Source organism: Artemia sp. Qi Xiang Cuo, chromosome 1 (genome assembly GCF_049724085.1).
Source record: "Artemia sp. Qi Xiang Cuo chromosome 1, ASM4972408v1, whole genome shotgun sequence".
Lineage (NCBI taxonomy): Eukaryota > Metazoa > Arthropoda > Branchiopoda > Anostraca > Artemiidae > Artemia > Artemia sp. Qi Xiang Cuo.
Window position 1 is genome coordinate 62456031 of NC_142794.1, and position 72089 is coordinate 62528119.

Here is a 72089-nt window from a genome sequence, read left to right on the forward strand (position 1 = left end):
TTGTTTCCAAGAATACTTTCTAATTTTGAGTTGAATGATAAATTGACTTCAACTGTAAATAAGGTTTCTACCGCTTTCTTCAAGTTAGAAAAAAATTCCCTTTGCTTTTGTAATTCTTTGTTGATTTCTGTTTTATTTTCTTCCTGTTGTATTTCTAATCTTTACTGTCTAAGTTTGATTATTATTTTCTCTGCTTTTAAGTGGTCATATTCATAATCCTGGTTAGGGGGCTTCTTATTTCTGGGGTTTAAGGAGTTGGTGTCCAACGGTTTTTCGCGTACCGTCTAGAGCCATGAGATCTGTGAATGAAGAATCTGTGAATCTAGGATCTGGGATCTGTGAATAAGGGGTAGAAATTCTATCGGGAAAAAATTGGGTTTTGGGAGATAGCATATAGTCTAACTCTTCTGAACTTTCTGACGATGAACTTTTTGGACTTTTTGATAATTTTATTATCGCTGGTATTAGGGACTTTCTTTTGGGAACAACTAGATTTTTCATAGCTAAGAATTCCCCGAAATTTTCTTCGTTACTATCGTTTTAAAAATCGTTTCGTTTGAAATTAAAAGGTTTTAATTCGGCAAGCCGCGACCGAAGTCGTTCGTCCTCCACATCTGACGTATCGGCAGACGTAGGTTGCGACGCCCATTTTTACGGAAATTTGGCTCTTTTATTTGACTAACGTGGGCCTTTAGGTTTGTCCGGTATCGGAATTTGTCATTTTAAAGGTAAAACCGTTGTCATATTTTTTATTATTCTATACGGTCCAGAGTATCTATTGGAGAGTTTTTGGCCTTCAGTTTTAGCTTCATTCTTTAGGTAGATGCGATCTCCTATTTCAAAAGGTATTTTTCCCTTGACATGAGGGGAGTCATTCCGCTCTTGGTTCATTTTAGATTTGTCTAATTCCTATCTAACTATATTATAAGTTTTTCTCATTCTGTTTATGAACTCCTGTTTATAATCCTCTGAATCATTGTAATACTGTCTGGATTCGATAATTTCCTCATACTGTATTTTAAAGTCGCGGCAAAATAATAAATAAAATGATGTTCTTTAGTCACCTCCGAAAATGAAGCATTAATCACGTTGGTTCAGTATGGCAGGAATTGGTCCCAGTCGTATCTATTATCTTTTGTATAAATACTCACAACATTCGAAAATGTTTTACGGCAATTTTCTATTTTGCCATTGACTTGGGGGTGGTAAGGGGATATCACCAATCCATTTATGTTGAGAAAACTCATCAGGTCTTTTTTTACCTTGGAAACAGAATAGCTTCCGTTATCACTCAATGCTGTGCTTAGAATACCAAAACTCAAAAATAATTTCGCTAATGCTTTGCTTCTGGCGTACGCGCTTTGATTTTTTAATGCTTTTTCAAACATAAATCCAGTAAAATGATCAATTACGCTGAGCAAGCACGTTTGTCCTCTGTTAGAAAAAGGTAAAACTCCACTGGTTCCATATAAATCAAAACAAATAATATCGAAAGGGTATCTGGCTGTTGGGATCTTCCCATTGGAGGGTGGGGGTAAATTTTGGGATTTTTCTCAAATTACATGATTCGCATCTATTTGTAAATTCTTTGAGTTTGGTTAACGCCGAAAGAACGAAGAAATATTGTTTTAATTTATGGAAGAATTTAGTTATTACTAAGTGTCCGCCTGTATCCGAATGAAAGAATTCAAAAGCAGGTATTACTAAATTTTGGGGTAATATTGGGATTATTGAAGTTTGGTTTCTATTTGTATTGTCTGTTAGTATCCTGCCGAGGATTCCTTCATCTAAACCGTAATAAAAATTGTCTATTTTGCTTCTTAGGGCTTTGAATTTATCGAATAACTTATCATCATTCACGAAATAGTTAATGAGCCTCAGACACATTTCAACCTTAGTTTGGTTTCTTTTTAGATTTGCTGGTGATAGAGGGCAATGATTATTCTTGTTTTCTTCTATTTGAATTTTGGGCTTATTCTTTTTGTGTTTTTTTACTGGGGTTGATTGCGTTTATTTTTTCATTTTCATTATCTGAGGAGTTATTCTTCGGGAACCTACTCAAGTAATCACAGGGGGCGTTTTGTTAACCCGTCAAATGTTCAAATTCGTAATCCAGATCTTTGAGTTTCATTATCCATCTAGCTCAAATTCCCGTCGGGTTTTTGAAAGTGCTCATATACTGCAAGCTTTTATGGTCCGAATGCAAAATAAATTTTCGGCGAACTAAATAATTCCTAAATTTGTTAAAGTGGTGAATTATAGATAGTAATTCTATTTTTGTTGCATAATAACTGCTTTCGCCTTTCGACAAGGTCCTACTAGATTGCCTTCCATGAGTTTTTCAAAGACTTTGGCTAGTGTGGCTAAATGATCCTCCGGGTTTTTTTCCTACGCATATAACATCATCCAAAAAATGAGTAACTGTTCTTTAAGCCTCGCAATAAGTGTAACAAAGGTCTAAATAATGCGCTTGAAATAGTCTTGAGTCCGAAGGGTACTCTTTAATTTTCATAAGAACCAAATTCAGTTGTAGAAAATGCCGCTTTATAAACGTCATTATCCACTATCTTGACTTGGTGATACCCTTGCGTACGATCTAGAGAGGTAAAAATTTTATTTTGTTTGAAATGGAGTCAGGGATCTTTTCGATTCGGGGCAGGGGAAACTTATCACTGAATACTTGTTTATTTAGGGCTCTATAATCCACTGCGAGCCTATGGTCCTTGTTCTTTTTGGGCACTAATATAAGGGGGGCCGAATAGGGCTTATTTTCGGGCGTACAATATTCTTTCTCTCTAGTTCATGGATCTTATTTTTTAACCAACTTTTGTACGGGTAGGGGATACGCTAGGGCTCTTTGGCCACAGGCAATGCTGTAGTTTGGATAGAGTGTTCATAGAACGGTATCAATCCAATATCTTCTTCAAAAGTAGAAAATACATCTCTAAAGTTCCATAGTGATTCACCTAATTTCCCTTTTAATTCCGCATCTTGGATGTGGTCTAGATTAAATTTTCTTGTGGTTTTGTTAGTGGGTACCTATCGCTTGGGCTATTAATACTACTAACTATGTTCCTTATAGAACTTTCCACTTATCTAGCTTGCGCTCAGAAATAACTTGTATTTAAAGAAAACATTTTCCCTTTTTACTCTAATTGTATCATTTTCGTGGGTATTTGTTAACCAAATAAAACCTTCCCCTTTTTTGTCAGATATGATCTGCTAGACGCAAACCAAATTTCAGATTTATCATTTATTGGATTGATCATTTGTGAGATCTGAACTCTTTGCATCGTTTTTGGGAGAATCTTTGTCTTGCGCAAGGTAAACCCATAATCTTTTTCTTCAGAATTATTTTTTATTAAGTAAAGATTGGCGTTTTGTTGCATCAAATCTTCCCCTAGTGGGGCTGATTGCAAGGGGACCGCGTTGAGGTTTATTACCTCATTCCACAACTCTGCTATTTTCTTAATTTCTGCTTGTCTATACTCCTGTATATCCCCTATTTTTGCCTTTGTGGACTCAATCCATTCGCCACTAGATTTGGTTCTCTTACAGGACGAGAAATGCGGTACAAAATAGTTTATTCTATTCGCTATTGCTTCCCCTTTCTCCACGCATCGGAGAATAGAATCAGATGGATATATGAGTCTGTCATTGGCTAAATCTAATAATGCTTTATAAGATTTTTGAAAATTAGCAACGATTATAGCCTTGTATGGAAAATTCTTGCATATTATAAAGTTAGTTGGAAAAATCCTATTATCTTTTGTCACATCTAGGCGTATTGAGCCTTTTGACTCCAACCTGTGCACTGTCACGCAAGTTAAACTGGGAATATTGAAATTTTCCATCGCTTGATATACGTTGGTAGTTTCTTGAATACATTTGAGCTTATTATATTAACTGTCATGCTGGAGTCTACCAGTGCTTTGAAGTAAATATTTACAACACCAAAATCATTAAATATAGGTAATATATCATTATTATCGCTTAAAGACGGTACAGCTACTGAATGGGACCTATAAAGAATACTAGCCTCCAGGGTACCGGTCAGTTTTCTTGGGGGCCTGATTCGTTTCCCTGTGCATTGATTTGATAAGTCGGTGTTTGAAATTGGGACTAGGTGGGAACTTCCCTGGTTGATTGACGTCTGACTGTCGTGATTGCCAAGTATTATGCCCACAGCCTTTGCTCATTTTGTACCGATGGAAAAAAATTCCTCTGTCATTACGCGTATTCCTATTAAATTTAGTGGGATACACTGTCCTTGAATTAAACTGGTATGCGTTCTGCCGAATATTTTGGTTGGGAAAGCGATAATTAGTTGCTGAGGCCTGAAAAAGACTCACCAAAAAACTCACGAAAAAATGCTAATAGACTGTAAAAACTACAAATCCTAGCTACTATACTATCCCAATTTCTCCGGGGGTTACATTAAGGCGTTACTAGAGATATGTCATCCGTATTCCTATTGGACCGAGGAATACATAATTTGACTACTTCAACTTTCACACAATTTATAGCTATGAGATTGACATCTCATAATTATTCCTGTCAAACAAAAGTCTGGTATACAATTGTTTATACTCTACTATGCATAATTAGTTCTGTCAAAGTCTTGCACTTGCTATCGCTTAAAGACGGATATATCTTTTTACTAGTGAAACAATGTTTCCCAATTGGCTACTTTTTTGCACCTGGGAACATTGTTCAACCTTGGGCCTAAAATCTTATTTAAACCAAAAATTTAAAGACATTTTTCTTTTTATCAGATTCAAAAATATTTCGAATAATGCTTCGAATGTTCTTTTATTATCTCTGTTGGGTAGCGAAATTCTTCTTTGGTCGCAGCAAAAAGTCTTTCGAGAATGTTATCATTTAAACCATTTTAATCGATACGCAAAATAATACGTTCCACAGCAAAACCCGCTCTAGGCATTTGCCGTGAGAAGAGAAATTTATACATATTTTGCGGCCACCTTAATTAAGCAAACTACACGACGCAAATGCCGTGTCTTTAAGATTAGCGTTCTTTCAGAAGATCAGACTGGTATTGTCTCAATTAATAATTTGGCAGGGGGTTTATGCTTCTCGAATTTTGATCCCGTTACATTACTTGGCCACGGGCAAGGTCCTCTGCCAAGGCAAGCACCTAGAAATATACAACGTATTGAACAAAATTGCGATTTTTTTGAGTTATCAGTGCTTTTGTGATGATGAATATTTATCCAAATATTATGAATAGTTGAGATGATGAAATTAGAACAATTTTTGTGATGATGAACATTATCCATAGATCTCTCGATTATTTCTCCTTTTATGTCCTAAATTGGCTGCCTGTTTGGTACGATTATTTGCACATTGTCAGCAGTGTACCTGAACAAGCTTGTCAACGCCATACACAAATCTATTGATAATGAATTATGCAGAAATGGGTTTAATAGTCCGGCTTTCAGGGGTAGGTTCAGTGATATAAAGAATGAATTGACAGGATTGTGGGAAGAATATATTGATATTGGGTCTGCATGAATCGTTAGATACATTTATTGGTTCAAACTTCTTAAATATGCCAATAATTTGACAGATTTCCTTCCATTTGAAGTTCAAGAAGATTGTCATCTTCTAAGAGCTGATTATGAAGGCCGAGGTTCGTTCAAATGGAAAGTTTGCTCATTTATTTAAAGGCAGCATTTACGAATTACATAGAACTCTTTCAGAGGATCTTCTGCTGGATCATCGAGTGATGGAGCAGTTTAAAGAACAAAAACTAAAAAGAATACAATAAACTATACATTTCTATTTAATAAATGCTCTCTGTTATTTGTGAAAGATCCAATATTCAATGGATTAAAACAATTATCCGGGTTGCAGCAATAGCTAGCAACCTAGTAAGAGACGATGATGTCCCATACTAAGAAATTCAATAACCCATAACTCCCAAAATTTGAGTCAGATCAAAAGTGAAAAAAGTACACTATTAAAACCCACTTGCCTAATGCCACTATATAGTAAACTTATCATCCCTTGGCCTGAATTATTTGGCTTGAAAAACAAGAACAGTGGCTCCAAGCACAATGTTCTGCATCAACAGCATCTTTTTTTTATTTCTGTTTTTTCTGTGCAGCTAGTCGGGCACTAGAAAATCACAGAGAAATGTTTAATAGCTTATTTGAAAGGAAATTGCTACATCTAATTAAAGATATTGAATTAGATTGATTGTTTTTTATTAAAAAATTGTAACTAAAAAAATAGTTTTCAGAATAGAATCAATTTTTTTGCTACCATGAAGGGAATATATGGATGTTAAAGAGGCAGTCTCCCTCCAATAAGAAACAAATCCTGCTCATTCTGGGGTTTAAAGTCACTTTTTACTTTTATAATAGGAGTGTAGACCAGAAATATTCTCTGAAAAAACAAAGATGCAAATATCAATTTTGCATTTTTGATGTGTTTTTTAAAGGTTTTTTGTACCCTTCCCCTCCCGTCCAAAAATTTAACATCCATTGAACAAAGTCTGGGTTACGGCCTTTGGTGATTATATATAGATTTCTATCTCCACCCTCTCCTAGTCTCTCCCTTAAAATCAATTATGTATTTATCTGAAGCATTGAAGAGAGCTGGGTTGTTTTCGCAATAAAATCTACCGTTTGGTGTATCTCCCTCCCTCCCTAACTACAAAACTATCGGAGAACCCCATTGGGGGTTCGCCTAGACGGGAGTTATCACCTCGCAGCTTCCTTGTGGACACTAACTACCTCTTTCCAAGGAAAAATCTGGCCAGAAAATTTGATCCCACTGAATACTCCCTCTGGAGAATTCCGCCCTAACATTCTCTCCAGATGTAAAATTGTATATTCAAAGAGGAAGGAAGATAAATAAATAGAATTTTGTAGAAGAATTCAGGGCAATTCTTCCAAAAAAGTTTCTACGCTTACAAAATTTCACCAGATAACCCCCCCCCCTATAGAATAATCCCCTGTGAAAAAAGTCCGTATGTTTCCAAATGATAGATACTACGTGTGAGCAATGGACAAATTAAAAAAGGCACTTAAACTTCTACAATGAGTCCTCTGATAGTTTTGTAGTTAGGGATGGCCTCATAGATTGCATTTGAATGACAAAACATCCCAGCTCTCAAATGAGCCTTCAAATAGATGAAATTGAAAAAAAAAGTTTTTTTAGCTGATAGTAAGGAAAGAGCTCTCATTGAGCTTTCAAACAAATACTGAATTAATTGTAAGGGAGAGCCTATATATATATATATATATATATATATATATATATATATATATATATATATATATATATATATATATATATATATATATATATATATATATATATATATATATATATATATATATATATATATATATATATATATATATATATATATATATATATATGATATATATATATATATTGTATATATATATATATATATATATATATATATATATATATATATATATATATATATATATATATATATATATATATATATATATATATATATATATATATATATATATATTCGGTTTTTCACAATGCTTGCATAAACAAAGATTTCGGTCTAGGTGTTTATCCCCCTCCCCGGAAAATACCCCTCGTAGCTGACTGGTCTCCAATCACTTTTAACTAATAAAAAAAGACTAAGGTTCTCAGTTTCTGATATAATGAGCCTCCTTTGAAGTTTCTGCAAAATAATGGGGACGAGGAAAGGACAGTCCCCCTTCTAAACGGATAAATTCTTTTCATTTCGGGGTTTAATATCATTCTTTACTTTCGTAATAACAGCGTAGACCAATCAAATTCCCATAAATAAAAGAAGATTGATGACTCAATTTCATTTTTTTTATGTTTTTTTTAAGGTCTTTTTTTACTGTTCCCCAAAAAACGAAAGTCCTGTTTTCGGCCATGGGGACTATAATTTTTTTTTACATCCAGTCTCCCCTTGTCTCTCCCTTAGAATTAATTCAGTATTTGTCTGAAGTCTCAGTGAGAGCTTGCTCCTTACTATCAGCTGAAAAAACTTGTTCGTTTTTTTTAATTTCATTTATTTGAAGGCTCACTTGAGAGCTGGGATGTTTTGTCATTAAAATGCAACCTATGAGGAGTTTTCCTCCATCCCTAACTGCAAAACTATCAGAAAAACCCACTGTAGAAGCTTAAGTGTCTTTTTAATTCTTTTAATTTGTCCATTACTCACACGTAGTTGTTGTTGTTGTTGTTTGGGGTTTGACGCGTTCGACCAATAGGTCATATTCGTTCGTATCACTATCACTCGATTGTTCCGTGCCTTCTGTAATCACTAGCTTGCTTGGGTGTCACTTTGGTCAATATTCACTGGACCTGATCATGCATCACTTATCTGGCTATTGGTAGGGAATAATTCACCTGCAGGAACTACCTGCGTTGAAAAACAGGAATCAAAATAATGCAACTGTGCTTTTTCATACAGCAATTAAAATACATATACAACACAATTATAATAGATAATACAGTTTTACATTATAACCTATTGCATCCCTCCATATATATAAATTTAATAAGATAAAATATGAAAAGATAGATAGGGATAATAAAACAAATAAAATAGGAAAAGGATAACTCTAAAATAAAATAATTTGGGAGGGGCATCATGGCCACCACAATTAAAATAATATGGACCCATCTAACAATTATCTTACTTATTATAGGGGTTAGTCCCCATCAGCACCTGCCAACAAACATAAACAGGAACCAGAATGATACAAATACCATATCAAACAGCAAATATAATCTTTATACAAGTCAATTATAATAAATAATACATTTAACCTGTCACCTAGATCAAATTATAAACAAATAAAGCAACTCTAAAAAAAGAAAACATGCAGGAAAAAAAAATTGGGAATGAACCAAACCAGTATCTTAACCAAATTACTGAATAAGCTTGTGCTTAGTCAACCATGCCCAACCCAAGGGAAAACAATGGAGATATAACTAGTCAATTGTCTGAGAAGGAGCCAACCTAGGTCTGGCCCTAGGTTGTATTGTAGAACCTTCTGGGCTAGGTACAGACGCCTTTCCTTTACGCTTCCTTTTTGCTTTACCACGGCTACTGGTAACTGCTGACATGGTGGGAAGGCTTGAACCTTCTATGTTTAGGTTTTCAACTGAGTTATTCAGGCTACGGACTGTTTCTTTGAAAGTATGTGGTGCTATTTGAGAAACCAGCTTGCAAATTTAAGTTATAATCTGGGTTAGATCAGAGATCTGCTTTGCAACACCTTCAAACATGGTCATGTACCTCATGTTGGGATCCTCAGCTGGAGGTTGATTAGGAGTCAGTGGAGGGAAAGAGTCTGTGTGTACTATGGGGATGTGTTCCTTTTGTTTAGGAAGTCCTTTCTTCAAGACCTAAGCAGCAGTTCTCATGGGGACATTATTGGTGAAAGAGTAAGTTACAATTGCTTTCTTCTCCATGAATATAAGGCACTCCCTATCATTAGCAGCATGGTTACCATTGCAGTTAGGGCACTTGAGTCCCTGGTCTTCCTCAACTGTTTTAGATTGGGGACATTCATCAAGGGTGTGCTGTCCACTACAAAGTAGATATCTTCTGCCTCTGCGGCAATTTGAAGCCATATGGCCAAAACCTTGGCAATTGAAACACTGTATTGCCCGGGGGATAAACTGCTACCTTGCACCCAAAACAGAGATTTAGAGGAAACTGAACATCCTGATTAAAGGTGCAAACCAAAGGGATAATTAATGGGCTTGGATTTTTAAAGGCCAATGTCACTTGTTATATTCTATCATCAACTTGGACCTCCTTGACAAAATCAACCATATGGGTGACCTCCTCAGATGGGATAAATACAATTTTTTTTTGGTTTCTGATTAAAGCAGGGTTAGAGGTAGGACCAAGCACAAATTTTACCTTACATCCATTTACTGCTATATCTTAAACAGAAAGTATAGCAGCAGCTACTAACTGGTTCACAGCTATTATGATAATGGAGCCATCTGGTCCAAGTCTTTCTAACAATGAACCATAATGACCATAATGACCATAATTTTGAAGATGTTGAAACAGTTTTTTAACAATAACTGCTCTACAGCCCAATGTCAACAGCCTAGGCCTATTGGTCTCATTTAGACTTTCAACACCTAAAGCCAAAATCCTTACACTAGTTATCGGGGTCAGAGGTGACAGGACTACTAACCATCCTGTCAGTCATCACAAATAAAACCCCAAAGGGCTAAAACAGTTTAAACAACAAAACTAAATCACAAAAAGGAAATAAAATGTCAAATAAATAAAACAATTAGGCTACAAGCAGAGGGGGGCCCTCAGTCAATAATAAATTAAGCAAGCAATATAAGTCAAAAGTAGGCACAGCACTAAGTTTCAAAGCAGGGTATAAAACGGTTTGATAAGCACTTTCAAGTAATTGGTAGTTGCAATATGCAGGAATCTGAGAGTTTGCAGCAAGCACATTAACAGTTAAAGCAAGCCAAAGGCCAAAAAATACACAACAAGGCGTGTGTACAGGCGTCAGGGACCCCAAAGGGCAGAGCTTCTTGTGTTTTAATCAACAAACCATGGCACCGAGCTATCCCTGCTAGGGAAATAGCAATAATGAATATATTTGGATCATTTCAATTTCAATTCGTCTTTTCTTCCTCCTCACACGTAGTATCTTTTATTGGGAAACATACGGGCTTTTTTCACGGGGGATTTTTCTACAGGGGGGGGGGAGGTTATCTGGTGGAAGTGTGTAAGCGTAGAAACTTTTTTGGAAGAATTGCCCTGAATTCTTCTACAAAATTCTATTTATTTCGCTTTCTTTCCCTTTGAATGCACAATTTTACATATGGAGAGAATTTTAGGGCGGAATTCTTCAGGGGGAATATTCGGCGGAATCAAATCTTCTGGCTAGATTTTTCCTTGGGAACAGGTAGTTAGTGTCCACAAGGATGTTGCACAGTGATACCTCTTGTCTAGGCGAACCCCTAATTGGGCGATCCCATAGTTTTGTAGTCAGGGAAGGAGGGAGATACCTCAAATAATGCATTTTAATGTCAAAACAACCCAGCTCTCTTCAATGCTTCAGATAAATACATAATTGATTTTAAGGGAGAGACTAGGAGAGGGTGGAGATAGAAATTTATATATAATCACCAAAGGCCGTAACCCAGACTTTGTTCAATGGATGTTAAATTTTTGGACGGGAGGGGGGGAGGTACAGAAAAACTTTAAAAACACATCAAAAATGCAAAATTGATATTTGCATCTTTGTTTTTTCAGAGAATATTTCTGGTCTACACTCCTATTATAAAAGTAAAAAGTGACTTTAAACCCCAGAATGAGCAGGATTTGTTTCTTATTGGAGGGAGACTGCCTCTTTCACATCCATATATTCCCTTCATGGTAGCAAAAAAATTGATTCTATTCTGAAAACTATTTTTTTAGTTACAATTTTTTAATAAAAACAATCAATCTAATTCAATATCTTTAATTAGATGTAGCAATTTCCTTTCAAATAAGCTATTAAACAGTTCTCTATGATTTTCCAGTGCCCGACTAGCTACACAGAAAAAAAGGAAATAAAATAAAGATGCCGTTGATGCAGAACATCAGGCTTGGAGCTACTTTTCTTGTTTTTCAAGCCAATGAATTCAGGCCAAGTGATGGTTAATTTCCTATATAGGGGTATTAGACAAGTCGGTTTTAATACTGTACTTCTTTTATTTTTGATCTGACTAAAATGGTAGGATTTATGGGTTGTTAATTTTTTATTATGGGACATCATCGTCTCTAACTAGGTTGGCAGCTACCGCTGCAACCCGGATAATGGTTTTAATCCATTGAATATTGGATCTTTCACAAATATAAGAGAGCATTTATTAAATAGAAATGTATGGTTTATTGTATTCTTTTTAGTTGTTTTTGTAATATTTGTACATTCTTGAACTCAACATACATTTCGAACATGTTCGAACATGTTGTTCGAACATTGGTGCACCATGTGTGTATTGACAAGTATTGACAACAACTATACTTTGACTTTATTTGACAAACATCTGCTGCCTTGTACAGCATGGTCAGACTAAGATGATGGTTCCACTCCCATGGACTGGACAACCCAAAAAACCTAAGAAAATATAAAGAGGCCGCTAGAAGTTTCTATTTCCAATCGAATGAGCTCTATTAGAAGTTTTTACGACAATTCCTTCTAAACAGTGTGTTGCTTAGAAGATAAAAAAAAAAAAAATGCATTATGCCCACATCGTTTTTTACTTAGAAAATGCTATTGGGCTGCCTTAGATTATCAGTAGTGACCTACTGCAGACGAGATTACTATACTGTATACAAGCTTTTTTGGGGTGGGCGAAGGTGAATGTCGTATACGCTCGGGTTTATTTTTCTGCCAACTTCATCACTAATGTTGCAGTACCTATCTCCTCTCCACTTTCTCTGACCCCTACTGAACAGATTTTGACTGTAAAATTTAATTTGTTGTGCTAAACTTTTAATATGCGTGATTTATTGAATTATTGCTTATGAGTTTCTATTAAATTTATTTGGTAGTGGGCTTGCTTAACAACATTGATGAAAGATTTGACATCAGCGGGTGACATTAAACAAAAGCAAAAACACATGATAAATCAAAGTATTGTTACAAATTCTGTAATATTATAATGCGACATATATATTATGTTGTTTCAGAATAAATCATATGTACATATAAAGTAAACCTACAAATACACACTTAATTCTGGAATTAAAAAATCAAAGTTTTGGCTCTATTTTACATAGACTTGTTATAGAAAATGCAGCCGTCTACCTTTTTGTACATAAAATTCGTTTAGCGCTTTATCAAGGTCAGTTTGTACTAGTCTTTCAGTTGCTAACAGTGCAAATAAATATATCCTTTCTTGTCCCGTGTTGTTGCAGCAGTACGTCTTCCACCGTTGATGGCAAGAAAAAGATCTTTCGCACGTTCATATGAATAGTAAAGTACATTTTAAATAGATCAAATGTTAGAGGAAAGGCACATTTCAAAATTATTTCATCAAACACAGATGCTCGTTCTAGAATGTTTTTGTTTTTTGTATCCCCAAGTCCGTAAAAACACTGTCTTTCAGACATGCAGTGTTCAAAATCGAGCTTCTAGTATTCTCACACAAAGCTTGTACTGTCTCTGCTCATTTTATTTGCATCTAGCATTACACTTAAGCTGTTTAAAACGTTCAAACTGTTCTCTTCTAGCTTGCTTTCAGTTTCTTGACTTCGAACATCAATAACTGGATATAATACTGTATATTTAAAAAAAATCTTATCCAGTATCAGACACTTTTTGGTGAAACTTACATAAATTAAATATTGCTAGGCTACAATGTTTCTGCTGAAAGTAATTATGATTTGTTAGAATATGAAGTAGAAATAGAACTCATTTAAATCCAGCTATAGTCTTGATCAAACCTAATCGAGTTGAACTTATATACTTTTTGCTCATATTTATCATTATTAGGCTCTAGACAATAGAAAAGTCAAAAATAGTCACAGCCATGTTCAAAAGAACCAGAGAAAGAGTATTTAAAAAACTTACAGCCAAATAAACAAAAAAAATTAATTAAAATTCATCTGTAATAGAAAACGTATCCTCTTCTCCCGGGCAATCGCTTTATACGGAGGCAAAATCTGCAAAAAGAAAAATTCTTTAATTATTAACTTTAGCTACAATTTTTCAAATTAGAATTACAATTGTGTGATAAAAAAACAGGGAGGCTGAGATCTTTCATCCATTTTTACTTCACAAAATAAAACAGCAATAATAGATGAAAGATCAAAAACAGAAAGCTAAAGAAAATTTCACGAAATTGCATGAACAAAAAATAATTCAATAAAAAATGGCTGTAGCTGCAACCTTTATCCGAATAAAATGTAAATTAGTTACAATTTAAACTAAATTACAGGAAAATTTAACTTGACAAAAATCTATTAGTGGTATAATCCCATCAAGTTGTTCCTTTCAAAGATGTAAATAAATTTTATGTTTCTAGCTTTCCATATTTTTTATAGGCTGTTTATTTTGATAACCTAAACCCCTTATGTTTTTCAAGCTTTAACTTGCATTTGAAAGCCAATATATTAAAACTCTTACATACGTACAATCTTTATTTTTTTTAAGGACAACATAAAAATTGGTATACTTAAAACCTAAATTATAATGCAAAACAAGCTTTCATTTATTAAAGAATAAATGGAACACAAAACAAACAGAAATTAAATTAACAATCAGAACAAACATAAAGATAGCAGGTGCAAATATAGATGTAAAACGAGTAAATATTAAATTGAATATTCAAGTCAAACTTATAACGAAAAAAACTACCACAAATAGGAGTTTCGCTAAAAATCTAAAGCATACTGCTTCTTTTGCGCTTTAATAAAAAATAATAGTACTATACGCAATTTTTTATATTTATAACTTTCAAAAATAAAAATTTAAGTGAAGAAAGATTTAACTTGTGCTTTCCAGTCATCTTGATTATTATAGTGACTTTTTTTTTATTTGTCGTCGAACTTTTGAAAATAACGTACACTGTTCAAAATACAAATAGTTTTCAGTGTTGTAATATGTAAAAGAAAATATTTATAATATAATCCTTTTTTAGGAAAGTGTAAATGACGCAGTAGGCTTTAGACTTTTATGTTTTGAGGAGGGAAAGAGGGCAGTAGGCAGTCTCATGTTTCTAATAATTTATGTTCATGTTTTTAGTAACTTTTTAGTAATTTTTGAACATTCAATTTAAGTTTAATCGTTTTAATATTTATTTTATTCATCTGTAGTTGCACCTGTTATCTTAATGTTTGCGATGATCGTTAATTTTAGTTTTATTTCGTTTTGGGTTTCATTTGTTCTTTAATAGTAGTAATTTCTGGTCGTTTTGAGTTTGAACTATTGTCGGTATTTATTCATGTGGGTCCGGAGCTTAATATAGCTCTTTCCTTTTCTTTTAAAATCTGTAACTTTAGATCAGACCCAACCAAGGATTCCTGAATACATGAATACCTTTAGTATGAAATAGAATTTTTATAGACCAATAATTTCACCATAAAATCAATTTTTCACATTTTTTTCAAAAAGAAATTTCAAGCGAGGATTTTAAGTTTTTTTTTAATTTTTAGGAATTATTTGATTTATATGCCGATTTCTTCCTAAACAGAGTAATGGCTGAGGAGTTCCAAGCCTTTGCCAATGGATTCAAGCTTATTGTTTCTAAATCCCGCATGATTGAGTTTATAAGACCTGACAAATTAGAAGAGATTGTTGCGGTAGTTCGGTAAGTTTTTTTCTTTTTTGTTTTATTTTTCCATTAGGGATAACATCATCCCACAAGTATAAATCGAAGGGCAGTTTCAGGTCGTCATAAAGGATAGAGAAGAAATAGAGCAGAATGTAGAGATGCTCCACTAGAATAACGTGATAATTTGTAGTAAAATACCAGAGCACATCAGATTTGGAGAGAGAGATAATTAGTTATCATCTGTGAAGATTTGCTTCAGTTGTCCCGACTGAATCTCTTTGGAATATTAGAGGCAGCTATAGTACTGATGCAGAAAGAAAGTACTGACAGAAATATACGTATTCTAACTGATAGCCAAGCATACCTTAAGGCTCTTCAGAACGTAATCAACCGATAAAGAAGTGAATTGGAATTTTATGAAACATAAAATAGTCACCCCCTAGAAACTTCCCTTCCCATGGAAAGTTATCCCCGTGGAAAATTTCACCATCATAAAATACTCTCCCCCTCCCCGAAAAATGTTTGCATACTTCTCAATAAAATATACTATACATAAACAATGGGCAAATTTTGTAACTTAAAGACCTTTCCGAAGGGGTTTGGGGGGGAGGGTCATAATATCTCTAAAGGCATATTTACTCCGCCTTTCAACTATACTACTACTAACAACTCACCGCAGCACCAAGCCGCCTGAGGCCAACACAGCTACGCCAGCTCATCCTCCATCCCAATCTATTCAAAGCCTCCTTTTTTACACCCACCCATGAAGTTCCCATTTCCTTTAATTTTTTTTATGACGTCCTCCCACCCCAGACGAGGACAACCTGCTTTCCGTTTAGACGGTTGGCCGAAAAGAACAATCTTCGGCAATCTGTCATCCTTCATCCGCAAAACGTGCCCTAGCCACCTCAACCTTTCTTTCATTATAGCCCTATAGAGCGGTATTGAACCACATTTTTGTATAGCCTATTGTTTGAAATACGGTCAGTCAGCCGTGTACCCAGAACAGTCCTTAAGCAATTTCTCTGGAAAACATCTAGCAAATCTTCATCCGCTTTTCGGAGCGCCCATGCTTCAGAACCATATTTGACCACTGTCTCACTGTAGCTTCTAATATTCTAATCTTGGTTTGCAGACTTGTCTTCCTATTTTTCCAAACATTTTTTAACTGTGAAAAAACACCGTGAGCCTTGGCTATTCTACTTTTGACATCTTCACTACTCCCACCATCTTTACTAATAATACTACCAAGGTAAGTGAAACTGTCCACCTGATCAATCTTTTCATTACCCAACTTCACCTTTTCATCTTCACTTATTCTCAGCCTTTGTGACTTAGTCTTCTTAAAATTAATTTTCAAATCTATTCTAGCACCCTGAACTCGCAAATCTTCTATAACTTCGCTCATTTCGCTCAAGGTTTTCTCTAGGAGACTTAAATCATCTGCATAATTTACGTTCAGGTAACTTTTTCCTCCCCATTTGATTCCTTGATCTTCCATCACCTTTCATGTGCTCCTCAATACAAAGTCCATCAAAATAATCCGTATGAATGGGGATAGAACACAACCCTGCTTAACTCCTGATTTAATACAAAACCAGCTGTTTACCTCATTTCCTACCTTAACCGCAGCAGTGTTATTCTCGTACATAGCACTAATCACTTTAATGTATTTGTCTGGTATACCATGCAAGGATAAAACCTTTACCAAAGCCCTTCTATCAACAGAATCGAACTCTTGCTCATAATCTATAAAACTGATGACCAAAGGTGTTTGAAAACTCAGGCACTTCTCAATTATTAACCTAAGAGTAAAAATTAGGTCGACACATCCTCTACCTTTTCTAAAACCGCACTGTTCTACTCTTAAAACTTTGTCTACGGCATCCCTCAGTCTAAAAAGTATCATATTACTAAGTAATTTACTACCTACAGAGACCCGACTAATCCCTCAATAATTACCACACTTACTTTTATCACCTTTCTTATAAAGTGGCTTAATTGAAGTTTTCCTAAAATCGTTAGGTACTTTCCCTTTTTCAAAAATTATATTCATAATCTTCAGTAATTTATTTCTAATCTCAGAGCCACCATATTTATGAAACTCATTTACCACCCTATCAGCACCTGGAGCCTTATTATTTTTTAGTCCTTTTAGTACTGTCGCTAATTCCTCCTCACAAAATAAATCTTCCGTCACATCCAAGGTATCACAAACTTTTTCTTTTTCCTCTATGTCTCTTCCTTCAACTCTATCTCGGTTAAGCAAATTCTCAAAATGTTCGGCCCATCTCTCTTTAGTTTTTTCCTAATCACTAACTGCGGCCCCATTCCTAGCTTTAACTGGGCCAAGTCCGCATTGACTACTCCCCCTCAATTTGTTAACATGCTAGTACAATATTTTACTATTATGCGGTCTAGCTGCATCTTCCAGATCCTCGGCAATTTTATCCATGGCCTTTATTTCACACCTCCTTAGTCCATATTTCAACGCTTTCTCCACTTTCTTTACATTCCTTTTGTTTTCATATGATCTATCACTAAGGTAATTCTTGTACAAGTCCTTTCTCCTTTCTATCAAACATAAAGCTCTTTCACTAATATTCTTAGCTGCAGTTCTAGCTTTCTTCCCTAAGACACCTTCAGCAACTTCACAAATTATTTTTCTAAAATTATTCCAACCATCTTCCACATTATCAAATTTTAAACTCGGAAATTTAGTATTCAACTGTTCCTGGAAAGTGTCTCTCAAATTCTTATCCTGAAGTGTATCAACATCATAACTTCCCGGGAGGTAGTTACCCTTCCGATATTTCAGCCTTAAATTAACCCTTGACACTACTAGATGGTGATCTTTACTCTTAACATCAAAAACGACACTACTATATACCCTAGTATCTTGTATTGATCCTGCTAGTCTTCGGTATACAATAGCATAATCAATAAGGTTTGCTGTCTTACCATCACGTGAATACCATGTTAACTTATGAGCCATTTTATTACCAAACACCGTATTAGTTATAACTAGACTGTTATACCTACAAAATTGCAAAAGTCTGTATCCATTACTGATTCTTTTCCTACACCAAATTTACCTAGGCTAGGGTACCATCTATCCCTATTTCTACCAACCTGGGCGTTAAAATCTCCTAGTAAAAACATCATATTTCTACCTGGAATCCTGTCTATTTGCTTCTGTAACTGTAAGTAAAATTCATCTGAGTCACTAGTATCTACGTCAGTCAGTTCTACAGTGGCATATACAACTAAAATTGATACTCTGAGCTTTTTAGTCATAAAATGAGCAATTAGTATTCTATTATTATTGCCTTCCCATCTCAAACAAGACTTAGCAGCTTCCTTATTCATCATGAGCCCAACTCCCTGTCTATGTACCCCATCCATCCTACCTGGGTAAACAAATTCTATATCACCTAATTTCATACTTCCTACCTCTGGGATATGAGTTTCTGAAACTCCTAATAAATCCAGTTCAAATCGTCTGAATTCATCAGTCAAAATGTTGATTCGATAGTCATTTTCTAACGTCGTAACATTCCAAGTTCCGATTTTCATGTTCTTTAAGGGATTGAAATTATTTTCGCCTCAGGAAAAGCAATGATCCTGGATACCGGTGCAGGACGGGGATCACATATCTTCTCAAGTCTACACCGAACTGCTTAAGCCGGCTTAGAACCGGACAGCATGAAGTCCCTGGGACCTCCATGAATGGGGGCTTTGTACAATCCTGGGCCCATGTTGGTCACAACAATTAAAATTTTATGACTTTTAGGGGGTGTTTCGCCCTTTTTTCAAAAATCAGGGAAATTTTCTCATGTTCGTGACCTTTGATGGGCAAGACTAAACTTAATGAAACTTATATATTTGAAATCAGCATAAAACCCAAATTCTTTTAATACGAGACTCGTATATCTATTGGTACCAAAGTTCCAGTTTTTAGAGTTTCGGTTACTATTGAGCCGGGTCACTATTTATTTACAGTTCTTTACCACGAACTGTTTGAAAACCCCGGCTGAGTATAAAATCCCTTAATTGGATTTACTTAAACTGACATAGCAATTTACACGGTTAGCGTAATTGTCTCTCAGACTTTAGTTAATAAGTTAAGTTTCAAAATTTCGTATAGGAACTCTGGCAAATTCCCTCAGTGTAAAAATTCCCCTGGAAAAATCACCATGCACACTTCCCAATAACAAATACTATTCGTAAACAATGGGCAAATTTTACAACTTAAAGGCCTTTCCCCAGTGGATTTTGGCGGTAATTCGGCCTTTAAACTATGCTGAAAAAAATGACTATCTCAAAAATTTGATCGAACGATTTTGAGAAAAAACGGGCTTGGGAGGGGGCCTAGTTGCCCTCCAATCTTTTTGGTTTTTGATAAGGCCACTAGAACTTTAAACTTCCGCTCGAATGAGCCCTCTCGTAACATTCTAGGACCAATGGATCGATACGATCACCCCCCCCCCGAAAAAACAAACAAAAAAAAACAACAAACAAACGAAAAGAATCAACGAATAAACACGCATCCGCGATCTTTTTTCTGGCAAAAAATATAAATTCGACGTTTCTGCAGGTAGGAGCTTGAAACCTCTACAGTGTGGTTCTCTCATACGCCAAATCTGATGGTGCCATTTTCATTTCGATTCTATGCCTTTTGGGGAGTGTTTCCCCCTTTTTCGAAAATTAGGAAATTTTCTAAGGCTCGTAGTCTTTGATGGGTAAGACTTTGATCGCAGCCTTTGACGGGAAAGACGAACAAAACATTAATTAATAAATACAAAAATTCTGGATATTTCGGCTCCACATCCGGGAACCTTTCTTAACGGAGAAATATTTTAAACAAGAGCAATATTCTAAATGTAGTACTTTGGTTGCAGTAGTAGTAGTGGAAGCCGTAGTAGTGGTGGTAATTGTAGAAGTAGTATCAATACTCTCAATTTAACACTCGAAACTTCCATAATTGTTCTTATTTTTTATAATTTTAAATCTTTGGCATATTGATGTTTCGCGAATTTCGGCAACTTGTGTCTATTCATATTCTGCATCAATCGTAATATCAATACTTCCTAGAAAAATATCTTTGGGTCATTAATTTACATTTATTCAATCTGATTGTACAAATTTTGAAGAATTTTCGCGGCTTATAGGCTGACCCCCGACTGATCCTCAGAATGGTTAAGTGGGCAACCGTCTCAAGCTAAAGTGTTTTGGTCAGCAATTGGGGAAAAAAACCTTTTATGTTTAACCTTGATACATCGTAGTCAAATTCCCAAAAAAGTCTATGGTTAAAAAATACCCATTAGGAACGTTCACCAGGGTGGGGTGGGGCAATTTAGACACACTCCCTGTTTATCCTGTTTACTTTACGACTTTTTCCACAAGTTCCTTAAAATTATCTTAAAATTCACTAGTTTTGTGATTAAGCTTTTCCTTGACACATTGTGGTCCAGTTCCATATAAGAAAAATAATATATAATTAAAAGACACCCATTAGGTACGTACAATAGGGAGGCTGGTCTGTATATAGGATTTTTATTCGGGAGGGGGTTAAGATATCTTTCACATTAATTTTTAAAACCAATTTACAAGGCGGAGAAACATTTTCAGTTTTGCAAGAAATGGTCTTTTTAGTCGGATAAATATTTCGGGGGAGGGGTTAAACCTGGTATCCTCCCTCCCCTGTATACGTCCCTGGAATTGGACATTGGGGTCTAGTTCCATATAAGGAAAAATATATATGATTAAAAGACATCCAGTAGGTACGTACACCCGGAAGACAGGGCCTTTGCTCGGCCTTTGATCCGGGATTTTTGCTCAGAGGAAGAGTGGGGTAAGGTTTTCTACATACATTTTGAAAACCAATTTACAAGGCAGAAAAGAATCCTTACTTTTCGCTTATTTTGTGTTTCAGGCTATTAATAATGTTTCAGACTGATAATATAATTTTACGTTGGCCATACTATTTAATTCCTAAATAAAAAAAAGTACACGAGGCTCCAGACCAGAACTGTTCTCCAAACATTGGAATTTGTATGACTTACGCACACAATCTTATACTAATCATTTAATCCACCAATTTTTTGGCGGGAGGGGACAATCTAAAGCCTCTGTAATTCAGCCCTTCTTTAAAATAAAATCTCTCGTAAGCTCATTGATAGTCAGTGTTTTGCCGTTTTGGGTTTTATACTGAGAAGCGCTGCAAAATGCTGCTTCAATAAGAAATTAAGAGCTTAGACCCTCTCCTGAAACACAAAAATGGTCCTTGGAACCACAACCCCCCAAGACCTAAGAATAGTTTCAACTATACTTCTTAAATCGCTATACTTTTCGTAGAATTCGTCTATTTTCAATTTTCCAGAATTTGCCTCCCAGCTGCCTTCCCGATAAACGTTAATGGGCAGCGCACATTCCTAAATCAATAATGACATTCTTTTAGGTACCACATTGTATTTTTGCTTATATAGAATAAAGGGTAACGAACGATATCTAAAAAGGCAACCCGTGTTAATGAAATGGAAACTAATAAAAAAAACTAATATTTCTATAACAGCACCATTTCGTAATATTCGGAAGCACCCATGTAGTAAATGAACCGACTCCCCCCCCCCCCAGAACAATTTCTGTGTACACACTTACAAACAGGATTAAGTAATCTGATCAGTTAAACTATCTTTGTTAAAAAAAGAGGATTAGTATAGAGATTGCGCTGATGATTTAAAGATGACAATGACGCAGACAGGATGAATCAAGTATATACAACATAGAGACAGGATTGCCAACTGGTGTGCCGGGACATAATGACATAACAGGGCAAAAAAGGGACATATTGTAGACATTTGAGACATAAAATGGACACATTTTTAAATTTATGAGATAAACAAAATCATTTCATAAAAAGAAATGTCACCCATCACCAAATGAGCCCTAAGACTTAAATCTTCTTTTTTTTCGTTGTGTAATGTATTTTCGGGGTTGCTTGCTCTTTCCCCAAGCAAACTTTCTGAAAATACTTTCACAATTATTTCATCTGTAAATGGTTTCATCAACCCTGATTTTACTCGACACTCATGATAACACACAACTGTCACGTTTTTCGTATACACTCCCGGCTTCCAAAGGTGAGATAAACATTTCGATTTACATGTATCAAGTATCATCACTTATCAGCTGAAAATCTGAAGTAAACATAATGCATATTTTGGATTTCTGGTGGTCTGGAATAAAAACAAAATCCAAGTTGTCAAAGTAAGGAGCGACCCGACTCTATAGCAGTTGAAACTCTAAAAAACTGAATTTTGACACCAATAGATATTCAAAAGAACTTACTTATTATTCTGATTCTAAATATATAAGTTTCATTAAGTTTATTTTTATCCATCAAAGGCTAAGAGCTTGAGAAGATTTGCCTGATTTTCAAAAAAAGGAAGAACACCCCTAAAAGTCATAGAATCTTAATGAAAATTGCACCATCAGATTGAGCTTATCAAATAACCCTACTGTAAAGGTTTCAAGCTCCTATTTGAAAAAATGTTGAAGCTTGTATTTTATGCCACAAGAAATTTTTTGATGCGTATTTATTTGTTGTTTTATGTTTTTTTTTCAGGGATGATCGTATCGACACAGTGGTCCTAGAATATCTGGAAATGGCTCATTCAAACGGGAAATAAAAGTCCTAATGCCGTTTTTAAGAAACCAAAAAGATTGAAGGGCAACTAGGCCAAGATCACCGTATGACAGAAACAGGCCTTGGTGCAGTTTTCGTTTAAAAGGACTTACAATAACGAAGACCAATATGTTGCTTCACTTTCCTAGCAATTCACTCTTAGAAATAATTCATGCCGTACAACTCACAACTAGTGTTTTTGAGTTTAGTAGAAATCGCAAGGGCGCAGATCCCGAGATCATTAACTCTCAAATAAGACGGGCTGTATGGTTTGCTAATGAAGACATATCATTTTGAAGGCAAACAGTTTACTTCCAGTTCTCAAAGCTTGATTCCCAAATTGCGAAAGCAATGAAGATGAAAAGGACTGTAACCACTGGAATTATTAAACACGTTTTAGCTTCATATGAAAGACAAGAACTTCGTAAGTTTCTGAGAGTTTCAAAATTCTCCCTTATTGTTAATGAAACAACAGACCGAAGTTTCTTGTATTGATTGTTAAATAGTGGAACTATTCTACTGACAAAGTTCGTGAGGAACTTCTTGGTCTACTAGAAGTAGATGACGCTTCGAGCCGCGGGCTAAAAACTATCATCGACAATTACCTAGAAAAAGAAGAGATACCAAAAAACAAGATGATGGTCTTGACCCTTTTCTCAGGGACTTGATAATGTATTTGTCAGGAAGTAGCAAGAGGCAAAAAGAATTTCGGGAAATCTACGAATTTTCTAAACAGGGGTCCATAACCTTCTTTTAATAGCTAATGCACGTTGGCTTTCAAAGGAAAAGGCTGTCTATGGAGTACTGGAGAAGTGGGCATCTCTTCTGCTCGTATTTACCAACCATGCGTTAGGTACAGCGGCTCCGGATACACAGGCCAAGGGAAGAGCTGCAAGGGCTTTGAGGTATATTCAAACCCACTTGTAAAAGGTTTCATGTATTTCTTGAGTTTTGCGCTACAGAAAGTCAATAACATGAATACTGAGTTTCAGTCCTCTGATTCATCTGCTTCTAAAAAGTACCTGCATATTTTAAAAATCAATATTTAGAGGTTTCATCATAACTTCTGAGATTGAAAGGCAGAGCCCATTTTCAATGAATCTCACCAAAGTATATTTTTGCTCCATGGAAGAGTTAAATTTTGGACCAAACACTATGGTCCACGTGGAAAAGCACAATAGTGAATTGCATCCTATTGATGCTGCTGGATTTAGGGAGCACTGTTTGGCGTACATGGTAGAACTTGTTAGTCGAATCAGAAGTAGAATTGACCACAAATACGAAACATTGAAAGCACTGTCGCTTCTGGATCCTGAAATTGCCCTTGGTGGAGAGTGTGACAGCATTGTGTCTCTGACCAGCCGTTTTTCCCACTTGCTCGGAGAAACCAAATTACAACGAGAGAAGGCCCGAAGCGATCTTGATGAACTTTGGAACTCCATTTCTGACGAAAAAGAACACGTTACTCGCTTAAGTACTCCAGAAGCGAATTCGTTAATTTTTGTCTGCTTTAAGGATGCCAAGGATGCCAAGGGGAAAAAAATATACAAGGATCTTTGTAATTTCATGCTGACACTATTTGGCCTGCCACACTCGGCAGCTGCTGAAAGACAATTTAGGCTAATTGGTAACATCAAGACCAAATTACGCAATTGTCTTCTAATGCAAACGACTAGCTGTTCAATGTATGTGAAGCAACTGATTTGGCGTTCCGGAACGTCGCTGGAATCCTGGATTATACCTTTTGCAATGCGCAAGAAAAACTCCGATTGGCAAATAGCTAGCAAAAGAAGAGATAAGGCTGACTCTCATGCTGAGCATAACTTCCAAGAGGAATTCTCGTTAGAAGATTAAACTTAATCTCCCACAAGCTATTTTTTAAAGTTTACTTGTTTTTAAGAGTTTTGTGCATGTATTGAATATTTTTTCTTTTTTTCGTTTTCATTATGTTTGATGTAAACTGGCCGCTTTGAAAGAGGTTTCCAAAGCGTCTTTTGGTCAATATCCCATGTGATAAGATAAATAACCTCTATTTTCTGAGACTTTACGATGGACATATTATGGACCAAAGTATTTCGTCAGTTTAGACGAAATATGGACATATTTTAGCTAAAAATGACATATTCTTGAATGCCCAGGGGACATATTTATGGACCGAAAGTTGGCAACCCTGCATAGAGACCACAGCCAAATTATGTCTTACTAACAGTCACGCCACAGCCCATGCTGTCATATTAAGACACAGCAATGCAATAAGGGTACATATAGTAATTAATTTAAAAAAAAATCCACAAAACAAGTTTTTCAAAGAAAAGTAAAGAGCTCCATTAAGCCAAAAATGGGCGGAAATAGAATCAAATAATCTTTCAAGCGTAAAACTACCACACATCAATCACTATCAAAAAATAAATGAAACTCAAAACGAACAGAGAATGCGACGAATAACCGAGACAAACTCAAAACGAGCAAATAAAAATATAAATGTGAACGATAACCCCAATGTCTTCCCAAGACCAGAACATAATTTGCGCTTTACTGAAAGAAAACAACAACAAATGACCATGGATTCTCAGTTTAATTTATATATACTGATATTTATTAAAGGAAAAAAAGTGAAAACAGTTAAAACGTATTTTGCTTTCAGTAAAGCGCAAATTACATTAAGTTATCAAATTACAAATTACGCAAATTATATTAAGAAGAAACACCCAACTACTATTTCCGGCATTTTTCTTTTCATTGCCCACATCTGCTTACTTCAACGCAGCTTTGTCCTCGTCTTAACTTAAGTTGAGGTACCCTGGACTAGATTATAAGCTCATTAAATACTTGATATAGACCCTGGTGGCGTTTGACATTCTTAGGATGCAGACCTGTATATGCATCCTTAAATAGTCGTCATACCTTAAAAAACTCATGTGTAGGTTTCTCGTCTTATTTTTACTGTTGATTTTACAGAGCTTTAGTCCATCAGGAATCCAAGGCAAAAGTTTATAAGAATTGAGGTGAAAACTTAATAAGTTTAGGAAACTTTGTTAAAAATTTGATTTTAATTCTACAGAATTCTTTAATATAATTTTTTGTTTTCAGATGCCATGTGCCTTTTATGAAAGGCACCAAAATTGACAGTACATACTAACAAGTAAGCAAACATTCCCTTTCACCTTGCTCTTCTTATTCTAGATAATAAAGAATACACAAAATTCAAACGTATTAATTACACTGCCAAGCAAGGGCTCTTTGCCCTTCCTTTACCCCTGTCTTGGCGCAATATAGTTTTATTATTTTTCGTGGAAGTTTCACTAAGACACATCCTAACTAAGCAAAAGAGTATTTCAAATATTTTCATTAGTAGCAAAAAACGACTTTTTCTGATTCAAAGAAGGTAAACCGTAACGGTGTACGAAAGAAAAGGATGGCTAGCCCCCATCTCCCCATTTGCACTTCCTGGTTGAAGGGCCAAGAAACAGATTAGTACTGCCAGCAGGGACCATAAAGACCAGTGCCCCATCCCTTACCCTAACTTTATTCCATAGATTTTGTTGAAGCTATCTCTAAACCACGCATTTTTTTTTACTTGACATTTTACGGTTTTGTTTGAATTCTAGCTGATTTTGGAACTGGTTACTCGTATTCAACTTTGAAGTAAATATGTTCACATTTCAAAAGATACATAATTAAAAAAGAACTACGCCAAAAAAGAAATAAAGAAGTTGCATTTTCCTTTATTTGATCGTCAAATGGTATTTTGATATTGAATGTATTTTAGGCTTTGAATGTAAACTGAAAGTAATGAAAGTATTTTAGGCTTTGAATGTAAACATATTTCAAAAAGGCATCAGAGCTGACATCTACTCAACAATATTGGCGGCAAATATTTAGCTTTTAGATCATTATCCGTGCTTTAGATAAGCAGCTTTGAACTAAGATATCAGCTTTTTTACTTCATTCTAGACCTGTTTGGAAAAAAATATACAAAAAACAAAAAAAAATGCAATTGGCTTAGCTTTTTTGTCTTTTCATCACTGAATTACGTCACAGCTTGTGTTGTACCATGGATTTGGCTATAAGTGTGACCTACAAATTATTTTACACGCAGAATTTATTAGCTATAAAGTAAACGCACTCAAATTTCAAGTGAAGGACTATTGATACCACGGGTTTATCGGTGAAGACACGGATGAGTCACAATATCCTTTTCAAATGTAAAAGCTTTTGTAGTATTATATTTGTGTACATAGAACCTTATCAGTGTAAAAAAGGAACATATATTGAGAATATTTTAAATAACTGCTGCGTTGAAAAAATTATGAACATTGCAAAGAAGATCTCAAAATCCTTTTCTTGGATTTTAATATTTAATTTTCAGAATTTCTCCATGTATAATATTTTTGTGGAATGATAGCAGTCTACTAGGCAGGGTAAAAACAAAAATCCAAACTCTAACAATACAGTAACCGAATACGTTGGAACTGCACTTGTCCAATACATATTTGTGTAATAGATGAAACTCAACAAAGTTTAATCAAGATCTTGGCAACACAGCTAAGAATAAGCACAAAATGATTACAGAGCTAATAAAAAAACAAAAAAAACAAAAAAAAAACGGTGAAACTGTACGTAGCTCCATTGGTGTAAAATTTGGTGCAGTCCCATGTGGTTTAGGAGTCATCATGTTATCGTGAAGGTCCAAATTTTTGTAGAGTTTTCACTGTCAGAATCAGATGGTCGTAAAATGACTGCACAGCAGTTCTTAATTTTCGTGGTTCATTGCTTTGGAAATTCCTAAAATTGTCAATTATCTTATTCAAATTTATTTTACATAGAAAAAACAAACATTAAGGGTAAACAGCAGGCACTTTCTAGAATTTAATAGTATATTTAAATAATCTATTTAATAGTACATACTAAACCTGACAACTCATATTAGCACCTAACCACCTAATACAGGCACATAGCTACACGATGCTCCACAATTCCTCTCTATTCAGAATTTCTTTTTTTTATTCCTCTTATGAAGCTCCGATTTCCTAAAAACCTTTTCTTACAGCTTTTTTAAGACTTGTCGATGACAACTTGCTTTGGTTTTGTTCCAGCCGGGTTATCAAATAGTAAAATTTTGCAGGGTTCTAGAATCAGATGTATATCTTGAAACAAATCAAAAGCAAGGTATCCTAACAAAGGGCAAACATGGGTGCTAGTATAGTCAAAATACCACACAAACTTGTCTTTTCTATGTATATATAAGAATATTCCTTTACATTGAAAATTTCAAACTGTATCATTTTTCAGAGCCGTATCAGGCCTAATACATTTAGGAGGGCGTCTTCATTACAGACTATGAAGTAGTATCCTATTTAAAAAAAAACTTTCAAGTAGTAGACACTGTTATATGCACCCGCTGTGGAAGCTGGTTCGGTAAATGAGGCTCCAAAATTTGTCATGTCTCTTTGTGCTGATTTCAAACATTTTGTATAAGGATACTCTTCCTAACTTATGCCCTTCCTCAGAGCTGCATATACATTCGTAATGAGTATTCCCATTACATTTGAGAGTCAATTATTAGATGATAGTAGAGTAGCCGTTTTAAATAGTCTAACATTTTAGCTCCTAGAATTTGCAGACCATTTCAATACTATCACTTCTGCTTGTAAAATATCGCTATTCTAAACCTAAAAACCTATTTCAATTAACGATAATTTGGTGGTGACAAAACCTGAGTCTAAAGCCTGGGGTTCCTTATTGGTAATTTTAGACGAAATCTAACGATGAATTACTTTTCTCTTGGGAATAATCTTAATGTTTTGTTCAAAGCTCATGACACCGAACATTCTCTTAGAGATTGATATATACATATATACTTATACACTCCATAAACAAAGTTTATATATATATAAACGAACAGCGCAAATCCCTAATTCCATATTTAAGCGCATACAGTTAATGGCACAACAAAGAAAGAAAAATTTACAACAAAACTAGAAATTTAAACCCAGTTTTACCTACTGAGCGTTTGATTCCTAAGAAATCCGAAATAAAACAAATATATTCTAATTTAAGGAGGTCTGGTTCATGTGTACTAACTAAATATAAAAAAGTACTTTTGTCAGCACAATTTCAAATACAGATTATAAAAGCGAGAACTTCTTTTTTGGCCTAGGGGGAACATACTCATATTTGAGATGATCATTTGTTTTAATACAGTTCGTGGTTACAGACTGTAAGTATAGAGCGGCTCAGCTCAATAGTAACCGAAACTCTAAAAAACACAATTTTGATATCAACAGATCCAGCAAAAGAGTTTGTTTTTTATGCTGATTCCAATTATATAATATTCATTAGGTTTAGTGTTACTTATCAAAAGCTAGGAGCCTGAGAAAATTTGCCTGATTTTGGAAAAAGCGGACAACACCACCTAAAAGTCAAGGAGTCTTAATGAAATTTGCACATTGCACCATCAGTTTAAGCGTATCAGGTAACCCTACTGTAGAGGTTTCAAGCTCCCATGAACAAAAATGTCGAGTTTTGTGCTTTTTGCCAGAAGAAAGATCACAGATGCGTATTTATTTGTTTTTTTTTACATTTTTTTCCCAGGGATGATCGTGTAGAACCTAAGGTCCTATAAAACTGGGAGGGGGCTCATTTGAACGGAAGTCAAAAGTCGTGGTGCCCTTTTTAAGTGACCAAAAAGATTGGAGGGCAACTATCCTCCCACCCACTCCCTTTTTCCCTTCAGTCATTTGATTTAAATTTTCAGATAGCCGTTTTGTATAGCATTGTTGAAATGTCCAGTAAATATGTCTTTGGGGATAACATGCCCCCCAAGCTCCTTGGGAAAGGGCTGTAAGTTATGAAATTTGCCCATTGTTTACGCATAGTATTTGTTATTGGAAAGTATATAGATTTTTTGGGGGGAGGGGGATTTCAGAAGGGAGGGGGGGGGTGTAAACCGGGAGAATATTCAGTGGAGAGACAAGTTTCTGGGGTGAATTTTCCAGGAATAATTTTACACTTAGGGAATTTAAAAGAATTCCTTTACGAAATTCTTCTTATTTGTCTAACTTTCTCTTCGTCGACTCAATCTTGAATGTAGAGATGTTCCGGGGAAATAGTCCGGGAAAAACTTTCAGCAGGGTTGGGATTGTCTACAAGATTTCCCCGTGAGGGAGGGGGGACTTTTCGTGAGAGACATTCTCAATGAGAAATTTTTTTCCGGAAGAAATTATCCACGGGGAAATTTTTTGCGGGAGCAACTTCCAACTAGAGGGGGGAGATTTCCGGGAGAAATTTTACATGGAAGGGAGGATTTCTGGCATGATTTGAAAAACAATTAGAGATTGAAGGCTTCTTCAAATGGAAATTTGCTAACGAGAATTTTTCAGCAAGGATAGCATTATCCGGAGGGAATTTTCTGGGAGCGGAGGTTATTTTACCTGGGAGAAACTTTCAAGGAGGGGTTTTCCGTGAGGAAAGTTTTTTATGGAAGGAATGGCATATTTTCTGGCATTATTTGAAAAATGATCAGAAATTAAATAAAAAAAAGTTTTTTTTCAACTAAAACTAAGGAGCAACATTAAAACTTAAAACAAACGGAAATTTTTCCGTGCATGAGGGGGGTACCTCGCTCTTTACGCTAAAGTTTGACTTTTCTCCCAATCCCTTAAGGCCGACTCCTGAAACACAATGGCCGTTTAAATAGAATAAGAAACGTGTTTAAAAGTACAGAACAACTTTAGCATGAAGAATGAAGCATGGAGGAGAGGGGCAACTCCCCTCATTTACGGGATAATTTCTGTCCGTTTTAATTTTTAATGTTGCTCCTTACTTTCAGTTGAGAAAACTTTTTTTTTATTTAATCTTTCTCCTAACAAGTGTCTCTCAACATCTACGTGCATCGTTTATCTCCCCCTTTCTCCCCTTCAAGAGACAATCGCCCTCCCCTCTCAAATTCAAAAGAGTTTCACCAGATTTAATTTATTTTATCAGGAACCTTTTTCTTAATTGTACATTTGCTGTAACAAGAACACAGTTATTCAATACAAAACGTACAGGGAAAACTGATTTTATGATTTAGTAATTTCTTCTAAAGATGAATTAGAAAAATATCTATGTAATTGCCTTACTATAAATTCATTTTCCATTATGTCTTTACTATATTTTACCAAATTTTGCCTCTTAAATTAATAATTGGGAAGTATTTTCGACGCAACACCTTTAATAAGGTGTTGTTTTCTTAGACCACACTGCCGTTATATGAAGAACAAAAAAAACTTTCAAATGGGGATTAATCTATTTATTTCGACAGTTAAAAACACAGGTACAGAAGTCCAGATATTTCGATCACATGTAGCCTACAGCGACCGTCTTCAGTTGAAATATTCTAAAAACTCAACATTTGGTTTGCAATTAGAAGACACGGAACGCTTTGCCACCTTCATTGGAATTTTGTTTTACATTTGGGCAAGATTAAAGAAAGAAATTTGCATCAAGACCTTGAATGAACTTTATCAATGAATTCTCTCTGAAAATAATCTAGTGAATAATCCGGAGGTTCATTATTTTGTGAATGACCCGAAAAGTTACTTATTTTGTTGTGTATAAATATGCTAGTTTCGAATTTATTATTTTAGTATTTCTACTGATGACGGTCGCTGTACATGTGATCGAAATATCTGGACTTTTGTACCTGTTTTTTTTTCACTGCCTAAATAAATGGATTTACCCCCATTTGGAAGTTTTTCTGTTCGTAACTGAGAAGTGCCTGAGTCATCAAATCCCTTTTAGTCCTCAGTTTTATAGATTATGAGCAAGCGTTTGATTCAGCTGATAGAAGAGCTTTAGCGAAGGTCCTATCCTTGTATAGTATTAAATAAAAATAAAAAACAAGTATTTTCAATTGAAAGTAAGGAGCAACATTAAAACTTGAAACGAACAGAAATTATTACGTATGTGAGCGGGATTGTCTTCTCCCCAATACCTCGCTCTTTGCGCTAAAGTTTGAATTTTTGTTCCAATTATGAAACACAAGAATGGCTTATGAAACACAAGATCCCTTTAATTAGAATAATGAGCTTTTTTAAAAATTCTAAAAAAAACTTAAGCGTAAAGGGCGAAGCATTGAAGAGAGGGAAACACCCTCATATACGTAATAATTTCTGTTCGGTTTAACACCTCCAACAGAAAAATTCCACCCCCCCCCCCTAAAAAAAATCTGTATACTTCGCAATAGCCAATAATATATGGAGTAGGCAAAGTTCATAGCTTGCAGCCCTTCCCCCGGGGGCTGTGGGGAGTCAAGTCATCCTCGGATATAGTTATTAGATATTTTGACTAGGCTGAAAAAAATTACTTTCTTAGAATTTTGATCAGAAAACTGTGGGGAATAAAGGGGCTTGGGAGGGTGGCTGGCTGCCCTCCGATATTTTGGTCATACAAAAAGGACACTGGAACATTTGATTTCCGATCTAATGAGCTCCCTCTCGATCTTCTGTTATCCGTGGTTCGATACGATCACCCCTGGGGAAAAAAAATAAATAAACACGTATCCGTGATCTTGCTTCAGGCAAAAAATTCAAAATTCCACATTTTTGTATGAAGAAGCTTGAAATCACTAAGGTAGGGTTCTCTAATATCCTAAATCTGATGTCACATTTTCATTACAATCACTTAATGTTTTCGGGGTGTTTCCACCCTTTTCTCAAAAATGGGGCAAATTTTCTTACGCTCGTAACTTTTGATGGGTAAAACTAAACTGAATAAATTCTATATATTTTGAATTGACATCAAAATTCGATTCTTTTGATGGATCCATTGTTATCAAAACTCTGTTTCTTAGAGTTTCGGTTACTACCGTACTGAGCCACATCGCTCCATACTTATAGTTCGTTACCACGAACTCTTTGACACCAGACAAATACATTAAAGCGATTAGTGTTATTTACGATAATAACTTTGCTGCGGTTAAGGTAAGAAATGAGGTTAGTAGCTGATTTCGTATTAAGTCAAGAGTTAAGCAGGGTAGTGTTCTATTCTCATTTGTATGGATCATTTTGATAAACTTTATCCTAAGGAACACAACAAAGGCAATGGGAGAACACGGAATCAATCAGTGAAATAAAACTCTCCTTGACTTAGATTATGCTGATGATTTAAGCATCCTAGATGAAAGTGTGAGCAAAATCAATGAAGTTTTAGTGTTTTGCGAGTTCAGGGTGCCAGAATAGGTTTGAAAATTAATGTTAAGAAGACCAAGTCGCTAAGACTAGGAATAAATGAAGGTGAGGAGGTGATGTTGGATGACGAGAAGATCGACCAAGTGGACAGCTTCACTTACCTAGGTAGTATTACTAGTAAAGATGATGGTTGCAATGAAAATGTTAAAAATAGAATAGCCAACGCCCAGGGTATTTTTTCACGGTTGAAATTTTATTTTTGGAAGAATAGGAAGTTAAGCCTGCGAACCAAAATTAGAATTTTGGAAGCTACAGAATATTGGTTCTGTCCCCATTATGTGGATTATTTTGATGGACTTTGTCTTACGGAGCACAAGAAAGGCAATGGGAGAACAAGTAATGAAATGAGGAATAAAACTTTTCTAAAGTTAGATTAGGCTGATGATTTAAGCATCCTAGATGAAAGTATGAGAAAAATGAATGAACTTTTAGAGGTTTTGCGAGTTCAGGGTGCTAGAATAGGTTTGAAAATTAATGGTAAGATTAAGAAGACTAAGTCGTTTAGGCTGGGTAACAAAAAGATCGATTAAGTGGACAGCTTCACTTACCTTGGTAGTATTATTAGTAAAGACGGTAGGTGCTATGAAGATGTTAAAAGTATAATAGCCAAGGCTCAAGGTAATTTTTCACAGTTGAAAAAATTCAGAAGAATAGGAAAATAAGTCTGCGAACCAAGATTAGAATATTGGAGGCTACAGTGATGACAGTGGTTGGTTCTGAAGCATGGATGCTCCAAAGAACGGAGGAAGATTTGCTAGATTTTTTCTAGAGAAATCGCCAACGGACTGTTTTGGGTACTCGACTGACTGACCGTATTTCGAAGAGTAGGCTGTACAAAAAGTGTGGTTCAATCTTGTTTTCTAGAGCTATAATGAGAAAAAGGTTAAGATAGCTAGGGCATGTTCTGTATATGAAGAATGAGAGATTTCCCAAGATTGTCCTTTTTGACCAACCGTCTAGGGCTAAACAGAAATCAGGTTGTCCACGGTTGGGGTGGGAGAATGTCGTAAAGAAAGATTTAAGGGTAATGGGTTGCGGTTAGATGACGTCGTCAGGAATGTTAAAGGAAAATCTGAACTTCCTGGGAGGGTATTAGGAGAGAGGCTTTGAATCAATTGGTATGGAGGAGAAGCATGCGTAGCTATGTTGCCCTCATGCGGCTTAGTGCTGCAGTGAGTTGTTAGTAGTAGTATATTTTACTATGAATAGATACAACAAACTCAAAATGTGCTTGAATTAACTCCTATGCCACACTGTCTTCCATTTACATATAAATTATAAATATAGAAATGTATTAAACAACCAGGGAACCTAAAAAGGAGAATACATTGAATAAATGTTAAAATAATTAATAATAATTTAAGAAGTCAAGTAGTCAACTTACTTCTGCCTGGGTAGTAAAAAAAAAACTAAATTTTTCAAATTTAGTTATATTAATGGACCTCTAATCTTTCCTTGTTTTGATTTAATTTTATTTGCTCTAACCCATGTTAGGCGAAAGATTTTAATGAAAAGACTATTTCATTCTGTTAAAATTCTATATTGAAGATTTGACACTCACTATGACAAGCCTTTATTTATGCACAGTATTTTATCATAGAGTATTCAGCACTTTTGATCAGTTGGCGGCATTTTTATACTGAATTGTAAATTTTCAAACCTCCTGTGTCAATTTCACAATGGTATGTACACCTCAAATTTGTGTAGAATGCAAGCCAAACTAAGTTTAATTAAAGTTAAGACAATGTTTTAACCGGGCTGGTAGATGGCACAAATACTTTACACAAATCTATAAAGTGGCCTTTCAGTGGCCAAAAAACAACCTGATTATAATCAAGCCCGTTTTTTGGTAAGGAAAGTCCTCTTCTTATTTTAAGGCAATCTAAGAGTTAGAAAAGTCATTTTTGTTGACGTAGATATGTGACATGTTTTTGACTAACTCTTGGTCTCTGAATTCAAATTAACCTCACTTTTTCTCTATCATGTCAACTTTTTACCTACGGGATGAAGGTAAACCTACCTAATATACTATTCAATACACTGCAGTTACTTAGCTGATACTGCTAGTTAAATTTAAATAATACAAACATTAAAGTTTTTTTTATCAGATGGTAAAAATACATTTAAGATAAAATATTTTTGCCTATAGCTTTATCTAAAGTGTTTAGTCTGTCCCATTCAGTTGAATCATAAGCTACAACTCCAGTGCTCAACCATGTAGATTACGGCAATACACAAATTCATTGTCACTTCAAAGGTATTACATAAATGCCCTTTTTTCTTGATTAAAAGTAGGATCTATTAGCTCATTTTTCCAGCAAAATTTCTCGTAAAATTTGATACTACCAGCTCTGTTAAGTTTCAAATTTCATGTAAAATCACGTGCTAAATTGGCCCAGAAACAGCTGAGATAAAACCCTAGGACACCACTGGATCCAAATCTAATACTGATACACAGCAAATGTAATTTAAAATTTGGAGCAGACTCATCTGCCCTCTAGAATATCGGGGGAGCCACTAGAGCAGAATTTAAACATCTAGCACTCTTTTTTAGTAAAAAAAAGAGATCGTAACACACAGAAGAACCAATTCCTGCCATTTAGCGCTATATTACTAAAAATTTTGATGCAACTATGGCTGCTTGCCATTGACTGACGATTCCATGATGGTCATTTGGTATAAAATAGTCAAGAGGATGTAACTTGATATAGAATGTAACCTTCTCGTTTCAGACCATGCCACAGAAAATTTCCGGTTTCTGCCACTTGGCTGCCACAACACAAAAATCATGAACTCACAAGGGACAAAATACTATTAAGTGAAAATTCTACAGTAGTCATTTTAATCAGATGGGTCAAAATGAAGAAAAAATCTGTCTCTGACAGGTGTTCAGCCCATACAGCCACAGAACATTGGCCCAGAGTTATGAAGAATTATTCAAGTCCCATTGAAGGATTCATAAATAAATCTTTGAAGAAGGATAGGCTTGTTACCCACTGTTGAACTGCAGTTCTTGGGGATATTTGGGTCAAAACTGTTAAAGGTATTTCATGATTAGTTTTGAATTCAAAATTTTACCAGCAAATCCTATTAGAAAGGTGAGAAAACAAATCTTGTTGGATTTGACAGCATATGAACCTCATCTTAAACAAATTCCAGGCCAAGGTATTCTTTTGTATGTAAATGAACAAATCTTGCAGATTCCACATTCTAGGCCAAACTGTTAATTGATATATTAAGGAGAAATATGAGCAAACTTTGAAATTCTGAATTAAAAGTTTACATCACATAATCCTGCACTAGAAAAGGACTATATACCTCCACCCCCCTAAAAACTATCATCATGAAGGCAAGCTTATGGCCATTGAATATTGGAAGACGGCTCTTTCCCTCAAAGATTTTGAGCTCTACAGCACTTGTTAAGAGTTGGAAGTCAGCTAAGGGTACAAAAACCTTTCTTTTTGTTATTTCCTAGAGCCCCATCACGACAAAACATGTTGTTAGAACCAGATATACTGCTTTGCCATTTAGTCCCCCAATCTGTATGCTGAAGTTTGACCCCACCCCCAAATCTTGCAAGCGGAATGATATAGCACAAGAAAAATGTGATAAAAGGTTAACTTTTGTTTAAGCTTCGAAAATGGGACGATTTTGTTTTCGTTTGTGTTTGCATAAAACAGAAAACTTTACTTCAAATACATCAAAACGGTTGTAATTAACACCTGGCAACATTTTCCCACCCTAAAATGTCTTCAGGTTAGCATAGTTAAACTCCAGCATAAAACCGGGTGTCGAGGAGTGCATTAGCAACCCTCGAATAAAAGGTACTTGTAATTTGTTTTAAGTGTTAATGTTGTTCATTACTATCATTCAAAACCCTTTTGTTTAACGTACTAGCAACAAAACTTACACTTGAAGATTCTTTGAAGACAATTCCACTTCCTTTGTACATTCACCTCTTTTTGGCTCTGGGTCAACCACCAAAGTTCTATAAACAATTGTAGCCTCTTCTTTAGTAGGAAAGGGAACAGAAATCTTACTAAAAAAAAAACCTGTGCTAAAAGAAAAACTAAATAAATAACAACCACAACAGAAAGATTTGTGAAGTCAGCAGAATTTATGTAAACTCAACAACTTTTCTTTATTGAAGCATTCAAATAACTAATTCAAATCCTTACATTAAGTGACCAAAAATGTAATCCCACAATGTATGTACACCAGTCTAATGTTGGTGAATTGGAATATTTCCTCAAATACAACTAAAAAAAACAAAAATTAAATTTTAGAAGTTAAAATGGAATCTAAAGTAACACACCATCCACAGCCTTTGAAAAATTATTTTGCAATATTTATTTCAGTGAAAAGTTTCAGAATATTGGACTGTTAAAAGAGCATTCCAAACAAAAAAAAATGCAACCAAATCACAGCAACCAGCTGCTTAGGGAAGCAAATACATTTCGAAACAACATCAATTTGGGAATCTGTTGGTACTATTCTTTTTTTTATTAGCAAGTTTCCTTCTAGAGAGACACTATCATGTGCTGTTACTGCATCTTCTGTCTCTCTCTAAGGCCAGACGAGAATACTGAATAAACAAACAAAGCGAATATTTCGAGAGGACAACCGCCTCTCTTCTTCAGCGCGAAACGAAATAATATATTCAAGGAAAGTGCCAGAAAAAAAAACACGGAAGTCAGTGTGAAAAGAACCAAAAAACCAAAAACTTAAAAGATGAATAAAATTCAATAAAGCCAAAAGTTATAAGAATTAAAACCAAATCCCTAACAACCATAAAAGCGGGTCATTTGATGGTAGTTCATAATTTTTTGGATTTTTTGCAAATAGCGGTTATTGGCGAATGACTCGCTTTTATGGTTGTTAGGTATTTGGTTTTAATTCATATAATTTTTGGCTTTTATTGAATTTTATTCATCTTTTAAGTTTTTAGTTTCTTCACTGGTTTTTTGGTTCTTTTTACATTGACTTTGCACGTTTGTTTTTTTTTGTTTTTTTTTCTTCGGCACTTTCCTTGGATACATTATTTCGTTTCGCACTGAAGAAGAGAGGGAGTTGTCCTTTTGAAAAATTCGCTTAGTTTGTTTATTCAGTATTTCCGTTTGGCCTTAAAACCCCATTTTTGATCGTTTTCTTCTATTATCTTTAAATAGCTTGCAAGATAGTGATCATAAATAAAACCTCATACATAAAACCTCCTAAGCTCATTCAGAGCCTCATGTTGCCTTGATGTTTAAGCATCAAGAGTCTTCATGTTTCAAAGATGCCTGATGTTGTCTTTTCTATGCTTTTTTTTTGTTTTTTTTTCCAATTTATAATGCAAGGAGCTTATTCTAATTATCGTAAAGAATATTGAAGAAACCAATACTTAAAAAAAGGGCAAAGTATGCAACACTAGCTTCTATAGTCCAAACCAGTGGCACTGATCTTTGTTTCATAGTCTTTCAACCAGGAACCGCAATTGGGTGTTGGAAGTCAGCTATCCTATGCTTTTGCACACCCCTTCCAGCTAGCCTTCCCCAGATTTATCCAGGTATCCATTCCAATCTGCAACACTTTAAATGTGCACAAAGCATTAGAACTGTCCACAGAGGTATATTAAATATGCAAATCTAGCCTTTGAAAACAAATCTTCAAAAGTAAGGGGTTTACCAGTAGGCAAAAGGCTCCCAAGACAGAAGAGTATATTTTTGTGTTTTATCAAACTATGTGGGAGACTGAGAAATCAGACTAAGACAGACTAAGCAACCTGTAAAATATGTTTATTAAAATGTATCTTTCATAAACATGGACTGGGTTCTTAACCTTGGATTGGCTGATGGTTAGGACTGGGCTAGTTATTATTGGATGACTACAATCTTGTAAAGCTATGTTTATCATTCGATCATAAAAAGAATTTAACTTACATCCTAGCATAATTAAATACAACCATTCTCTTTCAAAAAACTTTGTCTTTAACTGAGTTTATAAATGATAATGTCAGTCTATGATTTAGATCCTTTACTAGGTTGCAGCAGCCACTGCAACCATGATACTGTTCTAACTTTAAGCTCCCACATACAAGATAGGGCGGCATTTTTAATGTTTAGGCACAAGGTGAACTGAACTTTTACAGCTATCAGTTTTCTATATTATAAAGTGTATGTTACATACTAATAAATACATTGATAAATCTCATCTAGCAATACAAACTTAAGATAAAAACTTAATTATTATTTAAATAATTCATAATTTATCAATCCTCATCAAAAGCAATTTGCATTATGCCCGTGCCACATTATAGTCACACTTGTCGATAAAATCAAAATTACGCAAGCATGGGCGTAGGCAGCATCTTGTGTAGAGGGGGGCAGCCGCTTCTGTGATGGAGGAGGGAGGGGTCTTACTAATACTTCCCGAGGTCCTTTGAATATAGGTCTTAAGAAACTAGTCATTCTATATTTCGCTAAAACTCGGCCTTTAACATTTTCCATGTTCTACTTTTCCTGCAACAGTATAATATAAGAGACCCACTATACAACTTCCAATTTCCAGAAAACATAAACACCACAAAAGCGATTTGACACAAATCACATTATGGTTAGATAACAGCTTCTTCTAAGAATTCAATTCAAAAGTTTACAGTTGGGCAAAATTAAATATCAAAATTGGTATAGGACGGACCCACGTTTAGCCAAAGCAAACAGTTTCAATATAAGAACCAATGGGGCTTCTGGTGGATTATAAAAGCTCTGACAGATGGTAGTGTATGTTTTTAAAATGTCTGACCTTAATTAATACTTTTACCAAAAATATCAGATTGGATCAGGTTTTAATGTGATTAATTCTGGAATTTTGTTCAATTTTGTCTGAAAGCCTACGCCAAATTACGAATGCTAGAAAACTCGCGATGTAAACTCACATTGTATTCTCTTATTATTTCCTTGTTTTTGGCAGCTTCCGAGACGTGCCATCTTCACCAATTGCTGTTAGTATTTTTTCATCCTGCGGGATAGCGAACTCCCATGTTTGGCCACAATACCTGGGGTAAATTCTGCATGCCGTACCAATGTGTCAAAAAGTGGGCTATGCTTGTAAAGGTTGTGTAAACAGCATATTTAAAGGTTGAAGGCAAGCTTGAAACCCAAAACTTTGTTAATTCTGGCGTTGTTTAATCCTATCAGAACAGAAGGTGAACTGAAGTTCCATTTTTTCCTGTTAAATTTTCATTCAAGATAAAATGCTTAAAAGTAAAACAGAAGAGAAAAGAAAGAAAGGTGGCTGTGATCCAGAAGAAAATAAAACAGCAATTTATCCTGTCTTATTCTACAAGAAGTCAGTTGGATTCTTTAGAAGTGCCATGGCTGTCCCTAAAGGAACGCGGCAAGACTACGTAAAAAAAAGTTGAGAAGCTGAATATCCCTCTAAAGAGTCTGGACCTAAGTTTCCTTACACCCTGTTACAACAAATGATAAATATTTACAGAGGAACAAGAAAAAGGACTAAAAACTTATTTGAAAAACGATAGCTGATATGCTTTTGACTGTATTCCCATAGAAGCGGGTAAATTTACATACACTTATGCCATTATTAAAAGTATAAAAGTACTGGATAACGGAACTGCAAAGGCAGTGGAGACAGTGGAGGAATTACAGGTAAAGATTGGTACCGTGGTTTTATGTATTGCCTTAAAACTCTATCAGTAAAAATGCCAGAAAGTACAATCCTATGACGGACAACTGCTTTCAACCGTCACAGTGTAGGAGCTTTCTTTAACCACTTGGAGCGAGGTCTATATAAACACATGTTCAGACCACAAGAAATTTGAAACAAGACATTTGAAAAAATAGCAACTGAAGAACTTAAGGTCCACTTTTAAAAGGATACCGGAGCAAGAGACTTTGTGCTAACTGAAGAGATGGATATTGTCTTAAAGACAGACGTTAAAATAAAACTGCCACCACTGACAGGTCGAACACCAAGATTAGCGGAGCGGCTTACTTTTGGTGTTGATCAGTCAATGTATAATTAGAAATTAATGCTCTTTAGTTTTTTATTAAGCCTTAATGAAATTCATTTCGTAATTTTTTATGCTGACCCTATTCTTTCTTAATTTTATAGCCGAAAAACAAGCTTTAATGTTCCCCTGGTCACATTTCTTTTCCTTTTGTCCGGTGGCCAAACATAAGGCAGAGACGACCGAACCAGTGCCGGGGTGGCCCAGGTTTGGCACTCTTGACCACTTGGATGGAGAGGTAACCAGGTGGAAAAATGGCGGAGTATTTCTAATTGTCTTTGTCAAGGATGGTATTGAATGAGTTACTTTTGCTTTGGCATGCTCAGCAACTTCTTATCGCTTGAATCAACTCATAGAGAATTAAACAAGTCAAAATCAGCCGATCATGGGCCAGTCTCCTATCTATATATCGGACCGAAAATCAATATTGAACACCGAAACGTAAATGTTGATATCGCAAACGATATTTGGAAATTTCTGTTTGTTTTCCAGCTTTTTTAGCCATCTACCAGTTAACATCCAACAAAAAATTCCAACATACGAAGAGTTCTCATTAATGTCTAGCGTAAATTTGAAGTTCTAGGGGGGCAGCTGCCCTCCCCTGCCCCACCCCCTTCCCTACGCCCATGTACGCAAGACTACAGCGCCAATTACGTTCACCGTTCGTAATTTCTCGAGTTGAACATTGTTGAGCTTCCAAGCATAAATTTCTTGACTGACCAATTGGAGTCAAAGTTTAAGGCATAATTTTTAAAACTAGAATAGATGAAAACTTTGAACAGCAGTTTTTTCTATCTGGGAGAGAAATCTGACAATTGTCCTCCTCAAAAATATATTTTCTATCTGTATAAATGAAACTTAAAACGAACAAAAATTAAATAAACAATCAATACGAACAAACATACAATATATATTAATGTAAATGAATAAATAAATCTTAAAACGAGTCAAACTTAAATTGAATATGCAAATCAAGTTTGAATCGAATAAAAATAACTACAAACAAGAGTTTGGATATCGCCTCACTGCAGAAGCCTAAAACCTACTGCGTCATTGGCACTTTACTGAAAACAAAGTTATTTATTATATATTTATTATTTATTATATAATAGTCGAAAATGATTGGAGGGCAACTAGTCCCCTCCCCACGCCCATTATTCCCCCAAACACATCCAATCAAAATTTTGAGATAGCCATTTTGTTCAGCGTAGTTGATTTCCAGATAAAAAATATATTTTTGAGGACGACACTCCCCACAACCCTCAGGGCAAGTGTTTTAAGTTATGCCCTGGGGGCATATAAGGTTTTATAGAAGGCGTTGTCGTAGAAACTTCAAAAAAAGCTCATTCAATTGCAAATTCAAAAAACTAGTGCCCTTTCTAATAGTCGAAAGTGATTGGAGGGCAACTAGCCCCCCCCCCCCCATCACGCCCATTATTCCCCCGAACACAGCAAATCGAAATTTTGAGATAACCATTTTGTTCAGCATAGTTGATTTCCAGATAGAAAATATATTTTTGAGGAGGACACTCCCCCACAACCCTCAGGGCAAGGGTTTTATCAGGGCAGGGTATATTTATTATTTCTTATATAATAGTCGAAAATGATTGGAGGGCAACTAGCCCCCTCCCCACGCCAATCATTCCCCCAAACACATCCAATCAAAATTTTGAGATAACCATTTTGTTCAGCGTAGTTGATTTTCAGATAGAAAATATATTTTTGAGGAGGACACTCCCCCGCAACCCTCAGGGCAAGAGTTTTAAGTTATGTCCTGGGAGCCCTTTTTCAAGTTTCTACGACAAAGATTTCAATAAAAACCTTATGTGCCCCCAGGGCATAACTTATAATTTTGATTGGATATGTTTGGGAAAATGGTGGGCGTGGAAAGGGTGTTAGTTGCCTTCCAATCACTTTCGACTATTAAAAAGGGCACTAGCCATTTCAATTTCCAATCGAATGAGCCCTTTTTGAAGTGTCTACAACAACACAATTTCTACAAAAACCTTATATGCCCCCAGGGCAAGACTTACAACCCTTGCACTGAGGGCTGTGGGGGAGTGTCCTCCTCAAAAACATAATTTCTATCCGAGAATCAACAACGCTGAACAAAATGGCTATCTAAAAATGTTGATTGGATGTGTTTGGGGAAAAGGTGGGCGAGAGAGGGGGGTTAGTTGCCCTCAAATCACTTTCGACTACTAAAATGGGCACTAGACCTTCGAATTTCAAACTGAATGAGCCCTTTTTCAAGTTTCTATGACAAAGATTTCAATAAAAACTTATACACCCATAACTTACAACCTTTGCCCTGGGGACTGGGGGGTTTGTCATCCTTAAATACATAATTTCTAGAACTTTCAACTAAGTTGAACAAAATGGGTCTAAACTCTAAACTTTGATTGAATGTGTTAGGGGAAATGGTGGGCTGAGAGGGCCCACCATTTCCGAAGGCCAGATGGTGGCCTCCACTCACTTTCGACTATTAAAAAGAGCAATCTCAATTTCCAAACAAATGCGCCCTTTTTGAAATTTTTACAACAACTTTCTATATAAACCTTATATGCCCCCAGGGCATAACTTACAACCCTTGCACTGAGGACTCTAAGAGGTTATCATCCTAAAAGACCTAATTTCCAGAACTTTCGACTACACTGAACAAAGTGGATATCTCAAATTTTTGATTGGATGTATTTGGGGAAAAGATGGGCGAGAGAGGGGGGTTAGTTGCCCTCAAATCACTTTTGACTACTAAAAAGGGCACTAGACCTTCGAATTTCCAATCGAATGAGCCCTTTTTCAGGTTTCTACGCCAAAGATTTCAATAAAAACTTTTATGCCCCCAGGGCATAGCTTATAACCCTTGCTCCGAAGACTGTGGGGGGAGTGTCCTGCTCAAAGGTATAATTTCCTGAACTTTAAACTGTGTGGAACAAAATGGCTATCTCAAAATTTTGATTGGATGTGTTTGGGGAAATGGTGGGCATGGAAGCGGTGTTAGTTGCCTTCCAATTACTTTCGACTATTAAAAAGGACACTAGCAATTTCCATTTCTAATTGAATGAGTCATTTTTGAAGTTTCTACGACAACGCGTTCTATAAAAAACCTTATATGCTCCCCAGGCATAACTTACAACCCTTGTCCTGAGGGCTTTGAAGAGGATTGTCATCCTCAAAGACCTAATTTACAGAACTTAAAACTGCATTGAATAAAATAGCTATCTCAAAATTTTGATTGGATGTGTTTGGGGAAAGGCGGGCGTGAGAGGGGGGTTAGTTGCTCTCCAATCACTTTCGAATATTAAAAAGGGCACTCGCCCTTTGAATTTCCAATCCAATGAGCTTTTTTGAAGTTTCTGCGACAATGCCTTCTATAAAAACCTTATATGCCCCCAGGGCATAACTTACAACCCTTACCCTGAAGGCTGTGGTGGAGTGTCCTCCTCAAAAACATAATTTTTATCTGGAAATCAACTATGCTGAACAAAATAGCTATCTCAAAATTTTGATTGGATGTGTTTCCGGAAATGGTGGGCATGGAAGGGGTGTTAGTTGCCTTCCAATCCCTTTCGACTATTAAAAAGGGCACAAGCCACTCCAATTTCCAATTGAATGAGCCCTTTTCAAATTTTCTATGACAACTTCTTTGATCCAAAGTGCCCTGCTCTAAAGGAAAAATAAATAAATAATACATTGTGCCAACATTGTTCTTATATGCCCTCAGGGCATAAGTTAAAAAACCCTTGCCCCAAGGGTTGCTGGCGAGTGTCCTCCTTAAAAACATATCATTTATCTGAAAATCAACTATGCTGAACAAAATGGCTATCTCAAAATTTTGATTGGATGTGTTTGGGGAAATGGTGGGCGTGGAGGGGGGGGGGTAGTTGCCCTCCAATCACTTTCGAATATTAAAAAGGGCACTCGCCCTTTGAATTTCCAATCAAATGAGCTTTTTTGAAGTTTCTGCGACAATGCCTTCTATAAAAACCTTATATGCCCCCAGGGCATAACTTACAACCCTTACCCTGAAGGCTGTGGTGGAGTGTCCTCCTCAAAAACATAATTTTTATCTGGAAATCAACTATGCTGAACAAAATGGCTATCTCATAATTTTGATTGGACGTTTTTCGGGAAATGGTGGGCATGGAAGGGGTGTTAGTTGCCTTCCAATCCCTTTCGACTATTAAAAAGGGCACAAGCCACTCCAATTTCCAATTGAATGAGCCCTTTTCAAATTTTCTATGACAACTTCTTTGACACAAAGTGCCCTGCTCTAAAGGAAAAATAAATAAATAATACATTGTGCCAACATTGTTCTTATATGCCCTCAGGGCATAACTTATAAAACCCTTGCCCCAAGGGTTGCTGGCGAGTGTCCTCCTTAAAAACAAATTTCTTATCTGGAAATCAACTATGCTGAACAAAATGGCTATCCCAAAATTTTGATTGGATGTGTTTGGGGAAATGGTGGGCGTGGAGGGGGGGCTAGTTGCCCTCCAATCACTTTTGACTATTGAAATGGGCAGTAGCCCTTTGAATTTCCAATCGAATGAGCCTTTTTTGAAGTTTCTACAACAACGCCTTCTACAAATACCTTATATGCCCCAGGGCATAACTTACAACCCTTGTCCTGAAGGCTGTGGGGGAGTGTCCTCCTAAAAAACATAATTTCTACCTGGAAATCAACTACGTTGAACAAAATGGCTATCTCAAAATTTTGATCGGATGTGTTTCGGGAAATGGTGGGCATGGAAGGGGCTATTTTGACTATTACTATTAAAAAGGGGCTTATTTGACTTTTGACTATTAAAAAGGGCACAAGCCACTCAAATTTCCAATTGAATGAGCCCTTTTCGAAGTTTCTACAAAAACTTCTTTGATACGAAGTGCCCTACTCTAAAGAGAAAAAAATAATAAATAATACGTTGTGCCAACATTGTTCTTATTTGCCCTCAGGACATAACTTAAAATCCTTGCCCCGAGGGCTGTGGGGGAGTGTCCTCCTCAAAAACGTATTTTCTTTCTGTAAATCCACTACGCTGAACAAAAGGGCTAACACAAATTTTGATTGGATGTGTTTGGGGGAATGATGGGCGTGGGGGGGGGGGCTAGTTGCCCTCCAATCACTTTCGACTATTCAGAAGGGCACTAGCCACTCCAATTTCCAATCGAATGAGCCCTTTTCGAAGTTTCTACAACAACTCCTTCAATACAAAGTACCTGGGTATGGAAACAAAAAAATAAATAATACATTGTGCCAACATTGTTCTTTACTTAGGCAGCGCTATTGTGCTGTTCATAATTTTCATTGTTGGACCTGTTGTATAATGGGTACCTGCTACGAAGACAAAGAAATAAAGTTTAGCCTGAGTGCCTGATTAAATATTGGAAAAAAATATCAGGTATTTTTTTTTATTCACTCTTTATTGAGATTAAATAAAAAAAAAGTTTTTAAAACTGAAAGTGAGGATCGACATTAAAACTTAAAACGAACAGAAATTATTCCATATATGAAAGGGGCTGTCCCCTCCTAAACGCTTCGCTCTTTACGCTAAAGTCTTGTATTGTTTAAAAAATAAAGTTGTGAGACAGAGTCAAACTTTAGCGTTAAGAGCGAGGCGTTGAGGAGGGGACAGCCCCTTTCATATACGGAATAATTTCTGTTCGTTTTAAGTTTTAATGTAGCTCCTTACTTTCAATTTAAAAAACTTGTTTTTTTTTATTTAATTTCTTCAGTTAATGCAGCTTTTATTTTGGTTCACCGTCATTGAATAAGTAAACAAAATTTGCATAAAAATTTTACTTTTCTTTTGTTAAATGGATGTCTCTAAATTTGGCTATGACGTAATTTACAAATTAACTTACGTAACTAACTTCTATATTCGTATATTTTTCTTCTGGCAAAAAATACAAAGCTGCAGATTTTTCCAGATATGAGCTTGAAACCTTTGTAATAGGTTTTTTTGATACGCTGAATCTGACGGTGTGATTTTCATTAAAATTCTTTCACTTGTAGGGGATGTTTCCCCCCTCTTTGAAAAATCAGGTAAATTTTCTCAGGCTCATAGCCTTTGATGAGTAATACTAAACTTAATAATATTTATATATTTAGAATCAGCATTATAAACCCATTCTTTTGATACATTTATTGACATCAAAATTCCATTTTTAAAAGTTTCGATTACTATTGAGCTGTATCATTTGTTTTTTTTTTATTGTTTTTTTTTTATTACGTATATATTATTATGTATATGAGGGGGTTCTCCCTTTAGTCAATACCACGCTCTTTACGTTAAAAGTTAAAAAAAATTAAATTCACAAACCCCTGAATCACAAAAGCCGTTTAATTAGAATAGATAGCTCTTTTGAAAGCACTAAAAAAAACTGTAGCGTAATGACGAGGTATTGACTTGGGGGAGAACTCCCTCATATACGTTATAATTTCTGTTCGTTTTAAGTTCTAATGTTGCTTCTTATTTTGAGTTGAAAAAACTTTTTTTTTTTTATTTAATTTCTGATCGTTTTTTAAATAATGCTTGGAAATCCGGCGCCCCCTTCATAGAAATTTCCCTTACCCCAAAGAAACATCCTCCATGGAAAGATTATCCTGAGTAACCCCCTCCAGAAAAAAATCCTTTCTGAAAATGTCTGCTCCCAATAACCAATAAATAATTCTGGCAAGTCCGGCGCCCCCTTCATGGCAATTTCCCTTCCCCCATGAAAACTTCCTTCATGGACAGATCCTCCAACATAACCCCCGACCCCCCCCCCCACTACCAGAAAAAAACCCTCCTGAAAACGTCTGTATACTTCCCAATAACCAATACTATATGTTAACATTGGGTAAAGTTTATAACTTTTTGCCCTCCCCCTGGGGACTTTGGGGGATTAAGTCATCCTAAAAGACATTATCATATTTTCGACCATACTGAACAAAATGGCTATCTCAAAATTTTGATCCGGTGACTTCGGGAAAAAAATGAGCGTGGGAGGGGGCCTAGTTGCCCTCCATTTTTTGGCCACTTAAAAACGGCACTAGAAATTTTAATTTCCGTCTTAATGAGCCCTCTCGCAATATTCTAGGACTACTAGGTCGATACGATCACCCCTGTAAAAAAAAACAAACAAAAAAACAAATAAACACACATCTGTGATCTTTCTTCTGGCAAAAAATGCAAAATTCCTCATTTTTGTAGATAGGAGCTTGAAACCTCTACAGTAGGGTTCTCTGATACGCTGAATATGATGGTGTGATTTTCATTAAGGTTCTATAACTTTTAGAGGGTCTTTCCCCCTTTTTTTGAAAATCAGCCAAATTTTCTCATGTGCGTAACTTTTGATGGGTAGCACTAAACTTGATAAAAGTTATATATTAAATCAGCATTGAAATCTGATTCTTTTGATGTATCTATTGGTATCAAAAACCTGTTTTCTAGAGTTTTGGTTACCATTGAGCTGGGTCACTCCTTACTTACAGTTTGTTACCACAAACTGTTTGATAACTAAGAAATACATACCTATACAATCAGAATTTCATCCTGAATCCAAATATAGCATTTATTTAAATTACAAATTGATTACCCTTGCCAATACCCCCCCCCCCCAATGGATAAATATTACCCATAATTATATTAATGCACTAAATTTTCCACAGTTCACTATTTATTATTGATTTAGCAGCTTATCAAGAGAAAGAAAAACTTGGTAGAAGCTAAATTAGGGGCTTCTTGCTATCTTGGAAAGTAGTTGATGTATGTGAATGAAACTTTCAGGAATGATGCCAGGGCCCTAAAATAAACTCTGAGAAGATAATTTGAAATTACCTCCTCTGTTGTTTCCCTCTCCAAAGGCCACAGTCCTTTGACAACCTTTGTGTTACTTAAATTAAACCTTGACCAACAGATTTTCTGCTGAAATAAGACTCAGGGAAAGTGGTTTCAGCATCATATTTTTGCTCAATATGGTTTTAACAACATGCTTTTAAATTTAGATAAAAGAAATCTTGATAAGGCTTTAAGTTCATTCATATACTAAAAATTGCATTTACCAAAATTAGAGCCAACAAAAGACATTGAAATCCAGTCATGTACATAGTCTTTTATGTTCTAGAAAGAAGGAAAGGGTGGAGATAGGCTAGTACCTTGGCAGCACCTTCCCAGAATATATTTAAGCCTTTACTCAAGGATTCTGCCCAAAATTTGCTGCACAAAACAATTCAGGGTATATATTTGACCATAAAATGGGGGGGGGGATAAAGTGCATTTGAAACAGAACTGAATGTTACATTTGTATTCCAGGTGAAATTCACCTGGTGTAAGCCTAGGGTTCCAGCAGTACATAAGGAAACAAGTTAAGAAAACAATTCTTACTTCATAATATTCAGAATAATCCTAGTTTACACACTTTGCAGAGAGAGAACCTTTACCTTCACTTCTTTCACTGTTGTACTTTTTTTTTTTTTTAGCAAAATTCTGAAAAATAAACATGGATTTGACTGCTTTTGTCTGTTTTATTAAGCACCATCAGTGCCATCTAATTATTTCTCACAAAAACATGAAAAGACATATAGTGATAAATTAGGTTAAGTTAGGTTAGATGGCATTTGGGTGTTTGTTTATAAACAATATTCATAACTTAGAGAATAGACACAGATATTTAGAAATGTGAGAGAAAAACTGGATATACAAGGAAAGAAGTGAAGATAAAGATTCCCCCCCATGCAAAATATGTTAACAAGCATTATTCTGCATATTATGAAGTAAGAATTGTTTTCTTAACATGTTTCCTTATGTACTGCTGGATCCCTAGGCTTATACCAGATACCATTCAGTAAGACATCTAATCACCATTTTGACAGCTAAATAACTGTAAAATCTCAATTATACCACCTAGAAATTGGATTGATTCACTTCAACAATCTTGTTGTTTAGAGATTTTGACATGATGTTAAATGCCTGATGTTAAGTGAGTTGAAGGTATAGGATTCCTCCCTGAAAGTAGCCCCTCCTGTGTCACTACAAAATCCCTCAGTAACAACCTACCAACACATATTATTGACCAAACAACACAATTCAGGCACCAGCAATAACCCTTCTTACCATGGGTGCCCATAAGGGGGGGGTGCCCCCCCACCGTGGCTGAATGATGTTGCCTTATTTTTATATTTTTGTTCTGAGAATTCTTTTATATAGCATTAAAAGTGCCAATCAGATGAGGTTTGCCCCCCCCCCCCTGGAATTCAGCATATGGGGGATAGCACCAGATGGCTAATTTGACAGTGTATACATATACATATATATATATATATATATATATATATATATATATATATATATATATATATATATATATATATATATATATATATATATATATATATCCATATATATCCATATATATCCAATATATATATGGATGATGGCCAACAGGTGGGTGTCATATTGATGAAGCAAAAGCCTTTGATAAAGTACAACATCAACTTCTTCACCTAAAACTGGAAGCATACAGGGTGCATGAGGATATAGTGCATGGAGTGCATGGTGCATGGAATTCAGCATATGGGGGATAGCACCAGATGGCTAATTTGACAGTGTATACATATACATATATATATATATATATATATATATATATATATATATATATATATATATATATATATATATATATATATATATATATATATATATATATATATATATATATATATATATATATATATACATATATATATATATATATATATATATATATATATATATATATATATATATATATATATATATATATATATATATATATATATATATATATATATATATATATATATATATCCATATATATATGGATGATGGCCAACAGGTGGGTGTCATATTGATCAAGCAAAAACCTTTGATACAGTACAACAGCAACTTCTTCTCCTAAAACTGGAAGCATACAAGGTGCATTAGGATATAGTTGCCTGGATTGAAGCATATCTTACTGGAAGAACTCAGATGGTAGTAGTTTATGACGCCACCAGCAAAACTATTTATTCTGATGAAATTCCTGTCATTAGTGGAGTTCAACAGGGCACAATCCTTGGGCCCATGTTGTTCAGCATGTATATTAGCAACTGTACAAATCAACAGAAAAACCCACTGACACTATATGCTGATGATTGGGGGCTCTTAGAACAGGCCCAAATTAGCCCCAGTCACACAACAATGCAGGATGATTTAGATGAACTATCTAGATCGTCATATGATTGGGGTTTGCAGTTCAACATGGCAAAATGTAAAGTCCTCCATCTTTGTCTAGGGGACACAACAACCCTAGACAACCTTACCATATTGGAGATGACCTACTTGAAGCTGTAAGTGAGAAGCAGGACCTGGGGGTTATTGTAAATGATGAACTCAAGTTCCACAGCCACACACAAGCTCAAGTTGCTAAAGCAAACCAAGCCCTAGGGCTCATAAAACAATTTTTACTACCAGGAAGTCATGTGTGGCCAAGAAGCTGTGCAAAGCTATTGTAAGTCCACACCTAGAATTTGGAATGACTCTAGCATCTCCTCATTATAAAATGGATGTTAAAGCACTCAAGTGTCCAAAGGCAAGCAACAAAGCTCATACCAGCTTTGTAAGACAAGCTGTATGAGGAGTGCCAATTGTCCCTCAAACCACCCACCCAAGTCTATCAAAGGAAGAGAGGAGATGCATTTGCTACTTGCAAACAGCTCAAAAACAACATCTCAAGTCAAATTTTCTGCTCATCCCTTGCAAGTATGACAAGAGGTCACACAAAGAAGCTGTAAGTCCCCATTCACCATCAATGTGAGCACTGGCACTTCTTCTCTGTACATGCTGTCCCTCACTGGAACAGCCTCTCCAAAACCACCATCTAGTCCCAAATCACAGACGTGCTCAAGAGAGGAGCTGGTCAGGACTGGGCCAATGCAGAGGGCAGGCTAACCTGGGATACAAACCATTGTCATGCCACACCACCAGCAAGATCTTCCTCAGGAGGCTCATCACTACCTTATCTCACTGGACATGCAATTTATGGTAATTTTGAAGGTACTGCAAAATTTGTTAAAGCAGTGTTCACAAGCATGTCTAGCTAGAATCCCATGTCTAGACATGTGTCAAGTAAAATTCACAAGTAAGTAAAAAAGACAAGTAAAATTCAGCACTTAGTCAGACAAAATAGACAAGGTGCTTGGCTAGACATTGAGTTCTAGACTCTAGAACTCAGTCTAGGATTTTCGATTATAACCAATCAGAATGTGTCAAGTTCCAGTATTTTTTTCTTCTATGTTTATCTATGTAATCAGAAATTTAATTTTGTTTTCTCATTAATTGTTTTTTTTTCATTTTAGGCAAATAAACAATACTAGGAGTAAAAGTGAAGAACACTAAGACAATTTTTTTGATTGTCCTGTCTATCATTTTGTGACAGTCAGAATAGGAATTACAATTTTGAAAGTTTTGCCAGTATAAGCTCTCTTGATTGGCTAGAAATGACAATTTGAAACTAAATTTGAAGTTTTAGCTAAGCACCAAATTCTACTTGTGAATGGTCATTGCCAAGACATTGGATTGTCTTGGATTTGACACTTGTCTAGACATGGGATTCTATCTAGGCATGCTTGTGAATGCTGCTTAAGCTATTCTTAATATGGATACAATTAGCTTGGATAAATGCACTGAGAGTCAACTGTAAATCCAGATCTTGAACATACTAAAAGCGGGAGCCCAATTTAGGAAAATGCTCACTTGCCTTGGAAACAGGATCTTAGAGTTTGGTAGAACAAAATATCTAAATCATCAACAGACTCAATCTTGAACAGATTTAACCTGTAGTGTTGACATTTGTTTAAATTTAAACATTGAAAAAAAAAACAAGTTTTCTAAGATAGTAGTCAGCCAATGTCATCTAGCCTAGACCTAGCTACCATCCAACTTAAACCTGTATAGGCTAGGCTATATAATATCTAAGATTGGGACCTGTTGTCTATGTTTAGGAAAGGGTCAATATATTTACAAAATCATATTATTGAGTTAGGACTAAAGTGAATACACCATTTGATGCCTTTTTTTATGCTGATTACAAATATAATAAGCATTTCTATCAGAAATGAATTTTAGCCCCCCCCCTATATAGGCTATACCTAACCCTGAATTGGCATATATAGGAGGGGGGCTGAAATACATTTCCGACAGAAATGCTTATTATATTCGTAATCAGCATAAAAAAAAGGCATCAAATGGTGTATTCACTTTAGTCCTCACTCAATAATATGATTTTGTATATATTGACCTAGGAAAGATAAATTTTAGTCAAGATTTTTGTCTAGGATTAGATACTGAGTACTGGAGGTCTTGCCCTATCTATATTTCTTAGTTAGGCCAATCTCAATAATGAGGGAATTGAAAGCTGTACCCCAATAGCCTACTATTTTATGAGTTAAAATACAAATTATAATGGAAGGAAACATGACAATCCAATCATCATAACTACACCACACATTATAAACTAAGCCTAAGAATTTAACTGTTTTAGTGTTGTCTTTTAGTTTGATAAGGCAACATAAGGGACCATCAGGCGGGTTGGAATGAATATTTAAAAAGCAAATTTAACAGTAATATTAGCAATTTAAAAGCGCTTTTCTTTTTGTTTTAGCACGTCTCCTTCTGGAGAGCCAAAATTGTGCACGTTTACAAATCAAGGCTGGCCTATGGTACATTTGATAATTCATTTCATGTTAATGTTACATACATGCAGTGTTGCGACTCGGCCGGCACCGATCCGCGGCGCCGGCCTCGTCAAAAAGCAGCATTTCCGCGGCATCCTTGAATCAAAATGCGGTAAAACCGCGGCATGCCCGAAATTCTTGGAAAAGCTGTGTTTTGTATTTTTGAGAGAGAATGGGTGAAAAATCTCGCTTTAATATGAACATTGATCCAGGGTCAAGAGAAGTGTGGTGAAGATCTGTCATAAATTTGAGAAAACACGTGCTGTCTATCCTTCTTTTCAGCGGTCAAAGGTAAGCGTGGTCAGCTCAGTCCGTGGTGAACACACATTTGTCGTTCATTGTTTTCGTCAAGCACACAACAGAAGTAAAAGTGCAGAGGTACCACAGCAGGGAAAGTCCGGGGTGGGGAAACCGTATAAATGTGAAGTGAATAATGAAGAAAGTAAAAGCGATTTTCCCTTGGGCCTTCAAGCCTATCCAATAAAATAATTGATGGGTAACTAGATTCTCGTATTTCAACCTTTTTCGATTAATGTTTAATGAAAATCAATATCAAAAGCTTCAAGAAGGAACATTCAGATAAATAATACAACACAAACATACAAGATTAATTTCCTTATTCTTGGGCCTTCTAGCCATTCTCTCCTCTCACAAAAAATTTTTGATACGTTTTACAAAGATGACAGCCCATGAAACTTCCGAGCCAATCTCACACCCAAAACCACGTAAGCCGTTTTTCCATTGCGCGGTTTATGAGAAAACAATTGGCAATTTGAATCATTTACGGCCCTATCCCCAGGGGCTGGGAGGATCATGTGACTCTAAGATGGCAGTCAAATGGACCTTTCGACTATTTGGAGCAAAACGGCTATCTCAGAATTCGACTTTCTCAAAATGACTTACAAAAATTTGAATGTCCCCTTCTTCACTTGATCCTCGCCAATATACATTAGGTTCAGATTTTGAATTGACAAACCAACATGACAGCTATAAAGTATAGGCACAGAGAAACAAGGGATCTCCTTGTCAGAAAGCTTGTGATAAAAAAAAACCTTTACATTTTTTTTACTAGGTTAGAATTTTACAGAGCAGAACCAATCAGGGAAAATGCATCTTTTCATTTAGAAATTTAACACAGTACTATCCAATGTCTATTTGCTTTAAGAATAGTATTTGTCTCGCCAGAAATAAGAAACAATGTGAATGCTTACAAAAATATGCCACAGATGTGAACCGAAATTTTTACCGTAGAATTCTACATAGGTGAGTCTCGTTTTTTTCTTATTATGAGATAAAGAATTCCCAGCCATGGGCGTAAGAAAGGGGGGCAGGGGAGGGCAGCTGCCTCCCCCCCCCCCTAGAACTTCAAATTTACGCTAGACATTAACGAGAAATTTCCAAATATCGTTTGCGTTATCAACATTTACGTTTCGATCATCAATATTGATTTTAGGATCCGGTGGCTTATGAAAAAGAAAAGTGACCAGGGGAACATTAAAGCTTGTTTTTCGGCTATAAAATTAAGACAGAATATGGTCAGCATGAAAAACTACAAAATGAATTTCATTAAGGTTTAAAAAAAAACTAAGAGTATTAATTTATAATTATACATTGACTGATCAACACCAAAAGTAAGCTGTTCCGCTAATCTTGGTGTTCTACCTGTCGGTGGTGGTAGTTTTATTTCATCTTCTTTCTTTAAGACAATATCCAATTCTTCAGTTAGCGCAAAGTCTCTTGCTCCAGTCTCTTTCCAAAAGTGGACCTTAATTTCTTCAGTTGCTACTTTTTCAAATGTCTTGTTTCAAATGTCTTTTGGTCTGAACATGTTAATATAGGTCTTGCTCCAAGTGGTTAAAGAAAGTTCCTACACTGTGACGGTTGAAAGCAGTTGTCCGTCATAGGCTTGTACTTTCTGGCGTTTTTACTGATAGAGTTTTAAGGCAATCCATAAAACCACTGTATCAATCTTTACCTGTAATTCCTCCACTGTCTTTGCAGTTCCGTTATCAGTTCCTTTTATACTCCTAATAATGGCATAAGTCTATGCAAATTTACACGCTTCTATGGGAATACAGTCGAAAGCATAGAATCCAACTGACTTCTTGTAGAATAAGACAGAAAAAATTGCTGTTTTTTTTTTCTGGATCACAGCCAGCTTTCTTTCTTTTCTCTTCTGTTTTACTTTTAAGCATTTTATCTTGAATGAAATTTAACAGGAAAAAATGGAACTTCAGTTCACCTACTGTTCTGACAGGATTAAACAATGCCAGAATTAACACAGTTTTGGGTTTTAAGCTTGCCTTCAACCTTTAAGTATGCTGTTTACACAGCCTTTATAAGCATAGCCCCCTTTTGGACAACTTGGTACGGCATTCGGAATTTACCCCAGGTATTGTGACGGAACATGCGAGTTCGCTATCCCGCAGGATGAAAAAATACTAACAGCAAACTGGTGAAGATTGCACGTCTCGGAAGCTGCCAAAAACAAGCGAATAATAAGAGAATACAATGTGAGTTCAGAACGCGAGTTTTCTAGTATTCGTAATTAGGTGTAGGCTTTCAGAAAAAATTGAACAAAATTCCAGAGTTAGTCAGCCTAAAACCTTATCCAATCTAATATTTTTGGTAAAAGTATTAATTAAGCTCAAACAATTTTAAAAACATACACGGCCATCTGTCAGAGCTTTTATTATGCGCCAGAAGCCACATAGGTTCTTATATTGAAACTGTTTGCTTTGGCTAAACATTGTTTGCTATGTTTTCTGGAAATTAGAAGTTGGATAGAGTTTGTCTTATATTATACTGTTGCAGGAAAAGTAGAACATGGAAAATGTTAAAGGCCAAGTTTTAGCGAAATATTGAATGACTAGCTTCTAAAGACCTATATTCAAAGGATCTAGGGAAGTATTAGTAAGACCCCTCCTCCCTCCATCACAGAAGCGGCTGCCCCCTCTACACAAGATGCTGCCTACGCCCATGTTCCCAGCACCTGCTATTCAAATATTTTTTCCCGTAGTTATTTTTATAATGATGGCTCTCTGTGGGAACTTTGACAGCATAATTATTCAGCTGCGATAAGTAGCCCTTAACAAGAACTTCTATTGGTCTGTATTACTTCTTAGAAATTATGTGATGAAAAGGTTCAAGAACAAAATTGACCAGCAAAACTAACACAGTTATTAAGCAAAGAATAAACAATAAGAATAATTCGTCTTTGAAAGGTTGGAAAAGAGTTAAATGTAAAGTCGATGTTGTTCGAAAAGCAAAAATAGAGTTAGAAAGGAGCCAGAGTTTTATTTCTGTAAGTTTATCTTCATAGAAGCATATGAAAAGTCAGACTGGGAACCTATCCCTCCATTTGGAAAACTAAAAGTAATTGAAAAGTACCCGCCTTTGCAATATTTTGGGAAAATATGATATTTGGTGGTAAAAATAATTCCTTCGTCCTGAAAATAGTTAGTAGCTTTATCTAGCACTAGATAAAAGGCAAGGAATGTAAAAAGCACTATGATTTTTCAATGTAGAACCGTGATTTTGTGTCTATTAAAAATAAAACAAAGTAAATGTTTTATTCTGTCTAAAGGAAATTGCCATAAAAAAAATGCTGATGTCTATATTAGAAACCTACAAATTTTGACGAGTTTTTTTTTAACTTGCCCCCTCCCCTTGCTTAGAAAAAAAAGTTTTTCCACGAAAAGAGCCATATTGAAACCTAAGACGAGCAGTAATGAAGTCCTATAATAATCCACACTAAATACGATCAAAAATTGCTATCAATTAATAAAGAGAAACCCAAAATGAACAAGAATTTAAATAAGTTATCACATCAACATAACGATAACATGTACTGCTGTAGGTGTATCAAGGAAACCTAAAACAAATAGAAATTCGCATGAGTAATCCCCTCAAACTTAGAACGAAAAGTATCACAAACAGGAGTTGGGCTGCCACCTCTTAAACGTTCTAAGAACCCAAACCTTTTAAACGTCCCTGAAAGTTTTTAATTAATATTCAAGTTCGTTTTCAAGACGTTATATTGTAAATACATCATCTTCAATACCTGAAACGAAATAGTGTCTTTTGATATACCTCCTTAGTCAACTGTGCATATATTATAATTCTTGTATGAGCTTGTAGTTAAAAAAAAATATTCTTTGAATCAGAGAAACAAATTCTCAACCCTCCTCCCTTCATCCAACACAAAACCCCTTGCCCACCCTCACCCTTTGGTTTTCAAACAGCACCTCTTCATTTCCAAACCCCAAGCTACTCTCGAGATATAGTAGATATGCATTTTTGACTATCTGGATGTGTCTTTGCATTTACTTCTACCTAGTGTTGTAATATTAACGTAAAATAAAAACTAAGTGAGTAAAATTGGTAAAATAAGGTAAAATAAGGTACTCCCTAAGAAATGCAGGGTAAAACCAGTGTTTTAGAGTTGCCCTGTAGCTACAAGACCAGTTGAGGATTTCCTTTTAAGCATCACTTGCAGCTCTTAATCAAAATTCTTAATGACTCCGATTTTCCTGGGCTTATCAATGTAGTAGATATCTGGAGTAGCAATGTAGGAGATATCTGGAGTCCAAGGGCTCTTCAGCAAAAGAAGTTTAGAATTTGCATCAAGACTGGATGATTTGTTGACAAAACGACCGATGTAATTTGCAAACAACGACAGAGACTGGGTTGGTGCAGGTGCGTCGTGGTTGGTTCCAGTGTGCGTGATTCAGAAGCTTCAACGATGGCTCCAGTGCCCTTCAGATCCAGAGGTGTAGATGAATGCTCCGCAGACGTCCCGCTAACACCACTGTCAGAAACATCCCTGGTCTTCTTGGGCGCAAAAACGACGTAGTGTCACACTTCCTCTTCATGTTGAAAATCGCTCTTCTCTTGTCCAAGTCCGAAATTGAACTGAACTGACAATCTTGCACTCTATTATAAAATTTATCTCGATCCCCCATTAATCCTAATTTACTATGGAAGGTCTGACCTAATTTACCTAATTTAAATCCTAATTTATCTTGAGCCCCCATTAATCCGAATTTACTGTGCAAGGTCTGACCTTGCATAATCAGGCGAACATGGGGTTACCTAATCGCGTAAGCTGATCACACCCGTTTACCCACAAAATTGCAATAGGATTTTTGTATGCCATAAAATGCAATAGGATAATAGTGCATATTAACCCTAATTTACTATGCAAGGTCAGGTGAACATGGGGTTACCTAATTGCGTAAGCTGATCAAAACCGTTTACCCACAAAATGCAATAAGATTTAGTGTGGGATCATATTTTTTTTTCTGGTAAGGTTTTGTCTTTACAGGTATTTTTTAGACTAACTTTCGACTCTGTCAAAAATTTCGGGGGGGGGAGGGGGGGTCAAACCAGGTAACCCCCCCAAAAAATTGTTTTTAATATTCACCTTAAATATCCCCCCCCCCCTTGGATACGGCATTGCTAACAGCGTTGCATATTTAAATAGCCGTTTTCAGCAACATTTTTTATATCATATATAAGTTGTTTTTCATTTATTTATAAAAGTAGCTTGTTACGCTTCTTATTAGAAAAGAAGTTTGTTAAACTGCTGACTTTCATTAACTAAGAACTGGATCATAAGAGCGGAACATTCAGTCACCTTCATAGTCATTAAGACTGTCTTCAACAGAATTTTCTTACAAATCTTTCTCCTCTCCTTCAGACTTAGATTCTGATTCAGGTGACCTTGCCATAATCTTAATATAGACAAACACCTGCACCGGCAACCAAGACTTCATATTCATTAATAGTTATCTATTAGATACAGTTTAAATTATTTTTAGGAAGAGAATTAGAAGAATGTGAATCTACATAACTTTCATAAATATTCCAAAACTTTATTATTGACTATTTCGGAGAAAATCTGGATTGTTCAGTATGAATTCTAGGGCAAGGCAATTTAGCTGAACGTCGTCTTAGACTATACATATTCTGAACAAAAGAAATTAGCGAGAAATTAATAGAATCAAGAGCCAATGGTAATAATTCTTTAATTTGTTTAAGTCTAAAAAAAACAATGGACTGGAAGGACGAGATCAACTGGCAATATGCTCAAAAATGTATAGAGAATCTTAGTAGAATTTATCAGGGTGTGGCGATGGGATAGGAAGAAGTACTTTTAATGCACGAAAGGCTTTATTTTGAAGACGTTGAAGGGGCTTAATTTGAAATTTAAAAGTTAGGTTGAGATCGCGCTGATTCGCTGATCCAAACTGATCAATAACAAATAGTTTTTGGCTTATTCTTGGGCCTACTGGCCCTTCTCCCCTCTCACAACAAATGTTTGATACGTTTTACAAAGATAACGGCCTATGAAACTTCCGAGCCAATCTTACACCCAAAACCACATAAGCCGTTTTTCCATTGCGCGGTTTATGAGAAAACAATTGGCAATTCGAATTATTTACGGCCCTATCCCCAGGGGCTGTGAGGATCATGTGACTCTGAGATGCCAGTCAAATGGACCTTTCGACTATTCGGAGCAAAACGGCTATCTCAGAATTCGACTTTCTCAAAATGACTTACAAAAATTTGAATTTCCCCATCTTCACTTGATCCTTGCCAATATACATTAGGTTCAGATTTTGAATTAACAAACCAACATGACAGCTGTAAAGTATAGGCACAGAGAAACAAGGTATCTCCTTGTCAGGAAGCTTGTGATAAAAAAACAAAACAAAAAACTTTTACATTTTTTTTAATAGGTTTGAATTTTACAGAGCAGAACCAATCAGGTAAGATGTATCTTTTCATTTAAAAATTTAACACAGTACTTTCCAAAGTCTTTTTGCTTTAAAAAGAGTATCTGTCTCGACAGAAATAAGAAACAATGTGAATGCTTACAAAAATATGCCACAGATTTGAACCAATGAAAATAAAGCACGCTTTTTATCGTAGAATTCTACATAGGTGTGTCTCTTTTGTGAGATAAAGGATTCCTAGCACCTGCTATTCAAATATTTTTTCCCGTAGTTAATTTTATAATGATGGCTCTCTGTGGGAGCTTTGACAGCATAATTATTCAGCTTCGATAAGTCGCCCTTAACAAGAACTTCCATTAGTCTATGTTACTTCTTAGAAATTATGTGATGAAAAGGTTCAAGAACAAAATTGACCAGCAAAACTGACACAGTTATTAAGCAAAGAATGAACAATAAGAATAATTCGTCTTTGAAAGGTTGGAAAAGAGTTAAATGTAAAGTCGATGTTGTTCGAGAAGCAAAAATTGGAGTTAGAAAGGAGCCAGAGTTTTATTTCTGTAAGTTTATTTTCATAGAAGCATATGAAAAGTCAGACTGGAAACCTATCCCTCCATCTGGAAAACTAAAAGTAATTGAAAAGTGGTAAATATAATCCCTTCGTCCTGAAAATAGTTAGTAGCTTTATCTAGCTCTAGATAAAAGCCAAGGAATGTAAAAAGCACTATGATTTTTCAATGTAGACCCGTGATTATTGTGTCTATTAAAAATAAAACAAAGTAAATGTTTTTTTCTGTCTAAAGGAAATTTCCATAAACAAAATGCTGATGTCTTTATTAGAAACCTCAAAATTTTGACGAGTTTTTTTTAACTTGCCCCCGCCCCCCCTCTTGCGTAGAAAAAAAGTTTTTCCAAGAAAAGAAAAGAGCCATATTGAAACCTAAGACGGGCAGTAATGAAGTCCTATAATAATCCACACTAAATACGAACAAAAATTGCTATCCATAAATAAAGAGAAACCCAAAATGAACAAGAATTGAAATAAATTATCACATCAGCATAACGACAACATGTACTGCTGTAGGTGTATAAACGAAACCTGAAACAAATAGAAATTCGCATGACTAATCCAGTCAAACTTAGAACGAAAATTATCACAAACAGGAGTTGGGCTGCCACCTCTTAAATGTTCTAAGAACCCAAACCTTTTAAACCTCCCTGAAAGTTTTCAATTAATATTCAAATTCGTTTCCAAGACGTCTTCAATACCTGAAACGACATAGTGTCTTTTGATATACCTCGTTAGTCAACTGTGCCTATATTATAATTCTTGTATGAGCTTGTAGTTCAAAAAATATTCTTTGAATCAGAGAAACAAATTTTCAACCCTCCTCCCTTCATACAACGCAAAATCTCTTGCCCTACCTTGCCCTTTTGTTCTCAAACAGCAGCTCTTCAGTTCCAAACCCCAAGCTACTCTCGAGATATTGTAGATATGCATTTTTGACTATCTGGATGCACACAGCGTCTTTACATTTACCTCTACCTAGCGTTGTAAAATTAACGTAAAATAAAAACTCAGTTAGTAAAATTGGTAAAATAAGGTAAAATTGGTAAAATTATGTACTCCCTATGAAATACAGGGTAAAATGGGTGTTTTACAGTTGCCTTATAGCTAAAAGACCAGTTAAGCATTTCTTTTTAAGCATCACTTGCAATTTTTAATCAAAATTTTTAATGACTCCGATATTCCTGAGCTTAAAAAAAGTTAATGCCCCTTCATCTAGAGTTTCATCAATTTAATTAACTGTCTAGTTTTTCCCTTTGGCAATCTTGAGCCTAAGGTTTTTTGTAAGAAAAAATTAATAAAAAAAACTAAAGAAATAAGTCAAATTTACAATTATTTGTAGTAAAATCATTCTAGTCATTTTCTTCTACATTTAAACCTAAGAAATGATACCCTAACAGCGTTGCATATTTAAATAGCCGTATTCAGCAACATTCTTTATATCAGATATAAGTTGTTTTTCATTTATTTATAAAGCTTGTTACACTTTTTATTAGAAAAGAAGTTTGTTGCACTTTGATGACTTTCATTAACTAAGGACTGGATCATAAGAGCGGAACATTCAGTCACCTTCACAGTCATTAAGACTGTCTTCAACAGAATTTTCTTACAAATCTAGCTCCTCTCCTTCAGACTTAGGAGAGGAGCTTGATTCAGATGACCGTGCCTGTTCTGAAGCCCCCCACCTAAACGAAAGTCTTAGATAGGGCCCTGAGGATTATATATTAATTTCTACCTCATCCCTCCTATCGTCTCTCCCTTAGAGCTAATTCTGTATTTATCTGAATATTCTTTCAAAACAACCGCTGAAACACAAGGGCCGTTAAACTAGAATACGAAATTTTTTTTAGAGAATGTAGTCAGTAACAACTCATTCGGTTGCAATTCGTTGAAAAGCAGGATAAATCTTAGAAAAGGACATTGGAACTTTCGATTTCCAATTGACTGAGCCCCCCTCCAAAGCTTATATTGACCACCCTTTCCATATGAAATGCCTATGGGAAAAAATAACTAGGCAAATATTAAAACATTACCTTTACTATAGGTAATGCAATACGATTGCCCTTGACTTCAACAGGAGAGTAGAAATCAAGTAGAAATTTCAATTTCCCTTCTAATGAAAATACTAGAATTATCCAAGGGTAAAATAGGGGGCAATTTTCTGTGGGAGGGGGGATATTCCATGGGGGTATTTTCTGGGGGAGGGGGTAAACACCGGCTCGTGGGGAAAAGACGGCTTGAATACGAGATTTCTCTGAGATATGAAATGAAACATAAAGTGAAGATATTGACTCTGCTTTGTTCCACCACATTGTCGAAAATCCAGATCATGTAGTTCTTTTTGATGAGGGAACTTTACTAATTGAAGCAAATGGCTTCCAACATTCTTTTAGGAGGCATAGGAATTTAAAAAAAATCCGTAAATAAAGACCTTGATTTAAATAGAGATACTACAGATATTCCCATAAGCCTAATTTACAATAACTTAAAATTAATGGATTCAAAAGAATTTCTTCAGTTTAAACTAAGATCATCTGTCCAAACTTTAAATGAAAATTTGGTCAGTAGACAAGCTAAGTCAATCACTAAGCAATCACTAGCCCATTCTAATTGGTGAATAGTCTTTCATTTATTCTGGCTTGGTTTTTTGGTTTGTTTGATTTAGTTTTTCTTCTGCTCAATTAGAGTTAATTCAAAAGATTAGTTTTCCTTATTTGTTTTTGAGCACTGAATGTCCGCTGGCTGACATTACCCTCATTTTCTCAGCTATTTAATTTAATTTTTTTCTTATTTGTCATATATCAATATTGCTTCTAGCCCTTTATGTCTCAAACAGTTCACAAAACTAATGCAATTTTATTTCAGCTAATATTTTACCATTTTTAATACATTACCTGTACTATAATACATTTCATTGTTCTGATATCAAGAGAATTAAGTCAGACAGACCACCTTTTAAACCAGGAAAATACACAAAACGAAATCACATTCAATTTTTTTTTATGACAGCCTATTCGCGCTTTTGTGCACTAAAATACACAAAATACCAGTAAATTAGGTAAAACACGTAATTTACCTAAAACACGTAAATTACGTAAAATAGGTAAAATACCAATTTTACGGGAGTCCGTAAAATTACGGTAAAATACGCATAATATCCAATTTTACCGTGACTAATATTACCAGTTACAACAGTACCTCTGCCCGTCACCTGAGTCAAAATTTGAGTTCTACTTAACCCTACCCTAAGAGTCCCTGAAAGATTCAACTTGATCACCAACCACTGATTAAAACGTTTTGCACAAAGTGTCTTTTGATTTAGTCCTTGAAGTTTAAACTTAAACTTGAAGTTTAAACTTGAAGTTCCTTGAAGTTTAGATTTAAACTTGAAGTTAAGTCCCTTGCAGTTTAAACTTAATAATCTTGCCTACTCCTGAGATACAGATACAACCTTTTGACAGCCCCAGTCTTTACCTTTTGATTTAATAAGCTTCAACTTAATATACATAATCGTTCCTGAGATATTGTTGAAACGCCATTTAGACAACCGTGACGCGCAGTTTCTTTGGATTTAGTTGAACATCCCTCTCATAATTCCCTGAATATTTAAGCTTAATATGCTTAATCTTTTCAGACATATTGAAAATATGCCCTTTTGACAACCTACACGCAAGTAATGAGTTTTGATTTACTTCTGTTCCTATTCTGTTCCTTAGATTTCGCATATACGCCCTTTTGATACCGTTGAGACACATACTGTGTTTGATTTAGTTCAATTACTCTCTCAGTCTGCCCTGATAGTTTTAACTTACTGTCTTTAAGTGTTTCTGAGATATTCTCCCCCCTCTCCTTCCCGCTAAGAAAATGTATGTTTAAATAGTTGTCAATTTACATCATATACGGAGCTTTTCCCAGACCAGGGGGTCTTATAAATTTTTTTTTTGTCTGTGTATAGATCATAGTACATCAGACTAAACATTGCATAAATATTGTTTACAGTTGGTTGTTTTATCTTTTTTATTTTTCATAGCGCTTCCTGGCAGTGCTTGCATATTTAGCAGTGATGTCAACCGGTGGAGAAAATTTTTGTGGGTCGCGTTAATCTTGTTGGCTGGTATTTTGTCGACAGTTCAGGTATGTATGCTGTCATATCCCATCTGTACATAACCTAGTAGTGTCAATACAAATAGCAAAAACAAGAAATTAAAAAGAAAATATGGTAATTTCGTCGAAATAGTGACCAACTTTAAGAAAAGCTACACCGTATTACTGAATGTAAACAATTGCATCAATCTTGATGTTTTTGAATCTTTTTTCCTATATTATGTAAATATCAAGGAACCAACTAACATTCTTTCTGGATGGAAAAATCATACATCCTACAGAAATGATTCAAAATTTAGCTAGCTAGCTAGCTAAAAATGTATCTCAAGTCTTTATTGTATTTTATTCAGGTAAGTGGGGGATCCAATATCTTAGAAAGGAGGCCGTTGTGTATTTTTGTCCTATTTACGCTTCCGTTTCAATATCTTTTTTTAACATAAAACCAAAATATATTTTAACACTGCAGTCTAAACATATCCTCTTTTTGGTGCAAAAGCCCTCTTTCTGCGGGCATACATCTTTCGGGTAAATTTCATTCAGCAAGATTTTCATTGACTCATTCGGGCGTTTCAGTATAGACTTATTGATTAGCCCCTGTGGAGGATAGTTGTCTCCCTGTTCACCGTTTGCTAAATTCGTTACTGCTATTATATTCCCATGTGTTTCATTGGATGCAATTTTGAGTTTCTTTTTATGTGACACTCTCTCCCTATCTTATTCTCTCTATTTATCTCTTTTTTTGCACCCACTCTCTACTCTCCTCTCCCTCTTTTTGGTCTCACATTTTCTTACTTTCTCCTTTCTATCCTCATTCTTCTCTCTTCTTTCTCACTATATACCTCAATCTGTGTCTCCCTCTTACTCTTAAAATCTAACTGTATTTTGCTGATCTAGTCTCAGCCTTTTTTCTATCGAAGAACACTAAAAGGGCTGAAAATGACATTAGACCACAGAGACCTCTTCATAGTCCTCATAGATCTGACCTCCTCACAGTCATTTCCTGTTCAACATCCCAAGTTTAATTATTCCTATGATTGACTCTTTGATGTCTCAGGGAAACGTGTGAGACAAAGACACAGGCAGATTGCATTTCTTGGGCGGGGGGACTGCATTTTGGGGAAGAGAAATTCATTAAAACAGTAAAAAAAATCATATACATAAATGTCACTATTAATATAAGTCATCACAGCACCAAGCCAACAAAGCTTGACGCACTCGTCCTCTACCCCAATTTGTTCGAAGCTTTGTTTTTCATTCTACACAGTAAGGGTTCAATTTGCTTTAAATCCTTTCTTATAACTCATCCCCACGCCGTTTGAGGACGTTAAACTTATTTTTTGACACTAGATAGATAGCCAAAAATTATAATTTGTCCGAGAGATCCATGAAACGAAATCATCCATAAAACCCAGCCTATTTAATTTAACGTTTCTTTTATTATAAAAATTCCAAGAAAGTGGGATTAGAACACATTTTTTCTGCAACTGATCTTTTTCTGACATCTAGAGCTCCACGAAAAAAAGGCTAACATTGTAGGTGCATAGCCTATGCGGGTCTGTGCCAAGCAGCGTATATAGTATATCTTTTAGGCTTCCAAAGAATATAGGGCTTTTTAGTTTGACGACATCGTTAATGTTTTCCAGATCATTGAAAGAATTTCATATTTCATTTCAACACCTCTGGCACGATCAGCTACAGTTCACCTCGCTGAAAAAATTGAGTTTCCTATTCTTACCCTTTGCAGCAAAAGCAGCTGGAAGTAAGTTTTTTTGTCACTCCTATCCAGACAATTAATCACTTCTAGATGCAGATTATATATATATATATATATATATATATATATATATATATATATATATATATATATATATATATATATATATATATATATATATATATATATATATTATATATATATATATATATATATATATATATATATATATATATATATATTATTATTATTATTTTATTACCCATTATTAAACATACAAAATGTTGTAAATGGAGTACAAGAAATGAAAAAAAACTAACATCAAATAAAAGCAAAATATCCGGAGAAAACTCAACTACAGAAAAACAAGATTAAGAACATTCCTACGACAAAAAAAAGATAAATTTAAGTTATTGCAACATATAATGAAGAGAGGCTTGGTTCAAACGCCTTTGCAAATCGAACACGGCGATTCAGTACAGCTATAAGCGGGTCGACTATACCATACTTACGAGATATATTCGAATTCCTCATCAAAACTGGAAGACGAAGCAGATACTTGCCATATCTGTAGAAAATAGACCAAATATTGCAGCGATCAGACGAAGTAAATATTTTCCAAAACGGAGATAGGGCTAGCACATGTGGCAAAACAAAAACATTATACACCCTTGCAATTAGAAAACGGTTAAAGTGGCACTTCATTGAAACGAGAATTCCATAAGCTTTGCGTGTCTTAACAGTGAACAACGAAACAAGGCAATCGCGGGTTTCTTTAAGATCGCTACAAATTGGAAGGCCGAGGCTATAAGTGTTCTACTCGCGTTCAAAATGTCGTTGGCATAATCGATCAGCGAAACATTGAGACCTCTAAAGATACATGCAGACTGAACCGGTTCTTGCGATGAAATAATACTATTATTGAAAAGCGGTGGTGAAGTAAGGGCTCCTTGGCGTATTCCCTTCTCTACGGGTATAAGAATGGAAGATAGGGTTAAAGCATTAATACAAGGTACATTTACACGCGCTTTTAAATTACTATACATATTCCTCAGTGCGCGTATAATAGACTTATCCGCGCCGCGTTTCCGGGCCGACAACAATATCTGAGGGTGCACACCGGAGTCAACGCAGGGTTGACATCGTGACCGGCAAAATACAAAGTCTCATTTGAATCATCGGCGTCAATCAACAAAATAGCAATCAAATAATGCGCGTGTTCTCTACTCATTTTCTTCTTGAAACCAAATTGGTTATCCGGCGTGTTACATATAGCACTAAGCCTATTTACAAGAAGCAATTAAAATAAATTGCACAGTAGGCTTATGGCGCGACAGTTATCGGGCGGTAAGAAGAACACTGCCCCCCGTCTTTTCCCTTCTTTAATACAGGAGTAATTACCCCCGTGCAGAATAGGTCTGGAACAACCCCAGCATTAAAAATCATTTGGTACAGGAGACAAAGGTGCTCGACAAGGTTCTGACTTCCCGCTTGCAGATGCAATCCGCACAGGTTATCTACCCCCCTCGACAACTTCTTCTTCAGTTTCGAGAGTGCCACACTGACTGACGAATTAGAAACAACAAAACCAAATTCCCGTTCACATTCCTCAAGACTCGCATCGAGTTCAATAGAAAATTTATTTTCCAGATCAGCATTAGGTGATGAAAACTCTTGCATAATATATTTAGCCCACTCACTCTCACTGGGCAGAACATCAACTGATTCTTTACGTTTCTTCTTTTTTAGGAATTTCCACATGCGATCGGGTTCTTGCTTTATACATTTGCTATCACATTCAATAATCATAGCACGATGTATAGCGAGGGTTTTTGTGAATCTCCGCTTAGTATATAATCGGATGGAGTTCACTATGCCATGCCTTGGTCGGTCATTATCTATCCACATTCTTAACCAGAATTTCGCGGTCGCAAACGCATTTACAAGATCCGAATCATCGGACCAGTGGGGTATTTCCGAGCCAATCCGAACACAGCAAATCGGTACTGCAGCCATTTCGGCGCACTGCAGGGCATGAACTTTTTCGCTACAGTTTATATTCATTAATAACTGTTTATCATTTGCTGCATCTGAAGAAGATTTGTGTAGTAGATTGTAAGGGACGTGAATTCTTCCAAAAATATCGTCACATACATTCTGTTACAAAGGGGTATTAATTTTATCCCACATAACTTTCTGATGCCATTTTCTTCTACTGGGTAGATCAGGGTTGTAGTTCGAAGATGTACTAGGTGGGAAAACAAAACTAACGGGTAAGTGGTCAGATGCGCTGATAGGCGTATCCACATGTGACTGGCAAAGGGGAACTGGTTGATGAGAACACATTATAAAATCAAGAGATGAAGTTGCCCCAGAGTTATGCACATACGTGAAATCGAGATCATTTTCTATTTTATTTAGACCAGCGCATGTAGCCGAGAGTACTTGGGATCTTGGGCTTTCCGGATTCAACAAATCACAGTTCATATCTCCGGCAACAATGTACGACAAATTTTGGGTGCAACAATTTGCAATAGCGTTTGCTAATTTCCGACAATTACAAACGAACCTGGAATATGATCTAGATGATTTGTAGTCCGTAGGCATATAAACTGAAAAGATTATTGTCCGTTCAACCTTGATCGCAATAAAATTATCGGAAACTTGGAAAACTGTCGCGCGTAAAGACTTTGAAGCAAGGATTGCGATACCACCTGACGGCAGGCCACCACCACTCGATTTCGCACCAACAGGAAAAAGATCGATTGAATCACCGATATTTAAAAGTTCAGTTCCTTCATTAATCAGGAAATGTATATATAGGAAATGTAAATGAATATATATATATATATATATATATATATATATATATATATATATATATATATATATATATATATATATATATATATATATATATATATATATATATATATATATATATATATATATATATATATATATATATATATATATATATATATATATATATATATATATATATATATATATAGTGATGATGATAGATGATGATAGATGATGATGATGATAGATGATGATAGATAGTGATAGATAGATAGTGAGTGAGTGAGTGAGTGAGTGAGTGAGTGAGTGAGTGAGTGAGTGAGTGAGTGAGTGAGTGAGTGAGTGAGTGAGTGAGTGAGTGAGTGAGTGAGTGAGTGAGTGAGTGAGTGAGTGAGTGAGAGAGTGAGTGAGTGAGTGAGTGAGTGAGTGAGTGAGTGAGTGAGTGAGTGGGTGTGTGTGAGTGTGTGTGTGTGTGTGGGTGTTCGTTGGAGAGTTAGGGTTTGAGTTGGTGTGTGTGTGAGTGTGTGTGAGTTATTGAGAGAGAGAGTGATATTGACAGTCAGTGTGAGTGTGAGTGTGTATATATATATATATATATATATATTATTTGAAAAAAACTACGTTTTCTAAAGAGTTAAAGAGGCTGAGTCACAAGTTCGAAACTTAAAACGTACAGGGATTAGGAGTGCAGTTGGGGGCTGCCGCCCCCAAACCCCCGCTTCCGTATATGAAAGGGGCTGTGCCCTCCTCAACGCCTCGCTCTTTACGCTAAAGTTTGACTTTCTTACAACTCTTTTTTTTTTAACAATAAAAACTTTAGCGTAAAGAGCGGGGCGTTGAGGAGGGCACAGCCCCTTTCATATACGGAAGCGGGGGTTTGGGGGCGGCAGCCCCCGACTGCACCTCCTAATCCCTGTATGTTTTAAGGTTCGAACTTGTGACTCAGCCTCTTTAACTCTTTAGAAAACGTGTTTTTTTTTCAAATAATTTCTGCACGTTTTTGTATAGTTTATTACTTATTTAACTCTTTAGAAAACGTAGTTTTTTTCAAATAATGTTATCAAAACAGTGGAGACTTACCTGTAACCTGAAGGCCGACTGTGATATTCTTCTGGAGACGCCTGTTGAGCCGAAGGATTTAATAGATTGGATTTAAAAAAGAAACTGAGTTTCTTTTTTAAACTTTAAATTCAATATAAACTCAACGCCTCGCTCTTTACGCTAAAGTTTTTATTGTTTAAAAAAGAGTTGTGAGAAAGTCAAACTTAAGCGTAAAGAGTGAGGCGTTGAGGAGGGCACAGCCCCTTTCATATACGGAAGCGGGGTTTGGGGGGCGGCAGCTCCCCAACTGCACCTCCTTAGCCCTGTACGTTTTAAGGTTCGAACTTGTGACTCAGCCTCTTTAACAGCCCCCCAACTGTGCCTCCTAATCCCTGTACGTTTTAAGGTTCGACCTTGTAACTCAGCCTCTTTAACTCTTTAAAGAACGTAGTTTTTTTCAAATAATTTAAAAAAGAAACTGAGTTTCTTTTTTTAAACTTTAAATTCAGTATATAAAAAATTTCCTCTGACGGTGAATCGAACCCGGGTCCTCCGCCTGACAGTCAGGAGTATCGACCACTGTGCCAAAGAGACACAATAGTTTATGTATTTTTAGTATGTGGAATCTATTTTTGACGCAAGCAAATCCCCACAAAACTTGATATTTGGTTTTTGGAAAACAGGGAAGGAGTGACCGGGAGCTTTCGAGGATAAGCTCCCAGGTCCCAGGAAAACTTACCTTCTAAATTTCAGCCCGATCGGACAACATTAAAGGGAGGCTGTGGTGGGAAAATTTAACAAGGGGTCTTATAGGAAAGCGAGGTTTTTCGTAAATGCAAATTCGGGGGATAATTTTTTCGGTCTGAAAATATCAAAAGGCCCTAACAGGTCGAATTCCGCTTCGAATGAGTCCTCATTCACCCGGATCCATTGACAACTGTGGCCTGTAGGCGTGGATAATAAAAAAAAAAAGAGAAATGAACATTAAGTGGCTATATCTGGTTTTTGGGAAACAGGGAAGGAGTGATCGGATTGAGCTGAAAATTCGAGGATAAGCTCCTGGGCCCTAGGAAAGCTTAACCTCTAAATTTCAGCCCAATCGGACAACGTTAAAGGGGGGCTGTGGTGGGAGGGTCGAAACATCC

At 35.7% G+C, this 72089-nt stretch overlaps 2 protein-coding genes and 1 long non-coding RNA gene across 9 annotated transcripts in view; 2 read left to right on the forward strand and 1 right to left on the reverse strand.

Moving 5' to 3' along the window:
* The first annotated feature begins 15165 nt into the window (after nucleotides 1-15165).
* LOC148956573 (uncharacterized) lies at nucleotides 15166-23051 on the forward strand. Its single transcript, XR_016141493.1, has 2 exons — nucleotides 15166-15342; nucleotides 22934-23051. It is a non-coding gene; the product is annotated as an uncharacterized LOC148956573 (long non-coding RNA).
* A 4390-nt stretch (nucleotides 23052-27441) lies between these two features.
* On the reverse strand, nucleotides 27442-54017 carry Tcs6 (Threonyl-carbamoyl synthesis 6). Of its 7 annotated transcripts, none has more exons than XM_089085976.1 (3): nucleotides 52413-52476; nucleotides 37136-37264; nucleotides 27442-27778 (listed from the first exon to the last, which is right to left on the reverse strand). In XM_089085976.1, the coding sequence occupies exons 1-3, from the start codon at nucleotides 52448-52450 to the stop codon at nucleotides 27670-27672; spliced, it is 276 nt and encodes a 91-aa protein (XP_088942102.1). In that variant the 5' UTR covers nucleotides 52451-52476; the 3' UTR covers nucleotides 27442-27669. The 7 variants fall into 7 exon arrangements, 1 of the variants encoding a protein (XP_088942102.1); XR_016141488.1 differs by lacking the exon at nucleotides 52413-52476 and adding an exon at nucleotides 53999-54017 and having other exon boundaries at nucleotides 27447-27778; XR_016141491.1 differs by lacking the exon at nucleotides 52413-52476 and adding an exon at nucleotides 53965-53983 and having other exon boundaries at nucleotides 27447-27778.
* Nucleotides 54018-61160: 7143 nt separating this feature from the next.
* Nucleotides 61161-72089, forward strand: part of LOC148956575 (uncharacterized) — a 91473-nt gene continuing 80544 nt past the window's right edge. Inside the window, exons 1-3 of the mRNA XM_089091244.1 lie at nucleotides 61161-61272; nucleotides 65311-65414; nucleotides 67028-67143. Of these exons, the coding sequence (XP_088947370.1) occupies nucleotides 61161-61272; nucleotides 65311-65414; nucleotides 67028-67143 (332 nt within the window). The remainder of the gene's footprint in view (nucleotides 61273-65310; nucleotides 65415-67027; nucleotides 67144-72089) is intronic.

What these genes read in the sequence shown, in the direction of transcription:
- Tcs6 (XM_089085976.1), bottom strand. Translation starts at nt 52,450, where the DNA reads ATGTCTAGCCAAGCACCTTGTCTATTTTGTCTGACTAA. An exon ending in TGTCTATTTTGTCTGACTAA is followed by an intron (nt 37,265 to 52,412) that starts GTGCTGAATTTT and finishes TTTTTTTTTTAG; the next exon opens with TAAGATTTCTGTTCCCTTTC. An exon ending in TCTTCAAAGAATCTTCAAGT is followed by an intron (nt 27,779 to 37,135) that starts GTAAGTTTTGTT and finishes TGACAATTTTAG; the next exon opens with GAATTTCCAAAGCAATGAAC.